The sequence below is a fragment of the Ovis canadensis genome, chromosome 18 (assembly GCF_042477335.2).
Source record: "Ovis canadensis isolate MfBH-ARS-UI-01 breed Bighorn chromosome 18, ARS-UI_OviCan_v2, whole genome shotgun sequence".
Classification (NCBI taxonomy): Eukaryota; Metazoa; Chordata; class Mammalia; order Artiodactyla; family Bovidae; genus Ovis; species Ovis canadensis.
In genome coordinates this window covers 52,439,099-52,511,187 of record NC_091262.1, presented here as the reverse complement: position 1 = coordinate 52,511,187, position 72,089 = coordinate 52,439,099, and positions in this window count along the sequence as shown.

The window sequence follows — 72,089 nt, the reverse complement described above, 5'->3', positions numbered from 1 at the left end:
TTTGCTTAAGCTCGTATCCATTGAGTCAATGATGCCATCCAACCATCTCATCCTCTGTCATACCCTTCTCCTCCTGCCTTTAATCTTTCCCAGCATCAGGGCCATTTCCAATGAGTCGGCTGTTTGTATCAGGGGCCAAAGTTTTGGAGCTTCAGCTTGAGCACCTGTCCTTCCAATGAATATTCAGGGTTGATTTTCTTTAAGATTGACTGGTTTGATCTCCTTGCACTCCAAGGGACTTTAAAGAGTCTTCTCTAGCACCACAGTTCAAAAGCATCAGTTCTTAGTTAACTGTTTATGTGAAGTTTAATTTTTGGCTCTCGATTATATTCATTCATCCCAATTCTTTTTTTATGGCATTAACTTACTGTTTTAATTATGATAGCTTTGTGATATAGTTTGAAATCAGGAAGAGTGATACATTCACCTGTGGTCTTCTTTTTCATAATTGCTATGGCTACTTGGGTTTTTTTGTGGTTTCTTACAAATTTTAGGATTTTTTTTTCTATTTCTGTGAAGAATGGCATTGGTTTTTAAAATGAAGATTGCACTGAATTTGTATGTAGCTTTGGTAATATGAATATTTTAATTATTCTAATCTATGAACATGAGGTATCTCCCTTTGTGCATTTTTTGGTTCTTTCACCAAAGTCTTATAGCTTTCATTAGACAGAAATTTTTACTTTTGTGGTTAAATTTATTACCAGGTATTTGTTTGCTTTTGAAGATATTGTGAACAAGATAGATTTCTTTTGCAGATATTTTATTATTAGTGTATAGAAATATAGTTAACTTTTGTTTGTTGATTTTATATCCTTCAACTTTACTGATATCTTGATTAGTGACAACAATTTTCTGGTTGAGTGTGATTTTTTTAATATACAAATTTGTATAATTTGCAAATAGTTGCAATTTTAACTCTTTTCTGATTTGCACATCTTTTTTCCCCCATTGGTCTTGCTTAATTGCTCTAGCTAGGACTTCCAATGCTATATTGAACAATAGAAATGAGAGTGGACATACTTATCTTACTCCTGATCTTAGTTTAAAATTTTTCTCCATTGAATGCAATATTTGCTATGGGTTTGTTATATGTAGCCTTTATCATATTGAGTTCTGTTCCTTCTATACCTAACATATTGAGGGTTTTTGTTGTAAAAAGAAGTTGCATGTTCTCAAATGCTTTTTATGTATATATTGAGATAATCGTTATTTTTATCTTTAGTCTTACCAATGTAATACACTACATTTATTGATTTACATATGTTGAAGCATACTTGTATCCCAGGGATAAATTCCGCTTGGTCATGGTGTATAACCTTTTTAATGTGTTCTTGAATTTGGCTTGCTAATATTTTGCTGAGAATTTTTACATGTATACTCATCAGGGATATTGATCTACAGTTTTCTTTTCTTGAAGTGTCCTTTTCTGGCTTAGATATCAGGGTAACACTGGCCCTAAAGAATGAGAGTGGGAATGTTCCTTCCTCTTCAAGTTTTTGGGAGAGTTGAAAATGACTGGTAATAATTATTCATTAAATGCTTGGTATAATTCTCCAAAGAAGCTATCTGGTCTGGGTTTTTTTTTTGTTTTGAGAGGTTTTGATTACTAATTAAAACTTTTTATTCTTTATACTAATTAAATCTTTTTATTCTTTATGCTCTGGTCTGGGTTTTTCTGTTTTGAGAGGTTTTGACTACTAATTAAATCTTTTAATTCTTTATTTAGTCTTTCTTCCTAATTCAGTCTTGGTTGATTATGTGTTTTAAAAATGTATTCATTTCTCTCAGTTATCCAAATTGTTGGCATATAATTGTTCATAGTAGTCTCTTATGATCCTGTGTATTTCTGTAGCATCAACTGTAATGTCTTTTGTTTCTAATTTTATTCACTTATTTGTTTTTCTCATCTAGTCTAGCTAAAGGTTTGTAAACTTTATCTTTAAAAAAAAAACCAGCCATTATTTTTATTGATTCTTTCTATTGTTTTACTGGTATGCATGTCATTTATTATTTCTTAATTAATTTATTATCTATTATTTATTTATTTTTGGCTAACTGGGCTCAAGTTGCTCTTCTCTTTTTAGTTTCTAATTTATATCTTTTGTGTATTGAGTTGTAAATTATGTTGTTTATATAAGATCTTTCTAATATTAATGTATAGCTATAAATTTTCCTCTCAGAACTACTCTTTTGCATCCTATAAGTTAAAATATTTCCATTTTCATTTGTTTTGAGATAATTTTTGATTTCTTCTTTCACTCATTGATTTTCCAGAAGTGTGTAATTTTGTTTTCACATATTTGTAGATTTTTCAGTTTTCCTCTTTTTGTTGATTTCTGATTTCATACTGTTGTAATAATTGGTTAATCTAATTGAATGATTATATATATCAAATGAAGTTAGCTAAAAGTATATCTGACAGGACTTGTATCTAGCCAAAGTTTTTACATTTACAAAGGACATCAAGAAAAAACAAAAAGAGAGAGAATGAGAGACTATAATTAAGGATTTATATAGAATGATTTTATAGACCTGTGAGCATAACATTAGGAATGCTAAAGTCCAAAATAAAAAATATCCATGAAAAATACTTAGGACCAATGCATTGAGTTTTAAATCTGTATTCAGAGCAAGAGGTACAAAGGATTTAGGACTGACAAAAAAAATAGAAAAGGGTAGTGGAGATTAAGTAAAACATTTTTTTTTCTTTCTCTCTTTTCTGCTGAAATTAGCAAAAAGAACAAAATATTGGTTAAGTGAAATATAAGCTAGAGTTAGGTAAAGTAATTAGGGACTATTAACCAAGTTTACAGCGTAGGCTATGGAGATCTTTCAAGTGAGGTCACTAGACAATTGCTGATAACTTTGTAAGAACTGGAGAATATTCATACCAAATATTGTTGACAAGCTGAGTATTTGTCAATGTCTAGTCCAAGAAAAGGAGCAGTGGCTGCACTTTGCTGGAGCAGCCATGAAGGGATACCCCATGTCCAAGGTAAGAGAAACCCAAGTAAGATGGTAGGTGTTTGCGAGAGGGCAGACACACTGAAACCATAATCGCAGAAAACTAGCCAATCTGATCACAGGGACCACAGCCTTGTCTAACTCAGTGAAACTAAGCCATGATGTGTGGGGCCATGCAAGATGGGGGGGCCATGCAAGATGGGAGGGTCATGGTGGAGAGGTCTGACAGAATGTGGTCCACTGGAGAAGGGAATGGCCAAACACTTCAGTATTCTTGCCTTGAGAACCCCATGAACAGTGTGAAAAGGCAAAATGATAGGATACTGAAAGGGGAACTCCCCGGGTCGGTATGTGCCCAATGTGCTACTGGAGATGAGTGGAGAAATAACTCCAGAAAGAATGAAGGGATGGGGCCAAAGCAAAAACAATACCCAGCTGTGGATGGGACTGATAAAGAGCAATATTGCATAGGAACCTGGAATGCCAGGTCCATGAATCAAGGCAAATTGGAAGTGGTCAAACAGGAGATGGTAAGAGTGAAATTTGACATTCTAGGAATCAGTGAACTAAAATGGACTGGAATGGGTGAATTTAACTCAGATGACCATTATATCTACTTCTGTGGGGAGGAATCCCTTAGAAGAAATCGAGTAGCCATCATGGTCAACAAAAGAGTCTGAAATACAGTACTTGGATGCAATCTCAAAAATGACAGGATGGTCTTTGTTCATTTCCAAGGCAAACCATTCAATATCACGGTAATCCAAGCCTATGCCCCAACCAGTAACACTGAAGAAGCTGATGCTGAATGGTTCTATGAAGACCTACAAGAACTTTTAGAACTAACAGCCAAAAAAGATGTCCTTTTCATTATAGGGGAGTGGAATGTGAGAGTAGTAAGTCAAGAAACACTTGGAGTAACAGGCAAATTTAGCATTGGAGTATAGAATGAAGCAGGGCAAAGGCTAATAGAGTTTTGCCAAGAGAATGCACTGGTAATAGCAAACACCCGCTTCCAACAACACAAGAGAAGACTCTACACATAGACATCACCAGATGGTCCACACCGAAATCAGATTGATTATATTCTTTGCAGACAAAGATGGAGAAGCTCTACATAGTCAGCAAAAACAAAACTGGGAGCTGACTTTGGCTCAGATCATGAACTCCTATTGCCAAATTCAGGCTTAAATTGAAACAAGTGAGGAAAACCACAAGACCATTCAGGTATGACCTAAATCAAATCCCTTATGATTATCCAGTGGAAGTGAGAAATAGGTTTAAGGGACTAGATCTGACAGATACTGTGCCTGATGAACTATGGACAGAAGTTTGTGCCATTGTACAGGAGATAGGAGTCAAAACCATCCCCATGGAAAAGAAATGCAAAAATGCAAAATGGCTGTCTGAGGAGGCCTTACAAATAGCTGTGAAAAGAAGAGAAGTGAAAGGCAAAGGAGAAAAGGAAAGATATAAGCATCTGAATGCGGAGTTCCAAAGAATAGCTAGGAGAGATAAGAAAGCTTTCCTCGGCAATCAATACAAAGAAATAGAGGAAAACAACAGAATGAGAAAGACTAGAGATCTCTTCAAGAAAATTGGAGATACCAAGGGAACATTTCATGCAAAGATGCACTCGATAAAGGACAGAAACAGTATGGACCTAACAGAAGCAGAAGATATTAAGAGGTGGCAAGAATACACAGAAGAACTGTACAAAAAAAGAGCTTCACGACCCAGATAATCACGATGGTGTGATCACTCACCTAGAGCCAGACATCCTGGAATGTGAAGTCAAATGGGCCTTAGAAAGCATCACTCCGAACAAAGCTAGTGGAGGTGATGGAATTCCAGTTGAACTCTTTCAAATCCTGAAAGATGATGCTGTGAAAGTGCTGCATTCAGTATGTCAGCAAATTTGGAAAACTCAGCAGTAGCCACAGGACTGGAAAATGTCAGTTTTCATTCCAATCCCACAGAAAGGCAATGCCGAAGAATGCTCAAACTACCACACAATTGCACTCATCTCACACGCTAGTAAAGTAATGATCAAAATTCTCCAAGCCAGGCTTCAGCAATATGTGAACCGTGAACTTCCAGATGTTCAAGCTGGTATCAGAAAAGGCAGAGGAACCAGAGATCAAATTGCCAACATCCGCTGGATCATGGAAAAAGCAAGATAGTTCCAGAAAAACATCTATTTCTGCTTTATTGACTATGCCAAACCCTTTGACTGTGGGTCACAAAACTGTGGAAAATTCTGACAGAGATGGGAATACCAGACCACCTGACCTACCTCTTGAGAAATCTGTATGCAGGTCAGGAAGCAGCAGTTAGAACTGGACATGGAACAACAGAATGGTTCCAAATAGGAAAAGAAGTACGTCAAGGCTGTATATTGTCACCCTGCTTATTTAACTTATCTGCAGAGTACATCATGAGAAACTCTGGGCTGGAAGAAACACAAATTGGAATCAAGATTGCCGGGAGAAATATCAATAACCTCAGATATGCAGATGACACCACCCTTATGGCAGAAAGTGAAGAGGAACTAAAAAGCCTCCTGATGAAAGTGAAAGAGGAGAGTGAAAAAGTTGGCTTAAAGCTCAACATTCAAAAAACGAAGATCATGGCATCCAGTACCATCACTTCATGGGAAATAGATGGGGAAACAGTGGAAACAGTGTCAGACTTTATTTTTTTGGGCTCCAAAATCACTGCAGATGGTAACTGCAGCCATGAAATTAAAAGACGCTTACTCCTTGGAAGAAAAGTTATGACCAACCTACATAGTATATTCAAAAGCAGAGACATTCCTTTGCCGACTTAGGTCCGTCTAGTCAAGGCTATTGTTATTCCAGTAGTCATGTATGTATGTGAGAGTTGGACTGTGAAGAAGGCTGAGCGCCGAACAATTGATGCTTTTGAACTGTGGTGTTGGAGAAGACACTTGAGAGTCCCTTGGTCTGCAAGGAGATACAAACAGTCCATTCTGAAGGAGATCAACCCTGGTATTTCTTTGGAAGGAATTATGCTAAAGCTGAAACTCCAGTACTTTGGCCACCTCATGTGAAGAGTTGACTCTTTGGAAAAGACTCTCATGCTGGGAGGGGTTGGGGGCAGGGGGAGAAGGGGGCGACCAAGGATGAGATGGCTGGATGGCATCACTGACTCGATGGAGATGAATCTGAGTGAACTCTGGGTGTTGGTGATGGACAGGGAGGCCTGGCGTGCTGCGATTCATGGGGTTGCAAAGAGTCGGACATGACTGAGTGACTGAACTGAACTGAATGGTTGAAAACCACAGGTTTCTAGATGGCAAGGATCTTTCTGAATTTTCTAAAATCCCATGTAACTGCCTTATTCAATGTGCTGCTCTTGGTATGGAACAATCAGCAACTTTAACTGGGTTCCCATTACTCCTTCAGTCCCTCTCTGGAGACTCATTCTTTCATATTATATAAAAATTTTGGAATCATAAAGTTTTCTCTTGACTTTGAATTAATATAAAGATAACTTTGAGACAATAAATGTCCAATAGAGCACAACTCCGTACTCCGTTCCCCTACTAGCTTCTTAAATTAGTATGCTACATTTAGTATAATGAATGAAGTAACATGGATACATCATAATTAACTGGAGTGCATACTTTATTCATATTTCCTTCATTTTTACCCAGTGTCATTTTGTTGCAGTTGTTGTCTGAGCCCACTCAGGACACTGCATTGCGTTTAGTTATGTCTCTTTAGGCTTCTCTGACTTGTGACAGTTTCTCAGACTTTGTTATTGATGACCTTGAAACTATTGAAGGGTACTAGTCATGTGTTTTTTAAATGCCTCTAAATTGGGATTTGTTTGATGGTTCTGTCATTATTAGGTTGTTATTACGTGTTTTTGGAAAGAAGCTCAGGAAGATAAAATGCCATCCACCTTACACCACATCAAGGATACACTATCAATATGTTTTGTGACTTTTGATGTTGACCTTTCACCGGGTGAAGTAGAGTTTGTCAGGTTTATTCATTGTAAAGTTATTTTTTCCCCTTTCCATACTGTAAACTATGAAAGGATGTCACTGTGTGTAGCTCTCAAAGAGTGAGGAGTTATCTTCCATCTCTTTAAGAGAAGATGTCTGCACAAGTTAATTGCCATTTTTCTGCATGGGAGTTTTATCTCCTCTCTTATATTTATTTCTTTCTTCAGTCATTTATTTTTATCAGTATGGATTCTACACTTATTTTATGCTTTGAATAATTATCTAATACTACCATATTTTGTGGCTCAAATTATTCCAGTTTTGGTCATTAGAAGCTGTTTTAGTTGGCTCCTTTTTCCTCTTTGATGTACCACCATCACTGTGTTTTTTATTATTGTGTTTTGAGCACTTTTTAATTTTATGTAACTACATTAGGATCCAAGGAAATTTGGCATATTTCCTGCAAAGTCATAGAATCAGCCTTTTCTCCAAGGGCCATTATTCCTTTTTTTGGAGAATGGTATAAGAAACCAAGGTTTGTGGTCCCCCAGTGATGGGTCTGGGAAGAAGGACAGAAAGAAAATGAATCCTTTAATAATTTCAAAGAAAATCGAGAAGGAAAATAACCTTTTCATACTTAAAGGCATTTGAATTTCTACTTATAGGCAATGTAGAAGTGGTAGTAATAAGTAAATGGCTTCAGGTTCAGTTCAGTCATTCAGTCGTGTCCGACTCTTTGTGACCCCACGGACAGCAGCATGCCAGGCTTCCATATCCATCACCAACTCCTGGAGCCTACCAAAATCATGACCTTCGTGTCAGTGATGTCATCCAGCCATCTCATCCTCTGTCATCCCCTTCTTTTCCTGCCTTCAATCTTTCCCAGCATCAGGGTCTTTTCCAATGAGTCAGTTCTTCGCATCAGGTGGTCAAAGTTTTGGAGTTTCAGCTTCAGCATCAGTCCTTCCAAAGAATATTCAGGACTGATTTCATTTAGGATGGATTGGTTGGATCTTCTTGCAGTCCAAGGGATTCTCAAGAGTCTTTTCCAACACCACAGTTCAAAAGCATAAATTCTTCAGTGCTCAGCTTTCTTTATAGTCCAACTCTCACATCCATACATGACTACTGGAAAAACCATGGCTTTGACTAGATGGACCTTTGTTGGCCTGGGAACCTAATATTGGTTCCCAAAGTACTTAAAAATTATTCCAGTATTTTTTTGGCCTCTGTGAAAATGTATCAAAAGTAAGCATAGTCATAACTGATGGCATAATTTCTTATAATGATCTCTTTTCTCCCACCCCTCAGTATCTTTCTTTTCTTAGAGATTCACTGAAGTCTCTCGAAGCCTTACTTTCAAATTAATAGCTAATGAGATACAAAACAAAGCAAGAACAAAACAAAAACCCTCTATCTCTCCTAAAAACAGATTGAAGGCTCTTCACCTCCACCATTTCTCCACTTTTATTCTGTTTATATTTTTTAATTTAGTTTTTAGTAGAGGATACTCATATCTTTGAAAAATTCTACATGCCAACAGAGGGTTATGTCCCTCTGTCCTTTCCACTGATTGTAAATCACACAAGCCCCTTAACTAGACTGGCTGACCAAGAACTTCCTTTGAGTGATGGAGGAATGCAACAAAGTCTGGGACAAAAACAGACTTATTTTTAGGAGTTGGCAGTGAAAGGTAGGAAGAGTGGATTTCAGATGTGTAATTTAATGAAGTTTGTTTTGCCCAATTGTAACTTACTTTGAGAGGTTGCTGTTTTTAGGTTACATTTGTGACTTAATACTTGTGTTAGGTCACAATATTTCATTAGCTCAAAAATGGTATCAAGTGAACTGTTAACTAAAGATCAATGATGAAAAAGATGTACTTAATTAGTGCCCACAGTACCTGAAAAGTATAGTACCTAAAATTACCACTAATTATTAGTCAAGATGCACATACTTAATTTTGATGTTTACTGATATGTTGGAGAAGACTCTTGAGAGTCCCTTGGTCTGCAAGGAGATCCAACCAGTCCATTCTGAAGGAGATTAACCCTGGGATTTCTTTGGAAGGAATGATGCTAAAGCTGAAACTCTAGTACTCTGGCCACCTCATGCAAAGAGTTGACTCATTGGAAAAGACTTTGATGCTGGGAGGGATTGGGGGCTGGAGGAGAAGGGGATGAGAGAGGATGAGATGGCTGGATGGCATCACTGACTCGATGGACATGAATCTGAGTGAATTCCAGGAGTTGGTGATGGACAGGGAGGCCTGGCGTGCTGTGATTCAAGGGGTCGCAAAGAGTCGGACACGACTGAGCAACTGAACTGAACTGATATGATCTACAGCATCTTGTTTTGTTATTAATAATGACATAATTAAGTGGAAGGGGCTTCCCTGGTGGCTCAGAGGTTAAAGCCTCTGCCTGCAAAGCAGGAGACCTGGGTGTGATCCCTAGGTCAGGAAGATCCCCTGGAGAAGTAAATGGCAACCCACTCCAATATTCTTGCCTGGAGAATACCATGGGCGGAGGAGCCTGGTGGGCTACAGCCCACAGGGTTGCAAAGAGTTGGATACGACTGAGAGACTTCACTTTCACTTTAAGTGAAAAGCTGGCTCAGTTTAGACTCACTATAGAAAGTAGTACTCCCCTTTCTATAGTCATGGTTGAGTGCATATTCATTGGGGGTGGAATACTACTTATAAATCAAATTAAAATGCATTTGTTGTCTAATTTCTATTAAAAGATTTCAGATTAAGCAAATTTAAGGGGTTGATACTTGAGTCATTATTTTTGAAGAGAAAGGTGGGGAGATGAAAAAATAATTTTAAGTGCCTATGATATTTTGAAAAGCAAATTAATATTAAGAGTGCTATCTCTAGTTTTAAAGGGTTTTCTTATAATGCCCTTTTATTATCCCCTTGGTTGTTCATTTCTTGATGAGCCTGTGTCTGTTGCAGTGTTTCCTGTGGGACAACCATGTCTTAATATTTTAGAAATTGCACAGCCATGTAATTATCTGTAAATAATTTAACATGTATTTTCATTCATGTGGAAATGATCCAATTATCCAAAGTGGGGAAAAATAAAAACTTCCAATGAAATATTAAGCCACTCACAGTATGGCTTTTTTATATTATTATTTTAGTTCTTCAGTGTTAGCTAATTAAAAATATTTTCTGTTTCAGATTGTCTGCTAAGTTCCTTCAACTAGTTTAAAGCTATTATTACTCATTTACTCTTTCTTGAAGTGTTTGACACCACAACAAATCTTTGCCAGTTGTTGTTGTGGATTTGTAGAAAGGTCAGTTAAAATTGCTTTCACTGAAGCTTAGACTTTCCCTTCCACAAGTTAATTGGCTAATCTCCATCCCCTGAGATATACACCAAATCATTCATCATGAATATAGATTTCTTCATGTGTCTACTTATCACCAGGGTAATGATAGGAGGGTGGCAGTGGCTTAGATAATTAAAAGCAGTAGATTACCCAGTACCCCTTTCCACTAATATCTGTTGTGAAGATTAGAATTTACAGAGGAGATAAAAGATGATTTTGGAGACAGGTGCAGTCGGACTTATGCCTGCATAGTCTATGATGCAGATGTTCTGCCTATACATAATTCAGCATCAACTGAAGTTAGAGTAGAGTCTTCATTTTTTCTTCCTATGAGTTGTAAATAAGTTTGATGACAATAGATTAGATGAATTAAATTTAATTCTGAAAACTAGTTTATCAATAAGAAAAAAGGAAAGAGTACTTTTTTAAAAAAGGTTACTTATCTTAACTAATTCAGTTGAGTACCAAACACATTATCAAAACTATCATGAAGATAATCCATTCACTTAAAAGTGAAATTGATTGCACAGCCTTCAGCAAGAGCTCTGGCTCATTTACATACTTAGTACAATGCTTAGCACTTTCTCTTCTCATGAACATGGTACTAAGGTGCTTTTCAATTCATTCTCTTCAGGTGAGATTTTACAGAGGAAAAGTTTTAATTTTGGTGAGAATCAGTTATCAATCGTTCCTTTAATGATCATGATTTTTGTGTCAAACCTGGAAACTCTTTGGCCCTGGATTCCAAAGATTTCACTTATGTTTTTTCTAAAAGTTTTATAGTTTTACATTTATATCCATAATCATTTTTATTTAATTTTTGTATAAAGTGTGAAGTTTAGATCAAAGTTCACAGTTCTACCTATGTATTTCTAATTTTTCTATCACCACTTATTGAAAAGCCTGTCTTTATTCTGTCCTAGTGATCTGTGCGTCTGGCCCTCCACAAGTACCACATTATTTTGATTACTTTGGCTATATAGTAATCAATATCAGTATCAAGTAGAATGATTCCTCCTCCTTTTTTATTTTTCACTGAAGTACAGTTGAATTACAATATTGTGTTAATTACAGCTGTACAGCAAAGTAGCTTTCTCGCTATATATATATATATATATATATATATATATATATATATATAGAGAGAGAGAGAGAGAGAGAGAGAGAGAGAGAGAGAGAAGGAAATGGCAACCCACTCCAGTACTCTTGCCTGGAAAATCCCATGGATGGAGGAGCCTGGTAGGCTACAGTCCATGGGGTCGCGAAGAGTCAGACAGGATGGAGCGACTTCACTTTCATGCCTTGGAGAAGGAAATGGCAACCCACTCAGTGTTCTTGCCTGGAGAATCCCAGGGATGGAGAAGCCTGGTGGGCTGCCATCTATGGGGTCGCACAGAGTCAGACACGACTGAAGTGACTTAGCAGCAGCAGCAGCATGCAAGTGTATATACACACACGCACACACACACACACACATTCTTTTTCACATTCTTTCCCATTTATCACATGATATTGAATGTAGTTTCTTGTGCTATACAGTAGGATGTTGTTTGTCCATTCTATATACCAGTTTGTATCTGATAACCCCAAACTCCCAGTTCATCCATTGCTCATCCCCCTGCCTCTTGGCAATCACCGGTCTATTGTCCATGTTTCTGTTTCATGGGTAGGTTCATTTGTGTCATATTTTTAGATTCCACATATAAGTGATATCATATAATATTTCTATTTCTGACTTGCTTTACTTAGTATGATAATCTCTAGTTGCATCCATATTGCTGCAATCCCTCCTCCTCTTTCTTTGTCAAAATTATTTTAGCTAGTCCAGGGAATGAAATTTTCCATTATAAATTTTATTTATTTTATTTTATTTTTTGTTTTCCTTACCATCTATTCTTTTTTTTTTTAAATTTTAAAATCTTTAATTCTTACATGCGTTCCCAAACATGAACCCCCCTCCCACCTCCCTCCCCACAACATCTCTCTGGGTCATAAATTTTAGAATGAACTTGTCTATACCTACAAAAGTCTTTGCTGGAATTTTGGCAGAAATTTTATTAAACCTTTAAGTCAATTTGGGGAGAAAGCACATTTTTCCTGTTTTGATTATTTCAATATATGAACATGAATTATTATACTATTTATTTAGATCTTGTTTGATTTCTTTCATCACCACTTTGTAATTTTCAAATGAAAGATCCTGAATATGTTTTGTTAAATATATATGTAAGTGTTTAATTTTCTTTGAGTGACTGTAAGTAGTGTTATGTTTTTAATTACAGTTTTTACATGTTCATTGTTGTACACTGAAACATAATTGATTTTTGTGTGTTGATCATATGGCATTGCTGAAACCACTTATTAGGTTTAGGAGTCATTTTCCTTTGGGTTTTGGTAGATTCCTTGAGATTTTTTTTCTGTGTAGACAATTATATCATCTTCAAATTGAAAAAGGAAAGAAAAGCCTTATGTTCCAGTTCTATACCCGTTGAGGCTAACTTCTTTTTAAGCTGTCTTTCACATAAAGTTTAAGTATTTGTAACTTTTCATAAGGAGATGCAGTACTAATAAAAGTTTTTAATATAAATCAATCCAAATCTAGTTGAAAAATAAATGCTACATAAATATATTAAACAGGGCTTCCCTGGTGGCTCAGATGGTACAGAGTCTGCCTGCAATGCAGGAGACCGAGTTTGATCCCTGGGTGAGGAAGGTCCCCTGCAGAAGGAAATGGCAACCCACTCCAGTATTCTTGCCTGGAAAATCCCATGGATGGAGGAGCCTAGTGAGCTACCTCCCATGGGGTTGCAAAGAGTAGGATACGACTGGGCGATGACACACACATATATTAAGAGGTTATTTTAAAAACTCAGAATTTTCCATTAAAAAATTAAGGTTCCAATAAAGCAAAAATAAACTAATGGTACCTAATTAAACTTAAAAGCTTTGTGCAACAAAGGAAAACATTGACAAATGAAAAGAAAAAACCTACTGAATGGGAGAAAATATTTGCAAATGACATGACCAACAAGGGATTAATATCCAATATATACAAGCAGCTTATAAAACTTAACATCATAAAAAGCAAACAACCCAACTAAAAGGTGGGCAGAAGAATTGAATAGAAATTTTTTCAAAGAGGGAATGCAGATGACCAACAGGCACATGAAAAGATGCTCAAGATAGCTAATTATTAGAGAAATGTAAAGCAAAACCACAATGAGATATCACCTCACACCTGTGAGAAAGTGTCTTAGTCACTCAGTTGTGTCCCACTCTTTACGATCCCATGGACTGTAGTCCACCAGTCTCCTCTGCCCATGGAATTTCCAGGCAAGAATACTGGAGTGGAGTGCCATTCCCTTGTCCAGGGAATCTTCCTGATCCAGGGGTTGAACCCAGGTGTCCTACGTTGCAGGAAGATTATTTACCATCCGAGCCACCAGGGATATCTATCATAAGAAGGACACAAATAACAACTGTAGACTTGGATGTGGAGAAAAGTGAACACTTGTCCATTGTGATAAGAATGTAAATTTGTGCAGCTACTGTGGAAAACATTATGGAAGTTTTTCAAAAATTTCAAAATAGAACTACCATATAACATGGACAGAGGAACCTGGTGGGCTACAGTCCATTGAGTCACAAAGAGTCAGACATGACTGAAGTGACTTAGCATGCACACATGCATGAAAGGAAAATTCCACTCCTGAATATATATCCCCAAATACAAGAACACTAATTCAAAAAGATACATGCACCTCTATATTCATAAACAGCATTATTTACAATTGCCAAGACATAGAAGCAACCCAAGTGTCCATCAGCATATAAATGGATAAAGAAATTGTGGTACACACACAGAATGGAATACTACTCTACCATAAAAAAGAATCAAATTTTGCAAATTGCAGTGACATGAATGGACTTAGAAGACATTATGCTAAATAAGTCAGATATAGAAAGACAAATACTATCTTACTTAAATGTGGAATTAAAAAATACGAAAATTAATGAATAAAACAAAAAGGCAGAAGACTCACAGATATAAATGACAAACTAGTGGTTACCAGTGGGTAGTACAAAGTGGGCAGGGGCAATATAGGGTAGGGAGAGAAAAATGGTTATTATGGGACTATATGAACTCATGTGTGAAACTTTTGAAATCTGTAAAGCACTATAGAATTGAAAGAATCTTCCATTCAATACAAAAGTAAGTGAAAATAAAAGCTAACAATCCAAATAAAAAATTTTAAAAATTACAAAAGAACAGTCTTGAGTACTGGGGGTGGGGTGGGGTGGGGTGGGGGAGGTCTTCTGTTTTGAGTTCTTTTCCCACAACATTTCACCCAGAGCCTGACCTGTATTCATAAAGTTATCATTAACTGAGACACTTTTATAGCAATAAAAACTACCTTAATGAAGAAAAAAATTAATGTTCTAGATTTATCTTGAACTGTAAATGATACAATGAAAACAGTTGATATGTTAAGTCAGTCAGTTCAGTCACTCAGTCGTGTCCGACTCTGCAACTCCATGAATCACGGCACTCCAGGCCTCCCTGTCCATCACCAACTCCCGGAGTTCACTCAGACTCATGTCCATCGAGTCAGTGATGCCATCCAGCCATCTCATCCTCTGTCGTCCCCTTCTCCTCCTGCCCCCAATCCCTCCCAGCATGAGACTCTTTTCCAAAGAGTCAACTCTTCGCATGAGGTGGCCAACGAACTGGAGTTTCAGCTTTAGCATCATTCCTTCCAAAGAGATCCCAGGACTGATCTCCTTTAGAATGGACTGGTTGGATCTCCTTGCACTCCAAGGGACTCTCAAGAGTCTTCTCCAACACCACGGTTCAAAAGCATCAATTCTTTGCTGCTCAGCTTTCTTCACAGTCCAACTCTCACATCCATACATGACTACTGGAAAAATAATAGCCTTGACTAGACGGACCTTTGTTGGCAAAGTAATGTCTCTGCTTTTGAATATGCTATCTAGGTTGGTCATAACTTTCCTTCCAAGGAGTAAGCGTCTTTTAATTTCATAGCTGCAATCACCATCTGCAGTGATTTTGGAGCCACCAAAAATAAAGTCTGACACTGTTCCACTGTTACCCCATCTACTTCCCATGAATTGATGCAACCAGATGTCATGATCTTACTTTTCTGAATGTTGAGCTTTAAGCCAGCCTTTACATTCTCCTCTGTTATTTTCATCAAGAGTCTCTTTAACTTCTCTTCACTTTCTGCCATAAGGGTGCTGTCATCTGCATATCTGAGGTTATTGATGTTTCTCCTGGCAATCTTGATTCCAGCTTGTACCTCTTCCAGCCCAGCATTTCTCATGATGTACTCTGCATAGAAGTTAAATGAGCAAGGTGACAATATACAGCCTTGACATACTCCTATTCCTATTTGGAACCAGTCTGTTGTTCCATGTCCAGTTCTAACTGTTGCTTCCTGACCTGCATATAGGTTTCTCAAGAGGCAGGTCAGGTGGTCTGGTATTCCCATCTCTTTCAGAATTTTCTACAGTTTATTGTGATCCACACAGTCAAAGGCTTTGGCATAGTCAATAAAGCAGAAATAGATGTTTTTCTGGAACTATCTTGCTTTTTCCATGATCCAGCAAATGTTGGCAATTTGATCTCTGGTTCCTCTGCCTTTCCTGAAACCAGCTTGAACATCTGGATGTTCACAGTTCACGTATTGCTGAAGCCTGGCTTGGAGAATTTTGAGCATTACTTTACTAGCGTGTGAGATGAGTACAATTGTGCGGTAGTTTGAGCATTCTTTGGCATTGCCTTTCTGTGGGATTGGAATGAAAACTGACATTTTCCAGTCCTGTGGCTACTGCTGAGTTTTCCAAATTTGCTGACATACTGAATGCAGCACTTTCACAGCATCATCTTTCAGGATTTGAAAGAGCTCAACTGGAATTCCATCACCTCCACTAGCTTTGTTTGTAGTGATGCTTTCTAAGGCCCACTTGACTTCACGTTCCAGGATGTCTGGCTCTAGGTGAATGATCACATCATCGTGATTATTTGGGTTGTGAAGCTCTTTTTTTGTACAGTTCTTCTGTGTATTCTTGCCACCTCTTCTTAATATCTTCTGCTTCTGTTAGGTCCATACCATTTCTGTCCTTTATCGAGCCCATCTTTGCATGAAATGTTCTCTTGGTATCTCTAATTTCCTTGAAGAGATCTCTAGTCTTTCCCATTCTGTTGTTTTCCTCTATTTCTTTGTACTGATTGCTGAGGAAGGCTGTCTTATCTCTCCTAGCTATTCTTTGGAACTCAGTGCTCAGATGGTTATATCTTTCTTTTCTCCTTTGCTTTTCACTTCTCTTCTTTTCACAGCTATTTGTAAGGCCTCCCCAGACAGCCATTTTGCATTTTTGCATTTCTTTTCCATGGGGATGGTCTTGATCCCTGTCTCCTGTACAATGTCAGGAACCTCTGTCCATAGTTCATCAGGCACTCTATTTATCAGATCTAGTCCCTTAAATCTATTTCTCATTTCCATTATATAATCATAAGGGATTTGATTTAGGTCATACCTGAATGGTCTAGTGGTTTTTCCTAGTTACAGATATTAAATATAAATGTCACAATAAGAATTTGACACTTTATAGACCAAAACATGGTCAGTTCAGTTCAGTTCAGTTCAGTTCATTTGAGTTGCTTAGTCGTGTCCGACTCTTTGTGACCTCATGAATCACAGCACACCAGGCCTCCCTGTCCATCACCAAATCCCGGAGTTCACTCGGACTCACATCCATTGAGTCAGTGATGCCATCCAGGGATCTCATCCTCTATTGTCCCCTTCTCCTCCTGCCCCCAATCCCTCCCAAGTGATGGTAATTTCATATGGTTCAACCACAGAATTTTTTTACAGTTTTCATGGTCTGACAATCTTCTAAATTAAATTTTAAGAAAACAGAAAATGTAGCACAGATATATATAGCACTCTGATTTTCTTATAATTTTTTGAGGTAATTAGTATTGTATCATAATCATTGTTTCACATTATCACTTACAGAGTTCTTCACTTTTAATACTAATTGGGACATAGAGTTATGTTTTGGTAAGGAATATTTACAATAAAATTTTAAAGTGCAAAATATTGATTTATTGCATTTTTAAATCAACTAAAACAGTGCTTTTGAGGTATAACCTCTTCTTTTTCTTGTTGAAATAGGAATAGAAATATTTTAAAAATCAGCATATTCTTAAGAAAGAGTATATGGAAAAATTAGTTTTCTTTTAATCAAAAGTAAGTTATGCTAGAAAAATTGATGGATTTTCTTGATAGCATTGTAAATGAGTTGACAGAAGGCACACATTAAGGTGAAATATATTTAGACTTTAGTAGTGCCTTAGACTCAAATAATGACATCTTAGCCATTGAATGAATTCAGATTGATTAGATATGAGCAAGGATATAAGGACTGAAAACCAGCACTGGAATCATAAGATAAAGATAATAATAATAACACCTTCCACACATAAAACACTTAACTTCATCAAAACACTTTCATTTGCATTATCCCCTTTGATTTTCAACAGTATATTTTAAAAAATAAAAATGCCATGTTTATGAAACTCATTTACAGTTCTTCTTCAACCTGACACTGTAAAAGCCAAACAAATTTACCTATGCATTTAATCATATCACAGTGCTTCATATAAACAATAGACTTAATTCCATCCATTTCTTCCTGTTTTTCCAGTTCTTCCTTTAATCATGCAGACAATTTCTCCATTCTTTGTATTTAACCTATTTTACATGCTCCTGTTTTGCGCTATAATCTGCAAGATATTTTGTGTGTGTGTGTTGGGGGTTATGTGTTTTTTTCTTTAACTCCTTTATTTCTATCGCTATATTTTCTACCTTTTTTTTTTTTTAGTATTTGTAAAAATTCATGGGAGTTTATAGTCCTCTGCTTTTCTTCTCCATTAATTTCCTCAGATGTTTCCTCATTCCTTTTTAACAAAATCTAATCTTTATAGTTATGGCATGTAATTATATTTTCTGAAGTAGGCCCACACTCTAACCTGGGATATTTTCAACTAATTTCAGTTTTTCCTTGCTCCAATCACTCTGAATAAAAATGTTATTTTTTGCAGAAGCTCCATTTTGCTGTTTTCCCTTCCTCTTGGTCTGCTCTTCCACTCCCATTTAATTGTATCTTGCTGAGTCAACACTGAAAGTTCAGATTGGTCATTTTCGGTTTTACTGCTGGATCTGCGAGGTTCCTTTGGTTCCATGTGTCACCTGTTGATATCTTCCAGCTCTTTGGCAATCGTATTAAGGTATCCTTGCTTGTGTTATCCCTGGTGATGAAGTGTCATTATATAATGAAGTATCATGATATTCTGTGGATTTCTTCAGCCACATGTTAACAAGTCCTCAGGTATCCCTTCCATCAATTAGAACTCTTCTTTACCTCCAAATAAAATTATTTAGCATATTGTTACCCTGTTGTCTCATTTCCAGTTATATTTCTTTTTCTTTCACCCCTTTCTCCCTCTCTCTCATATAAAACCTGAACAAATTTACCCCTCTCCTAAGGCTGTTAGTATCTTTTAACCATGTCAATGTATCCCTTGCTTTTGCTGCTGTTTCTGAATTTATTCATTAAACATCTTAGTTTGGTGGTTTTATCAAAAATATGCATATCTGTTCTAGTTTCTTTTTCCTACTTCACACACTTGCAAATGTAAATCCAAATGCTCTAACAATGTGTAACTGTTTGCAAAATTTCTTGCTCCTGGGAATTTGAACTAAGTCTAATATATCTTCTGTTCTGTCCCTACCACATATTGATTATCTTTGTAGATATTATTACTCCTTGTGTATATAATCCCCATCATATTTTTCATATACAATTATTTATTTTCCTTTAAAAGAGCTCAGTTTTTTCATCCTTTTACCCTCTTACTTTTTTTTTTTTCACGTGTATGTCATCAGTGTCTGGTTTCAGTATCAGGGTAATGCTGGCCTTGTAAATTGAGTTTAAAAAGTATTCCCTCCTCTTCTTTGTTTGGAAAAGTTTGAGAAAGATAGCTATTAAATCTTCTTTAAATGTTTTGTAGGACTCACCAGTGAAGCCAACTGGTTCTGGACTCTTGATTTTTAGAAGGTATTTTGTTACTTTTACAAAGTCCTTACCATGTCTAGTCTATTCAGATATTCAATTTCTTCATGGTTCATTCTTGGGAGAGTGTATGCTACTAGGTATTTATCCATTTATTCTAGGTTGTCCTTTGTACTTCTGTGGTATCTGTTTTTATTTCTCCCCTTTTATTTCTGGTATTATTTAACAGAGCCTTTTCTCTTTTTCCTTGGTGAATATGCTGAAAGGTTTGTCAATTTTGCTTTTTATAGAACCAGCTCATAGCTTTATTGAACTTTATAATTGTCTTTCTATTCCCTTGCATTTATTTCTGCTCTAATCTTTATTTTTTCCTTCTTTCCACTAACTTTGGGCTTTGTTTATTCTTTTTTTTTAAGACTTCTTCAGGTACAAGTTTAGATCGTTTGAGATCATACTTGTTTCTTGAAGTATGCCTGTCTTGTAAACTTTCCTCTTAAACCATTTTGCTATATCTCATAGATTTTGGTATATCATAATGACCTTTTTATTTGTCTTCATGTACTTATTTCTCGTTTGACTTCTTTATTGACTAAACAGTTTATTGAGTCAGTTCTTCATCACTGCTATTTTGAATTCTTTCTCAGTTAGGTCAGAAAATTCCTCTACTTCAAGTTATAGTTTTTGGACATTTGTCATTGTCTTTGTGTAACTGTGTTACTGTGGTTCTCCATTGGTGCTTAATGAGTTTTTTTTTCCCCCCTCCACTGGCATATTTGAAGTAGTGAACACTTTTATTTTTTTTTACTGTGAATACTTTCTTTAAGGTTTTTTTTTTTTTTCCTTTTTCCTTTGTTAACTAGATGCTAATGATTTAGCAGGTTAGAATTAGCGGCCTTCTTTTGTTTTCCAGTAGTTGGCAATATAGCACACATTTTTGGTTCCTCTTACCTCCACTAATTCTGGTTATATTTGACAGTTGACATATCCTACCCTTCACTGCCTTCCTCGGGGGTGTCACCTGGTACCTTAATTATGCTGCTGTGCCTCTTTGATCATTGGTGCCTTGCTGTAGCCAATGTGACTGGTGTTGCTGCCTGGGGTACTGGGTGACCAGATGCCTCTGCACATCTTGGACCTCTTGGGATGCAGGCGTCTCCACGATGGGGGTTGAGCTAGGCTGGAAAAGGAGCTGGAATTGTGAGTGTCTCTGCTGTGACAAGGGTTGCAGAGTTTGCAGGTGATGCCACTGTGAGTGGGGGGTAAGTGGGTGTTGTGGGCACCTTGAAGCTGAGAGGCATGTCACAGGCTCTCCTGTCACTGCTGTCTAGTTGTCCATGGATGTAGGCATGTGAGGCGCTTCCCCCCAGGCCACAGACTCAGCCACCAGGGGTTCAGTATAGCAGGCACTGCTATTCCACTGGCTCTGCCTTCTCTAGGTGTTCCAGTTACCCATGTTTAGATATACAGATGTGTGGAATTCTCCAGCATCTCATTATGTTAAGCAGCAAAATCTTTGTTGAGTTCTGGAAAAGGAGTACGTCAAGGCTGTATATTGTCACCTTGCTTATTTAACTTATCTGCAGAGTATATCATGAGAAATGCTGGACTGGAAGAAACACAAGCCAGAATCGAGATTGCCGGGAGAAATATCAATAACCTCAGATATGCAGATAATACCACCCTTATGGCAGAAAGTGAAGGGGAGCTAAAAAGCCTCTTGATGAAACTGAAAGAGGAGAGCAAAAAAGTTGGCCTAAAGCTCAACATTCAGAAAACAAAGATCATGGCATCCGCTCACATCACTTCATGGGAAATAGATGGGGAAACAGTGGAAACAGTGTCAGACTTTATTTTTGGGGGCTCCAGAATCGCTGCAGATGGTGACTGCAGCCATGAAATTAAAAGACGCTTACTCCTTGGAAGAAAAGTTAATGACCAACCTAGATAGCATATTCAAAAGCAGAGACATTGCTGACTAAGGTCCGTCTAGTCAAGGCTATTATTTTCCCAGTAGTCACGTATGGATGTAAGAGTTGGACTGTGAAGAAGGCTTAGCGCTGAGGAATTGATGCTTTTGAACTGTGGTGCTGGAGAAGACTCTTGAGAGTCCCTTGGTCTGCAAGGAGATCCAACCTGTCCATTCTGAAGGAGATCAACCCTGGGATTTCTTTGGAAGGAATGATGCTAAAGCTGAAACTCCAGTACTTTGGCCACCTCATGAGAAGAGCTGACTCATTGGAAAAAACTCTGATGCTGGGAGGGATTGGGAGCAGGAGGAGAAGGGGACGACCGAGGATGAGATGGCTGGATGGCATCATGGACTCGATGGACGTGAGTCTGAGTGAACTCCGGGAGATGGTGATGGACAAGGTAGGCCTGGCATGCTGCGATTCATGGGGTCGCAGAGAGTCGGACACGACTGAGCGACTGAACTGAACTGGATGATTTACTCGTAGATTGAAGGGAGAGACAAAGGGATTGTCTCATGTTGAAATGATGCTGACATCAATCTGAGTATTCTTATCTATTTTATTGAGGTCAAAGAAAGTCAATTCCATTTGTTCCTATACCATCTTCCCTTATCTTAGTTGCATTGCAAATCCTTCCCATGCTCATTAAGATAGTTTTATTCCCAAAGAAACTATTGATCTGCAATGGATTCATCTCTTTTGTAAACTAGGGGGAAAAATTGCATGAAGCTTTTAACTTCTATTTGATTTTTTGTTAGTTTTTTTTTTTTTTTAACATTTCTTAGGCTTCTAAAGATCCCAGTATGAATCTGAGCACAAGTTCAAAATATAATGTCTTTTCTTAATATTTGCATTCAACAAGTTGCCACAAGCTTTCATAACAAAGTTTTTCCTGTAAGTGCCAGTCTTTGGTCAAGTTCGTTTTCAATTTCCTCAGTATACCTTAGCTGAAAACTTTTATGCATGTCACCATAATGATTACTGAATTTGATTCTTCTGATATGAAAGTTACTTCATGATTTTATGAGGACTTTTTAATATTTTAAATATCCTTTTCCATTATGGCTTATCACAGGATAGCCAATATAATTCCCTGTGCTATACAGTAGGACATTATTGTTTATCCATTCTATGTTGCATGGTCATGCCACTGGAGATGCCTGTCCACTTGCTTTCTGTACATCCCCTGCCCAACCAGTGCCTCCTTCATTTACACAGTAAGCACATGACTGACCTTCCTATATACTTGGTCCATGGCCCAGCTAGTGATTGTTGTTATCAAAGGGGCAGAGAGAGGCCTGTCCCTCTACTGGTTTCCATGGTAACTAATGAGCTCATCTGACATCATTCCTCTCTAATTGATGGTCTCTCCTTCCCGCTGGGAATGAAGACTGCCACCATGTCCTGCCCACTGTCTGCCACACACACCTATGGTAAGGTGTTGCTCTAGGACTTTGCTAAAGATGTATAAGCTCCCCTATCCATTAAATCATTGACGTCTCTATTGCTGACTCTGGGCTCTTTCTTCAGTCTTAAAGCTGAGCAAGTACAGGTCTTGTAGGCATGTGGGGGGCAGCCCGAAACTCTGCTAACCCCAAACTCTGGCTGCGTCCCTCTGCTACTCCATTCCCTTTAACCACATGTCTGTTGTCTATGTTTGTTGAGTCTGTTTCTGTTTTGTAGATAAGTTCATTTATGTCATATTTTAGATTCCACATATAAGAGATAGCATATGGTATCTGTCTGTTTTTGTCAGATTTGCCTCATTTAGTATGAGGTTCTCTAGGTCCATCGATGTTGCAAACGACACTATTTCAGTCTTTCTTTAATGGCTGAATAGGATTACACTGTGTATAAATATGTCATATTTTCTTTATCCATTCACCTGTTGATGGACCTTTATCCATTCACCTGTTGTTTCCATGTCTTGGCTATTGTGAATAGTACTCACGTGGTCCATAGACCAGATGGATGCATGTATCTTTTTGAATTACAGTTTTTTTTTTAAAGAATATTCATTTGTAATATTTTATTTTATTTATTTATTTTTTTAATTTTTATTTTTACTTTATAATATTGTATTGGTTTTGCCATACATTGACATGAATTATAGTTTTGTCTAGACACATGCCCAGGAGTAGGATTCCTGGTCATATGGCAACTCCATTTTTTTGTTTGTTTTTTTTTTTTTTTTTGAGAAACCTCCGTACTGTTTTCCATAGCGGCTGTACCAATTTACATTTCCACCAGGAGTGTAAGAAGGTCCCCTTTCCTCTACACCCTCTCCAGCATTTGTTATTTGTAAACTTTTTGATGATGGCCATTTTGGCCCATGTGAGGTGGTACCTCACTGTGATTTTTATATGCATTTTTCTAATAATTAGTGATGATGTACATTTTTCGTGTGTGTGTTGGTTATATGTGTGTCTTTGGAGAAATATCTACTTAGTTCTGTTCATTTTTCAGTTGAAATGCTTGCTATTTTGTTGTTGAGTTGTATGTGCTATTTGTATATTTTGTAAATTAATCTCTTGTCGGTTGCATCATTTGCAAAGATTTTCTACTCCTCTATCTTTTCATTTGGTTCCTTTTCTGTACAAAAGCTTTTATGTTTAATTAGGTTCCATTTGTTTATTTTTATTTTTATTTCTGTTCCACTGGGAGTCTGACCTAAGAACACATTTGTACAATTTATGTCAGAGAATGTTTTGCCAATATTCTTTTCAAAGTTTTATGGTATCATATCTTATTTTTCAGTCTTTAAGCCATTTTGAGTTTATTTTTGTGCATGGTTTGAGGGTGTGTTCTAACTTTATTGATTTATATGTGGCTTTCCGTCTTTCCCAACACCACTTGCTGAAGAGACTACTTTTTTTCCCCCTATTGTGTATTCTTGCCTTTTTTCTCAAAGATTAACAGGCCATAGGTGTGTGGGTTTATTTCTTGGCTCTCTATTCTGTTCTATTAATCCATATGTCTGTTTTTGTGCCAATGCCATCCTATTTTGATTACTGTAACTTTGTAGTATTGTCTTAAGTTTGGGTCAGTTATATCTCTACCTTTGTTCTTTTTTCTCAAGATTGCTTTGGCAATCTTGTGAAAATGTCATGGGTAATTTGATTGGGATTACATTTGAATCTATGGATTGCTTTGGGTAGTATGGCCATTGTAGCAATATTAATTCTTCCAATCCAAGAACATGGAATATCTTTCCATTTCTTAGACTCATATAAGTCTTTCACCTCTTTGGCCAGGTTTACTTCTAAGTATTTTTTTGGGGGTGCAATTTTAAAAGGGATTGTTTTTTTGCATTCCCTTTCTGATATACCATTCAGTTCAGTTCAGTTCAGTCACTCAGTCGTGTCTGACTCTTTGCGACCCCATGAACCACAGCATGCCAGGCCTCCCTGTCCATCACCAACTCCCAGAGTTCACTCAGACTCACATCCATTGAGTCAGTGATGCCATCCAGCCATCTCATCCTCTGTTGTCCCCTTCTCCTCCTGCCCCCAATCCCCCTCAGCATCAGAGTCTTTTCCAATGAGTCAACTCTTCACATGAGGCAGCCAATGTTCTGGACTTTCAGCTTTAGCATCAGTCCTTCCAAAGAACACCCAGGACTGATCTCCTTTAGGATGGACTGGTTGGATCTCCTTGCAGTCCAAGGGACTCTCAAGAGTCTTCTCTAACACCACAGTTCAAAAGCATCAATTCTATATACCATTAGTAGTGGAAAAATAATGCAAGCAATTTCCATATGTTAATCTTATATCTTACTATCTTGCTGAGTTTATCAGTTCTAGTAGTTTTTGTGTGAAATCTTTAGGAATTTCTATATATAGTATCATGCCATCTGCATATAATGACAGTTTTACCTTTTCTCTTCCAATTTGGATACCTAATATTTCTTTCTCTTCTCTGATTACTGTAGTTTGGACTCCCAATACTATGTTGAAAGAAGCAATGAGAATGGACATCCTTGTCTTGTTCTAGATTTTAGTGGGAAGGCTTTCAGCTTTTTACCATAGATCATTATATTGGCTGTGGATTTTTCATTAACTAACTTTTATTATGTTGAGATATGTCTGCTCTATCCCACTTTGGTAAGAGTTTTTATCATGAGTAGATGTTGAATTTATCAAATGCTTTTTTTGCATCTGTTGACATGATCATGCGTTGTTGTTTATTTTTTCTTTTGTTGATATGGTGTATCACATTGATTGATTTGCATATGTTGAGTCATCCTTGTTAACTTGGGATGAATCTAGCTTGGTCATGGTGTATGATTTTTTTTTTTTATACGCTGTTGGATTTGGTTTCCTAACATTTTTTTGAGAATTTTGCATCTATATTCAACAAGGATACTGGCCTATTATTTTCTATTATGGTGGTGTCTTTGTCTGGTTTTGGTATCAGTATGATGGTGGCTTCATAGAAGGTCTTTAGGAGTATACACTCCGCTTCAATCTTTTGGAAAAGTTTGACAAGAATCAGTTCTCCTTTGTATGTCTGGTAGAATTCACCTGTGAAGTCATCTGGTCCTGGATTTTGTCTGTAGGAAGTTATTATTATTATTGTTACAGATTTTATTTCATTTCTAGTTCAGATATGAGAGGAGTTTTGAGCTCAGATATACTCTTTCAGATGACCAGTGTATACCCCCAGAGCAACAGTTCTTGAAGTGTGGCTCCAAGACAGAAAACATCAATATCAGCTATGGACTTATGAAAATGTGACTTATCTCACCCACCAAAGTCATAGCAATACACATGGGAACCTGTGATCTGTGTTTTCACAGTCCCATCGTTCTGATACACAGTAAAGTTTGACACTCACCAATTGCTAAAACCATCTGACTTCATTGCTCTTGTTAGTGATTGATTTAGACATAATATATAATATAAATCAAATGAGATATGGAAGGAATATAGTAGGGAAGCCTTTGATAAACATGTTTTTGCTCTTAAAAAATGATGAGCAAGAAGGAATAAACCTTTTCATGGCTGGTTTGACATGTTGCAAATTGTTCCAGGTCTCTGTATGTATTTGGCCGCCATCACGCAGAATAGCACTGACATCAAGGTCTGTTGAGCTGAAAGATTATAAGTAAATATATTCCTGATGATGTCATTGAACCAGTGAAGAAACCAGCCTTGTAATCACAGTTTTTGCTATACGAAATAATAAATACTCAGATTACACATCAGTTTAAGATAGATTTTCTGTTATCTACAGATGAAATATCTCATCTTACATGAGTTTCTTGTATCATCAATAATAAAATAACAAATGTTATTTTATTTATTTTTTAAGTTTTATTTTATTTTTTAAAATTTTAATTGGAGGTTAATTATTTTATAATATTGTATTGGTTTTGCCATACATCAACATGAATCCACCACAGGTATACACATGTTTTCCATCCTGAGCTCCCTTCCCTCTTCCCTCCCCGTACCATCCCTCTGGGTCATATCAGTGCACCAGCCCCAAGCATCCAGTATCATGCATCAAACCTGGACTGGTGATTCGTTTCATATATGATATTATACATGTTTCAATGCCATTCTCCCAAATCATCCCACCCTCTCCTTCTCCCTCTCCCACAGGGTCCAAAAGACTGTTCTATACATCTGTGTCTCTTGCTGTCTCACGTACAGGGTTATTGTTACCATCTTTCTAAATTCCATATATATGCGTTAGTATAGTTTTTTTTTAAATATAAATTTATTTATTTTAATTGGAGGTTAATTACTTTACAATATTGTATTGGTTTTGCCATACATCAACATGTATCCACCACAGGTATTCTTTCTGGCTTACTTCACTCTGTATAATGTTATTTTAAAAGCTACTGATGCATAAGAACTTTTTCTATGGAGTTTTGTATCCTGTCTATACAAATAATACTTGCTATCAGCCAGTGTATAGCAGTCTGTGGGTTTTAAAAAACAACTACAATTTTAAATATATGAAAAGCTAAAAATAGAATAGAATCTCTAGATTCTATTCTAGAGAATTCTAGAGAGTCTATCCTAAAAATAGAATAGAATCTTATCCACTTTATATTAAGTGGATTAGCTGCCTGTAAAAATCTCCTAAAGCATAAGAAAATCCATGAAGTAATTTATATCTGTGATTGGATTAGACTAGAGATTATAATCTCCTGAGGGATTTAAACTATGTCTGTGAAAAAAAGACACACTTGAAGTATAATTAATTAAAAACATCTCTAATGAAAACATGTTCTTTATATGGAAGTGTTCGAATGACAAAAGATACTGTTGAGTGATAAGAAATATTGGAGTGGGTAGCAAGAGCTTTTCAACATTTATTCAGCTCCTGTATCTGATTGACACCAGCATTAAAAATCTCCAGGCTTTACCACCACAGATGGGCTCAAATAGCAGGCAAAGTGGTTAGACTACCTTTTGTCCTGACTTTCTATACACATAACTACTTTATAGTTCTAAGTTTGATTTTTTTTCCAGGGGTCTTAATTTTTAGAATAGTGTCATAGAAAATTAAATTGAGGTATTTTGGTAACTAGAAATATATATTCCATAGTCTCAGTGGAAAAAAAAGTCACAATCAGGTGTATGAATCAATATTTTGGGAGTTTGGTTAATGTGACTCACTTACCTGTGTTTAAAGCATTTCATGGTAATGGAACAGCTTCTGTGGTAAAATTGAGAATCAAACTTAGATTGTATAGTGCTTTACTGCCACAAATACTTCATGAAGCCTTTTTTTTCCTTCTCTCTTTCTAACTAACTGCCTGAGTGTCGTAACTACTCTCTAATTTCTACTGGAGGTTCTGAATACTTTATGACCAGTTTAATAGTTATAAACAGAAATAAGAAATAGTTTTCTTTTGTAAGTAGGGTCATAATGCCCCTGCTACTATGAATACTTAGAACTTACTGATGTTTTATATTTTCCTTCTTTTGCTACTTTGGATATCAAAGGATCAATAACATGAACAAAAGTTTTTTATGTATTTACAAGACACTTTTTCTGATTGGTGGTAATAAAATATGAAAAACAGTATGATGATAAATAATATCATGTTTTTCAATTAATATAGATAGCTATATAACTCATAGACAATCTACCTCATTATTTATCCAAAAGGTATTTATATGTGTGGTATTATTGTGCATATGAGATAAATGGTAGAGTTTGCCCTTTGCTTAAAGGTCTGAAAACTAAGATTTCAGTAAACCCACACCAAAAGTATCTTAGAGATACTGGATGAAACTTTACCTTTTCCTTCTTGCATTCTTATGCACAAGTCCAAGAATTGTATGGAAAAGTCAGCTGCCCTTTTAAGTATTTTCTTGACCCAGTATAGAAAGATAGTATAGATTCTTTATTACAGTTCATACTATAAGAAGGTAAAAATCTGGTCTTCATGTTGGGAGAATGGAATTCATTATTATTTCACTACCAAAATTAATTTAAGTGCACTTTTTAAAATTTAAAATCTTAATTCCCATTATGACACTTTTTTGATAGACTTTCACTCTGTTGGGGAGGGAGATCTTTTTCTTTTTCTAACCTTTTTTCCTTAAAGTGATTTGGTTAAGCAGGAAAAAAGAATGAAGGAGTTTTGACACCACATCCCCTATTCTATTAACCAAACTACATAATCCTCTCCTTTGCTCAGTTTGATTTTCCTTTATTGAATTTTGCTTTCTGCAATGTTCTCATTTCCCTTATTAGATTAAATCAGATTGTTCCTACCCATCCCACATTATCCCTTTGGGAGAGCAAAATTCAGTCTCCCAAGAGAAAAATGTAAAGAAAATCTACTTAGAGAAGATTACTCAGCTACTGTTATTATCCGTTTCCAATTTCCTTTCTGCTTTACAGAGTAAGTTTGACTCATTCCCTGATGGCAAACTTTCCTTGCTTCTACTATGTAACAAGAATGAGGACAGGGCATCTATAATAGATGACTCCTAACGTAAAGTGCAGAACCTTAGAATTGATAAGACTTGTTATATACAATAGGTCAGGGAAATTCTTAGATTATCGCTTCTGCTTACAACTACTGCCGTTTGAAACCAGAAAACAAACAAACAAAAACACTCAACCAAAAATTATTTAGGAACTTTCTATTAGAATACCTCTAAGCTGACACCCAGGTGATGCTCTTTTGGTGCTCATGATGGAACTACTGAAGACCTGTCACAACAAAGAAATGAGAACAGAGCAGCTTTATCTGTATTGCTTTGCATTTATTTCACTTCTGCATAAATCCAAGAGAAAGCTCAAGACACACAATCTCAGTGGAAGTTAGATTTCTCTTCTCTACAAACTGCCCTTTAAGCCTCAAAATGGAGATTTCCAAGAAATTTCTCTTTTTAGGTTTTTAAAATTGCTGAGAAGCAGTTAACTTTTTCATTGTATTACTGATTTTTTTTTAAAGTCTGTTCTGGTCCAAAATTTTAAAAGTTCATGATAAACCTAATGAATCGGAACTAAATTGTGTGTGTGTGGGTTTGTGTGTGTGTTTTCTAACCTAGCATCTTAAATTCTCTTGAGGTCACCCTGTCAACATCAGTTCTGTGGCCTGGATTTAGTTGAATCAATCCTAATTGCAATTCGGCACAGGTCTGGTCCTTTGTGGAGATTGCAGATGAATGACAGTGCAGTGGCAGGGAAGATAAATATGCTGGCAAATAAGATCCCAGCACTCACAGAAGATAGAATAAATTACTTTACCAATAGAGTGGAGGTAATACGTTGGAGAGAAAAAGTGAAATCGAAGCCAGTTTAATACTAGGTTTGTTAAAAGTTTAAAATGAAGCATTTTAGGCTTATGTAAAATACTGAAGGCAATTCGTTTTTATTTAGAATGCATTCCATTGCTCTCTATCATGAAAAATAATGGCAGACACTAATTTTGTTTATGCAGATGACAGCCTGGAACAATTTTAATTCATGTAACATCCTCTAGTAGCTGAAGGCTGGTGGTAGCTGTGGTATAGCATATTGATTAGTAATTTGATAAATACACAAAATGGCACATTGAGCTTTAGGTACTTCATGCAAAATGTATTTAAATGACCTTGACTAATTAGAGTGCATAGCTGTGAGGCAGTACCATAAGAATAAGAACCAGTTTGTGGATCTAGAGATTTATATCCTTCTACAACAGAGAATAGGAAGAGACCTGCGTACAGAAACTGATTTCTGTCAAGGAAGAAGACAATATGTCATCGGGAGAAAATTTTTTTTTTCATTGTGAGACTTATTTCCCTTATACTATGAAATTAATTCAATGATTTTATTTCTAAAATATATTTCAGAGGTTAACTGGACTCGAGACAATGTATAAACATGTGCTTTACTAAAATTTAATAATCAGGTGTGGGGAAATTAACAACATGGCGCCAGTCAGGCTCTCTTACCTCTGGGCTCTCATCCTCTCTGCCCAGGTGATAGCTAAGCTCACATACAGCATTGCGCACGCACATCACGATGTACCTACTTGGCCATGGGCTACTTTTGAGATATAAGCTCTACCTGGAAAAAGCCCTGAAGGGTTTGTGTGTGGTTATGTTGTGTTATGTTATATCTGCCATTACGGCTGCTACACCAGCCAGGAGCAAATAGACACGTCTGCAGGTCCTATGACTCCTTGCATTTTCTTCCATCCTCTTAGCTCGCGCCTTGCTTACCATGGGTTCAGAGAACAGTGAGATACAGCGAGACAATTGGCGCTACGAGCAGGATCAGCAATACATCAGACAAAGCATTTTAGAGCAATATGAAATAATTATTTTATATTATACTTAAGGATGAATATAAATTTTTCATATTATTTACCTCTTAAATTTTATAGCTGCATGAAGTGTAAAGTTCCAAAATAATAGGTTATCCTTATAGACTATACATCTACAGTTTACTATCACCTATTAATATTAGGTGTCATATAGTTATATATGAAATTAAACTTTCTCATTAGGTTTCATGGATGAAGTTTAGGTTTTTACTGTATTCTTATGGAAAACTTTTTGGTAAAAGTAAGGCAATGGCATCCCACTCCAGTACTCTTGCCTGGAGAATCCTATGGACAGAGGAGTCTGGTAGGCTACAGTCCATGGGGTCGCTGAGAGTTGGAGATGACTGAATGACTTCACTTTCACTTTTCACTTTCATGCATTGGAGAAGGAAATGGCAACCCACTCATGTTCTTGCCTGGAGAATCCCAGGGACTGGGGAGCCTGGTGGGCTGTCATCTATGGGGTCGCACAGAGTCGGACACGACTGAGGTGACTTAGCAGCAGCCAAGTACTCTAAGAATCCATAGACAACTCAAAAATTTATTAAAAATAAAACCTTCCTGTTTCACTTGGCTGTAAGTTTCATGACAGTACTGGCTAATAAATAGCGAATCATAAACAGGTGGCTCAGTTTTATCCCCTGCCATATAATCTCAGCATTTCTTTGAAGTGTATTGTTCTTATAAACATAAACAGAAGCTTCTGGAAGCAAAGTAAGCAGGTACTGAAGGTTGAGATTTTTATATAAAATATTCAAAATCTCTGAAATAAGTTTAGGCCCAAATGAGTTATTCTTAGTAACATAGGCTTACCACCAATTGTGCAGGGTTTCTACAGGATGCATTTCAGTTGCTATGAAAGATCTCAAATACAACTGATCGTTTTTCTACTATTTCAGTGCACTATTCTTGTATTAGAAATTTTGTAGGCTTGCTTCAATTAGGGGTAAAATATACAGACCACGAAGAGGAGGTGTGAATTAAATCCTTCAGTAACTTAACTCAAAGTCAGTTTTTTTTTTTTTTTAATTTCAAATGCCAGTTAAATTCAACTATTCACTCATAGCATCTCTAAATGAATTTAGGTATGTCAAATACAAGTTTCTCTGACTCTCCAAAATCACACTTCTTCTCACGTCGTTGCTTAACAACTTCAGAGAGCTGCCAGAGACTAGTTCAATTTGGTTTTCTATGTGAGAGGTATGATTTTGAAAGAATAGATTTCTAAGTAGACTTTTTAAAAGCCTTACAGAAAAGTTTGCTAGGAGACTGATATTCTTTATAATCAACCTATTTCCTGTAACGGTTAATGAATATTTTAAAACCAGAGCAGACTTAAAATCTCCACACAGCCTAAATCTTTAGTAGTAAATGATAGGCTTATGAATATTAATTATAAAAGATTGCTATTACTCTAAATATTTTATATATATAAAATCTTGATTCAAGTAAACAAAAATGAATTAGAGGTAATAATATTCATTTGGTACTAACCATTGGCCAGGTATTCTATCATGTTTGTAACTTTAAAATACAAGATCAGACATATCACCTGTGAAAAGCAGGGTTAAAGGGGTTAAAAGTAATTCCATGGCAAAATTGTACAAATATTATAATAATCAAGAAAGTGGAAATTTTTGAGAAATTTAATGAATGTTTGAAAAAATGAGTCATGTGAAGAAGAAATTAGGTTGAGCTGTCCTATGAAGGTGAAGGTAATTTAGATTCTCTCTTAAAGACCACATTAGGATGATAACCTCTATTTTAAGAAAACTATAGAAGGAACTCAACTAGAGGTCTTTAATCCAGCCTAGGTTTCTCTCACCCAGCTAAAGTAGAAAAATCTTTGCAGAATTGACCTTTAAACAAAATTACCTATTCACTGACATCATTGGATACAATGTTACACAACTTGTGAAGATGTAAAACCCAGTGTCTAGTAAAGGGTAGTCCATCAACTGGGGTGCTTCTGATAAATGCAGATTCCTGCCTTTCCCCAGGCTTCTGAGTCAGGATCTCTGGGCCCAGAGCTCCAGAATCTGTATTTTGAAGGAGTATCATGAAAAAGTCTGATGTACTGTAAAATTTGAGATCCACACAGTAAATACTCGTTATCTGAGAGATTTCAGTTTATAAGGTAGCCTATAGGACAGATTATCTCTATTGATTTCTTCCACCACCATCATTTTTGAGAGATCAAGACAGTATTACTGAAAACCATAAATCTGAAGAGGGATGGCTAGCATTTTTACAAAACTGTTGAAGAAGGTAAGGTAAGCTAATATAAAACTCCTGAATTTACTGCAGTAAAGAATACATATTGTAATTCCTTCTGACAGAAGACCATAAATGTCCACATCCTTTTATTTTGAGAAAAAGGTAATAATTCATATCAAATTTTGTACACCAGTTTAGTTCCCCCATTACAAGTTGCTATTGCAGAGAAATGGACTTCAAAGCAAGTGTGCCGCATATAAATGCCTTAAATAAAAGAAAAATCTAAAACACAACTTGCCCTTATTGAAATTACCAAGAGAAATCCATTCACATGTCTTGTCTTATCCTTACTTCTAAAGAATATGGATGCTTGGGGCTGGTGCACTGAGACGACCCAGAGGGATGGTATGGGAAGGGAGGAGGGAGGGGGGAGGGGGTTCAGGATGGGGAACACGTGTATACCTGGGGCAGATTCATGTTGATGTATGGCAAAACCAATACAATATTGTAAAGTAATTAGCCTCCAATTAAAATAAATACACTTATATAAAAAAATAAATTTCCTCTCTGCAAAAAAAAAAAAAGAATATGAATTTGGTGCTAGTTATGCTTTAGGCAAAAAATAGAAACAGGATTTTAAAAATACCTAACCCATGCCAGATTTACTCCTTTGTTTACTCTTAGATATTTAAAACCTCTTAAAATAAACAGGAAGGAAAGAGGCAAAGTACTTTTAGAAAGGTTGTCTTTTTTTTTTTTCTTTTTAATTTTTATTTTTACTTTATTTTACTTTACAATACTGTATTGGTTTTGCCATACATTGACATGAATCCACCACGGGTGTACATGCGTTCCCAAACATGAACCCCCCTCCCACCTCCCTCCCCACAACATCCCTCTGGGTCATCCCCGTGCGCCAGCCCCAAGCATGCTGTATCCTGCATTGGACATAGACTGGCGATTAGATTCTTACATGATAGTATACAAGTTTCAATGCCATTCTCCCAAATCATCCCACCCTCTCCCTCTCCCTCTGAGTCCAAATGTCCGCTATACACATCTGTGTCTTTTTTGCTGTCTTGCATACAGGGTCATCATTGCCATCTTAGAAAGGTTGTCTTTGTTCCTTGATCTTTTCTTTGTTTTTTCCTATAGAGACCTCACTTATTTGCATGCTGCTGCTAAGTTGCATTAGTGGTGTCTGACTCTGTGCGACCCCATAGACGGCAGCCTACCAGGCTCCGCCATCCCTGAGATTCTCAAGGGAGGAACACTGGAGTGGGTTGCCATTTCCTTCTCCAGTGTATGAAGTGAAAAGTGAAAGTGAGGTCACTTAGTCGTGTCCGACTCAGCAACCCCATGGACTGTAGCCTACCAGGCCCTCCATCCATGGGATTCTCCAGGCAAGAGTACTGGAGTGGGTTGCCATTGCCTTCTCCACACTTATTTGCATAGCTTCACCCAAATACTCTCCGGTCTATATCTACAGTCTTATTCTCTCCTTCAAGATGGTATCACATCCCCCCAAACACTAGGAATTTCCATTTGCTTATCTTTTTGTTATTCAACATGTCTAAAGCAAAACTCATGACCTTTCCCCCCAAACTGACACCTAGTCTTGGCTTGCCTATGTCTCTTAATGATAGCATTATTCTTCAAAGCATACAGCCTCTAAATCTTGGCTCAGCTTTGTAATTTTCTTCCATCCAATCAGCCAATCTGCAATATAATCAATCACTATTTCCTAATGATTTTTCCTTCGTTCTTTAGCATTTGTATTTTACTTTCAATTCTTTCTTTCCTGACCCTATTTCAGGTCTTAGTCATCTGAAACTTGAACTTCTATTATATTTCTGTATTGGGGTTCTCTTACAGAACATAGAACTTGATCAGAATTTTGAAAAGTGGAGCATGAATATATATAGTAGAAATATGCTTAAGTGTACATATTTATACCTATCTATATATACATATATCCATTATATATATATGTATCTATGTGTATGCATATGTATGTTTATATGAGTCAGTACTAATTCCTCTCTTTCCTTTGCCTCCCATATGAGTTCTGTTTAAATTTCTATTGGCTTATAACTTATCCCTCAATATTTTTATTGCCACCCATCTGGATTACCATCTCTTATTTCAGCTGCAGTAACATTCTTCCTAATGGTTTTTTATGTATCCATACTTGCACTTATATTCTCTATAATAGACATAGTCATATTCTGCATCAAATTCCTATAGGATTTCAGAATATACAATTTTTTGTCTTTATCTACAATTTGCAACATGATTTTTTCTTTTCAACATCTTTTTTGACATCATGTAAAGTCTTTCCCTTGACCATTTTGAGAGTCATACTGGCTTTTTTTTTTTTTTTTTTTGCTTTTGTAAGCTCCACAGGCTCATTTTCATATCAGAAACTTAAAGGTCCCCTCCAGAGATGTTTCCATGATTTGACTGCTTCTTGTTATTATTCAGTTCTTGAGTCAACTGATGCTTTTCCAAGACATTTTTTCTTGATCATCATTTCTTCATGATCATCTTTTCTAAAGTGGTAAACCGGGCCCCTAGCATCATTCTGTATTCCATTTCCTGGTCTTATATTTTTGTAACACTTATCGATGATGAAAATGTATCATCATTACCTTTCTTCCAAACTTTAACATTTAAGCTCCAGGAAAGAGGAACACCAGTACCTAGAATAACACTTGGCACTTATCCCAATTCCCAAGAAAGGTAGTACTAAAGAATGTGCTAACCATCAGACAGTTGCACTCATCTCCCATGCTAGTAATGTCATCCTTAAAATCTTGCATGCTAGGCTTCAACATCATGCGAACCAAGAACTTCCAAATGTCCAAGCTGGGTTTAGAAAAGGCAGAGGAACCAGAGATCAAATTGCCAACATTCACTGGATCATAGAGAAAGCTAGGGAATTCCAGAAAAACATGTACCTCTGTTTCATTGAATGTATCAAAGCCTTTGTCTGTGTGGATCATAATAAGCTGTGGAAAGCTCTTAAAGAGATGGAAATACCAGACCATCTTACCTGTCTCCTGAGAAACCTGGCCGTGGGCCAAGAAGAAACAGTTAGAACCCTGTATTCAACAACTGGTTGGTTCAAGATTGAGACAGGAGTAGGACAAGTGTCTGCTGTTATCCTGTTCGTTTCATCTCTACACTGAGCACATCATGAGAAATGTGGCTCTGGATGAGTCACAAGCTGAAATCAAGATAGGCAGGTGAAACATCAACAGCCTCACATATGCAGATGATGCCACATTAATGGCAGAAAGTGAAGAGGAACTGAAGAGCCTCTGAATAAGAGTGAAGGAGGAGAGTGAAAGAGCTGGCTTAAAACAAAATATGAAAAAAACTAAGATTATGTCATCTGCCCCCATAATTTCATGGCAAATAGAGGGGGAAATGTGGAAATAGTGACATGTTTCCTATTTTGGGGCTCTAAAATCACTGCAGATGCTGACTGCTGCCTTGAAATCAGAAGATGTTTGCTTCTTGGCAGGAAAGCTATGACAAACCTAGACAGTGCGTTGAAAAGCAAAGACATTACTCTGCTGACAAAGGTCCATATAGTCAAGGCTATGGTCTTCCCAGTGGTCACACATAGTTGTGAGAGCTGAAAAATAAAGAAGGCAAAGCACTGAAGAACTGATGCTTTTGAACTATGGTGTTGGAGGACTCTTGAGAGTCCCTTGGAATGCAAGGAGATCCAACCGGTCAGTCCTAAAGGAAATCAACCCTAAATATTCACTGGAAGGACTGATGCTGAAGCTGAAGCTCAAATACTTTGGCCACCTGATATGAAGAGCCAACTCACTGTAAAATACAGTGGGGAGGATTGAAGGCAGGAGGAGAAGGGGACAACAGAGGATGACATGGCTGGATGGCATCACTGATGCAATGGACATGAAATTGGGCAAACTTTGGGATGCGGTGAGGGACAGAGAGGCCTGGCATGCTGCAGCCATGGGGTCGCAAAGAGTCAGACACAACTGGGTGATTGAACAACAACAAATCTGTTAGGCATTTGAAAGTAGGGGCTTTCACTGAGAATATAAAAAAGAATGGATACTGTGGGGCCTGAGCTACGAATACGTCTCCTTCTGTGAAGAGTCTCTGTTTATTCTTAATACTGGGTTTGATTTTATAAACCAATTTAGCAGGTTTCCTTATGTCTTCTAAATCCAGATTGACTAGAGGTCCTTAAACACAGAGTTTATGTGGCTTAATGAAAACATTATTTAATTTAAAAAGAAAAGGAACAGTTCTAAATACACTATTTAAAAAGTCTTTCTCAAGAATAGTTATTTCAGGAAATAGAAGTAAATATAAGCATATATGTATATAAGTAAATATAAGCAGAGTACATCATGAGAAACATTGGGCTGGATGAAGCATAAGCTGGAGTCAAGATTGCTGGGAGAAATATCAATAGCCTTAGATATGCATATGACACCCCACTTATGACAGAAAGCGAAGTAGCACTAAAGAGCCTCTTGATGAAAGTGAAAGAGGAATGTAAAAAAGTTGACTTAAAGCTCAACATTCAGAAAACTAAGATCATGGCATCCGGTCCCATCACTTCATGGTGAATCGATGGGGGAACAGTGGAAACAGTGGCTGACTTTATTTTTCTGGGCTCCAAAATCACTGCAGATGGTGATTTCAGCCATGAAATTAAAAGACACTTACTCCTTGGAAGAAAAGTTATGAACAAACTAGATAGCATATTCAAAAGCAGAGACATTACTTTGCCAACAAAGGTCCATCTGGTCAAGGGTATGGTTTTTCCAGTGGTCATGTATGGATGTGAGTTGGACTATAAAGAAAGCTGAGCACTGAAGAATTGATGCTTTTGAACTGTGGTGTTGGAGAAGAGTCTTGAGAGTCCCTTGGACTGCATGGAGATCCAACCAGTCCATCCTAAAGGAAATCAGTCCTGAGTGTTCATTGGAAGGACTGATGTTGAAGCTGAAACTCCAATACTTTGGCCGCCTGATGGGAAGAGCTGACTCATTTGAAATGACCCTGTTGCTGGGAAAGATTGAAGACAGGAGGAGAAGGGGATGACAGAAGATGAGATGGTTGGATGGCATCATCAGCTCAAAGAGTTTGAGTAAACTCTGGGAGTTGGTGATGGACAGGGAGGCCTGGCATGCTGCAGTCATGGGGTCACAACGAGTCAGACACGACTGAGCAACTGAACTGACTAAAGTAAATATTAAATATGAACAATTTAATATTTTCAGTCAGAAACTATGGTGCATTGTATCTACTAATGATAGCACATTTATATATAATACAGTATGCCAGGTTTTCTTTTAATAGCTTTATATATATTAGTTAAATTATCTTCAACTACTCTTAAGGAAATTACTATTAAGTCTTCTGTTTTACATATGGAAAATTTTTATAGAGAGAAGTTTGGTATCTATCCCTATCATATAAATTGTAAGTGCAGATGGATTCAGAATCTCTTTGTTTAACCATGATCAAGATTGCCTTCCTATTCTCACACAACAATGGGGCAAAATAAAAGGAAACAAAGATTAAGTTATGGGAAAGAATAATGGGGCCAAAAATGCAGAAACAAACTTGGGCAGTAAAAAGCAAACTAAGAATACACAGTAAACTTGGGAAACACTTCTGAAATACATAGAAAATGAAGAATAGTGAAAAGAGTAGAGTGGAGATAGTGGACAATAGAGAACAAACAGTGAAGATGTTAATATTAGCTATTACATAATAAGCAAAAGTAAAATCCAGTGCTGTAAGGAACAATACTACATAGAAACCTGGAATGTTAGGTCTGTGCTGCTGGTGCTAAGTTTTTCAGTCATGTACAACTTTTTGAGATCCTATGGACCATAGCCTGCCAGGTTCCTCTGTCCTTGGGATTCTCCAGGTCAGAATACTGGAGCGAATTGCCATGCCCTCTTCCAGGGGTTCTTCCCAGTGCAGGGATGGAATCCACATCTCTTACATCTCCTGCATTAACAGACAGGTTCTTTACCACTAGCACCACATGGGAAACCCCATTAGGTCCATGAATCAAGGTTAATTGAATGTTGTCAAGCAGGAGATGGCAAGATTAAACATTGACATCTTAGGAATCAGTGAACTAAAATGGACGGTAATGGGTAAATTTAACTCAGATGACCATTATATCTACTACTATGGTCAAGAATCCCTTAGAAGAAATGGAGTAGCCCTCACCATCAACAAAGAGTCTGAAAGGCAGTACTTGGGTGCAATCTCAAAAATGATAGAATGATCTTGGTTCATTTCCAGGCAAACTATTCAGCATCACAGCAATCCAAGTCTATGCCCCAACCCCTGATGCCAAAGAAGTTTGAGTTGACCAGTTCTATGAAGACCTATAAGACCATCTAGAACTAACACCAAGAAAAGATGTCCTTTTCATCTTAGGGAATTGGAGTGCAAAAGTAGGAATTCAAGAGATAACCAGAATAACAAGCAAGTTTGGCCTATGAGTGAAAAATAATGCAGGGCAAAGGCTAACAGAGTTTTGTCCAGGGAGCACGATGGTCATAGCAAACACCTGTTTCCAACAACTCAAAAGAGACTCTACACAAGGGCATCAAAATATGATCAATGCCCAAATCAGATTGATTATGTTTTTTTCAGCCAAAGATAGAGAAGCTCTGTACAGTCAGTAAAAACAAGACCTGGAGCTGACTGTAGGTCACATCATGAACTCTTTATTGTAAAATTCAGGCTTAAGTTAAACAGGGAAAAGCACTAAGCCATTCAGGTATGACCTAAATCAAATTCCTTATGATTATGCAATGGAGATGATGAATAGATTCAAGGGAACAGACCTCATAGACAGAGTGCCTGAAGAACTATGGACGGAGGTTTGTAACATTCTACAGGAGGCAGTGACCAAAACTATTCTAAAGAAAAAGAAATAGAAAAAAGCAAAGTAGTTGTCTGAGGAGGCCTTACAAATAGCTGAGCAAAGAAGAGAAGTGAAAGGCAAGAGAAAAAGGGAAAACTATACTCAACTAAATGCAGAGTTCTAGAGAAAAGCAAGGAGAGATAAGAAGGCCTTCTTAAAAATTCCAGAGAAATCAAGGAAAACAATGGGAAAGACTAGAGATCTCTTCAAGAAAACTGGTGATATCAAGGGAACGTTTAAGGCAAGGATAGGCATGATAAAGGACAGAAAGGGTAAGGACCTAACAGAAGCAGAAGAGATTAAGAATTGGTGGCAAGAATACACAGAATTATACAAGAAAGATCTTGATGACCCCGATAGCCACGATTGTGTGGCCACTCATCTAGAGTTGGATATCCTTAACTGTGAGGTCAAGTAGACCTTAGGAAGTATTACTATGAACAAAACTAGTGGAAATGATGGAATATCTGCTAAACTATTTCAAATCCAGAAGATGATGCTGTTAAAGAGCTGCACTCAGTATGTTAGCAAACTTGGAAAGCTTAGCAATGACCACAAGATTGGAAAAGGCCAGTTTTTCATTCTAACCCCAAAGAAGGGCAATGCCAGAGTATTCAAACTACTGAACAATTGCACTCATTTCAAATGCTAGCAAGATAATTCTCAAAATTCTTCAAGCTAGCTTTCAGCAGTACATGAACCGACAACTTCCACACGTGCAAGCTGGGTTTAGAAGAGTCATAGGAACCAGAGATTAAATTGCCACCATTCTGTGGATCACAATAAACTGTGGAAAATTCTTGAGGAGATGGGAATACCAGACTACCTTACTTATCTCCTGAAAAACATGAATGCAGGACAAGAAGCAACAGTTTGTAACAGACATGTAACAGCAGACTGGTTTAAAATTGGGGAAGGAGTATGACAAAGCTGTATCCTGTCATCCTGCCTGTTTAAGTTATATGCAGAGTACATCATTCAAAATGCTAGGCTGAATGAATCCCAAGCTGGAATCAAGATTGCTGAGAGAAATATTGACAAACTCAGATACGACACTAATGTCACAAAGTGAAGAGGAACTAAATGACCTCTTGTTGAGGGTGAAAGAGGAGAGTGAACAGCTGGCTTAAAATTCAGCATTGAAATAAATAAGATCATGGCATCCAGTCCCATCACATCATGGCAAATAGATGGGGGAAAAGTGGAAGCAGTGGCAGATTTTATTTTCTTGGGCTCCAAAATCACTGTGGATATTGACTGCAGCCATGGAATTAAAAGACACTTGCTGCTTGGAATGAAACCTATTACAAATTAGGCAGTATATTAAAAAGCAGAGACATTACTTTGCCAACAAAGTTTTGTAGAGTCAAAGCTGTGGTTTCCTCAGTAGTCATGTATGGATGTGAGAGTTGGTCGGTAAAGAAGGCTAAACGCGAAACAAATGATGCTTTCAAATTGTGCTTGGAGAAGACTGCAAGGAGATCCAACCAGTCACTCCTAAAGAAAATTAACCCTGAATATTCATCAGAAGGACTGATGCTGAAGCTGGTTTTGGCCACCTGATGTGAAGAGCCAAGTCGGAAAAGACCGTGATGTTGGGAAAGAATGATGACAGGAGGAGAATAGGGCAACAGACAATAGAGGGTTAGATAATATCACTGAGTAAATGGACATGAATTTGAGCAAACTCTGGGAGATAGTGGCTGAAGAGAGGAGCCTGACATGCTGGAGTTCACAGGGTTGTGAAGAGTCAGACATGATTTAGCAACTGAACAATAACAACAATAAAGAAAATGAGAATATGGAATAGAAATTTTAATTAAAAATATTAATTGGAGAAAACAGCAGCACTTAAACATATTCCAAATCTCACAAAGACCAGGCAGATTCTGGGCAGGTTTCACTATGTTAAAAGCTAATTAAAAGAAAAAGAATGCAACACATAGATGTACACACTCACACACACTCAAAGTACAGACTAGTACAAAATTCTGAGCAAAAAATAAATTTACTGAACGGAAAGTAAAATAAAGGTAGAACTTTTTAAAAATAGCCAATTATGGACAAAAATGAAATACTGCTTTTATAGGTTTGAGTGAAAAATGATTGTGATGCAAGAATTTTTTCCATCCAGCTCAGTTACCATCCAGATATTACATTAAAAAAAAGCCTCAAAGAACATTTATGATATAGATTGGCGTGTCAAAATAAGTTAATGAAAGAATCAAAGATATAAGAAAACTGATGATATGCACTGAAATTAATTTAAAAATATAGGTATTCATACTTCTTTAATACCATTAAGCTCTACTTAAAATATATGGGTGCTAATTAGCATAAGTAATCAAGATTGCTGGGAGAAATATCAATAACCTCAGATATGCAGATGACACAACCCTTGTGGCAAAAAGTGAAGAAGAACTAAAGAGCCTCTTGATTAAATTGAAAGAGGAGAGTGAAAAAAGTTGGCTTAAAGCTCAACATTCAGAAAACTAAGATCATGGCATCTGGTACCATCACTTCATGGGAAATAGATGGGGAAACAGTGGAAACAGTGTCAGACTTAATTTTTGGGGGGCTCCAAAATCACTGCAGATGGTGATTGCAGCCATGAAATTAAAAGATGCTTGCTCCTTGGAAGGAAAGTTATGACCAACCTAGATAGCATATTAAAAAGCAGAGATATTACTTTGCTGACTAAGGTCCATCTAGTCAAGGCTATGGTTTTTCCAATGGTCATACATGGATGTGAGAGTTGGACTGTGGAGAAAGCTGAGCACCGAAGAATTGATGCTTTTGAACTGTGGTGTTGGAGAAGACTCTTGAGAGTCCCTTGGACTGCAAGGAGATCCAACCAGTCCATTTTAAAGGAGATCAGTCCTCCTGGGTGTTCATTGGAAGGACTGATGCTGAAACTCCAAAACTTTGGCCACCTGATGCAAAGAACTGTCTCACTGGAAAAGACCCTGATGCTGGGAAAGATTGAGGGCAGGAGAAGAAGGGGACAACAGAGGATTAGATGGTTGTATGGCATCACTGACTCAATGGATATGGGTTTGGGTGGACTCCGGGAGTTAATGATGACAGGGAGGCTTGGCGTGCTGAGGTTCATGAGGTCGCAATGAGTCGGACACCACTAAGTGACTGAACTTAACCGACTGAATACCTATAACTTTGTAAGATATTTACTATGAACAAATTAAAAAATACATTGTTCAAATGTGTTCAAATATAATTCCATTTTTGGTTTGGAAGTATCATTATTTAATAATTAGACTTAATATTTCCTCAGATGTTATGAAATTTACAATAAAAACTGCTTTGTCTTGCATTTTCTAAATTGTACATTTTACCCTGTGTAATATAAATATAATAGACTTTGTCTACAGGTATTTTCATATATTTTATCATACTGCTAATAATAAGATAAAGCAGTATGGCCTAGAGAATAATTATTTGTTCCTGTTTCTCTTGAAACCTGGAGGTAGTGGTTCTAGAATTGGAAAGTAAAAGTAAAACTGTTAGTCACTCAGTCCTGTCTCTTTGTGGCCCCATGGACTGTAGCCTACCAGGCTTCTCCGTCTGTGGAATTTTCTAGGCAAGAATACTGGAGTGGGTAGCTGTTTCCTTCTCCAGGGGATCTTCACAACCCAGGGATCAAACCCTGGGTCTCCCACATTGCAGGAAGATTCTTTACCACTGAGTCACCAGGGAAGCCCAAGAGTAGGGGTTAAATGCCATCAGGACTTAGGAATGATATGTGGTGTTTAAGGGAATAGGTCCTCCTGTATTCAGAATTTAGCCCCAGTTCTATCTAGATGTATGACCCTGGGCAGATAACCTAACTTCTCTAACCTTAACTTTCTTCATTTATATAATTAGGACAATAATAGTGATGGGCTACAGTCCATGGGATTGCAAAGAATTGGACATGACTGAGCAACTAAGCATAGTACTCTCTTAAGGTTTTTATAAAGACTAATGATAAAATGTCTAGCTGAAAGTAAGGAAGCAATAAATGATAACTAATTCTGTTATTATTAATATTTTGGCTATTGTTATTATTAGATAAATATACTGCCGAACTAATCATGGCTTAAATGTTACCTCCTCGGATAGGTTTTCTGTTTTCTCTGATTTCTGCATTTAAGTAGATTTATTTTGCTTGTGCCCTGTCCTCATGTACCATGTACATTTCCTTCACGGTACACGCTATTTCAAGGCTTCCCAGGTAGCTCCATGGTAAAGAATCCACCTACCAATCCAGGAGATGCAAGAGACTGGAGTTGATACCTGTGTTGGGAGGATCCCCCATATGAGGCAATGGCAACTCACCCCAGTATTCTTACCTGGAAAATTCTGTGGACAGAGGAGCATACATAGCTACAGTCCACTGGGTCACAAAGAATCTGATATGACTGAGCATGCTTGCATTGCTGAGGTAGAAATGGTTAGGCATAACATAATAAAGGTCAAATAAGGGAACCAAACTTTTAAGTTATTGAATCATGTTCTAGAAATATTGATGTTATAGCCTGGTTTGAAATATATATTGTTAGAAGTTAATAAATAATTGAATTGTGATGGTATGGAATAATGAAAATCAGAGTGAACTTTATTATCTAATTCTATAATTATAAGTGGAGGGTGAAACATTTTTTATTAATTATCAGATAAGGTTAATTAAATGAAAGTTAATGAAGTTTTCCTGTCAATTTCATTAAAGATGCTTAATGGTGGAGAATAATAAATCACAGTAATGGAAAGAAGTCTAAATCAATGAAGTGTAGTACCTGACTTGGCTGATTGGGGTGATAGTCCATATTCTTTCCCTTAATACTACTTGATGGAAGTTTCTTATGTCACTATTTCGAACCCTGTAATATCTTGCATTTCCAGTAAATAAGCATCAATCCTCAGAGACAGTCATCTTGCCTTTACAATAACAATTTTGCATTTTTTCCTCTGAATAGGATTCTGGTATGATCTGGGGAGCAATGTGCTCAGTTAAATGATAATTTTCCATCTTCCTATGTAATTCAAAGTGGACGGTAAAGTATGATAAGAAATTATTGGGTAATAGTCTAATGAAAGGATGTTAAGATTGTTCGCGTACTGTGCTGGCATCTTCCCAAAACCACTTGTGCTCAGAATTCATACAGGATTTCTCAACAGTCATCTAAGACTATAATACTGCATTAGAAAGAAACTTCCTGGGCTAAACATGGTAAGATAGCTAAAGACTGTATTTCTGATAACTCATGGAGACTCCATACCAATCCAGAAACATCTACTTGTTGTTTAAGAAGAAAGAAAACTAAACATTTATCTTGTTCAAGCTTTTGTTACTTATGATCTTAATTTGTAGAATTTATTTCACATATTTAAAAGTTCTAAAGTGTAGAACTAACAGACACAGTGGCAGATGTTCTCTTTGACAAAGTACCACATCTTTATATAGTAGCACTTTATATCCATTGCCTCTTTCTCATTCATTTCACTGCAAGGTGTCTTCTCTTATTAAATCTTTAATTTTGATTTCTTTATCCTGTAGTTAAATATATATTTCACAGTGCTATGATATTGTAATGACAAAGTTATGTGTACAAGTGCTTATAACTATGATGTTTACTTGAAAACTATAAGATTATGTGAATTGGAAATGGTAGTAGTCAAGATGAATATGGGAAAGGTAAACTATTGTTAGCCACATATTTTATCCTTATTTCACCCTAAAGACAATGTTACTAAAATCACTTCAAAACTAACCCATTAATATATAGTTAACTTTTGAAATAAAATGTTGAAAGAGAATGAGATAGTGAATGAGAGAGAAAGCAAAGGAATATCTTTGGATGACTTCTACAGGACAGTTACAATGATAGGTGCATTTACATATACTTCCTTATCTAATCTATAGAAACTCCTTGCAAAATAGGTATCATTATGCTTACACTAAGAATATTAGGATGCTGTTTCAAATATATCAGCTAATTTGCTTAGGGTCATACAGATAGGATTTGAAAACAAAGTTCTCTCCACTGTTTGACCATAAATATGAAATCAATTTGGATATAATTATAAATAACTTCATGTCCTAGCAGACAGATATTCCAGCTAATTATGTTTTATTTGGTTATAATAAATTCTTCACAATAAAAATTCTGTAAATAATAAATTGTACATCTAATTTCTAGTCTCATGCAGTATACTCTGTAAATCACTGGATAATATTTGTTTTTCACAGAATATTTCTGACTAGCTAATTCTTTATGAAAATTTTACACTAGTCAGAAAAAGGATAAATCTGAGTTAGACTATTTTGCAATATCAAGAAATGTGGTACCATTGAGTTTTCTGGACCACTATTCTACTTATTGTGATATTCTATGTAGTTACAAGACTATTATAGGACTTCTGAATAAGTCAAGTTTTGGTTAACTGATCACAATAATGTCATTATGAAAACTGAAGAACAAGATTTTTCTGTGCAAAAAAGTATGTTAGGATACTGAGAATATTTTGCAAAAGGGAACTAAGTAAATCTTATGTCTTGTAAAACTAATACAAGGAAATGCCTTAAAATTTTGTTATGAAACATATGATATTTTAAAATTTACAAGAATTAAGACATACAAATACCTCATTTAATTCTCACAATTCCATGAAATGTACATTCTAATTACAGAGCTTGGAGAAATGACTTTTTAAAGATCACATAGTAAGTAACTGACATACAACTTGAAGTTAAGCCTTTTGAGCTGACTAGATCCTGGACATTAAGATAATATGAAAACTTCCAGAAGCAATGGTACCCTGTCAAATATATTTAGCTCTAGAGTATTTTATTTCTATTAATTAATCTTAGAATATCATTGCAATACTGTTGACTTAAGTGCTTGACACATAGTAGGTGCTCAACAAATATTCAGTGAAAAAATTAATAAATTGATGCATATTTATTAATTCTTTCACTGAACATTTATTGAGCACCTACTATGTGTCAAGCACTTATATACGTTTTGAAGTTATAGAAGTGAATGTATGAGACAAAAATTCCTGCCCTTGTGGAACATAAATTTAGTGCAGAGAATACAGAGAAATTAATCAGAAAAAGAGTGTTATACTTTATAATATAGCCATTCAGAGCTCAGTCTCACTAGTCTTGCTGTCTGGATTCAAGTCCCAATGGCTCTGTCATTGCAAGGCATACAGTTTGCTTCGTAATTTCTCATCTATTTAACATGGAAATAAAGTAGTAATTATCTCCTTATTTTCAAGAGAAATTAAACTCAAGCATCTTTGGAGATTGAGTTAAATAATGGAAGTAAAGTTACAGAAGAATTGTTTGTTCAAAACAACCCCTTGATAAATGTCAATTATTATTTAAGAGAGTTATTGAAGATTTTTTTCCTTTCCTTTCCTTTTTTTTTTTTTTTTTGATGTTGCAGGCTTTCATTCAGCATGTGAAAGAAAGTCTACAAAAATGCCTAGAAAGTTCCTTCTACTATGATATACTTTGGTGGGGGTAGTTTTAGACAGTCAAATGGTAATGAACTGTCATGATACAGGTAATCTACAAGGCCCTAAGAGATATGACTAAGAGACTCCTAATTGCTCTGACTGGTGGTAGATTCTTAGTTGTTATAACACAAACTGGATGTCTTAAGAAAACAAAGACAACAGAAATTCATTTTCTCAATAGTTTTGGAGGCTAGAATTCCAAAATCAAAATGTTTATAGTGCCATGCTGATAGGGCTCTGGAACTGAATCTAAAATGTTATCACCACACCCAAGATCATTTAGGTTTTCTCCTAATTTACTTTTTAGAAGTTTTATAATTTTGCATCTTACATTTAAGTCTGTGATCTGTTTTGAGTTTATTTTTATGGATGCAAGATCTGTGTCTACATTCATTTTTTTTTGCATTTGAATAGGCAGTTGTTCCATCATCCTTTGTTGATTATACTATCTTTGCTACATAGTATTACATTTGCTTTTTGTCAGAGAAAAGTTGACTATATTTATATGAGTCGATTTCTGAACTCTATCCTGTTCCATTGATTTATTTATCTATTCTTTTACCCATGTCACAGTCTTAATTAATGTGTAGTACGTGTTGAAGTTGTATAGCATCAGTCCTCCTTCAATATTGTGTTGGGTCTTATGGGTCATTTGACTCTACATACAAAGTTTAGAATCACTTTGTCAATATTTTTAAAAAATTACTTGCTGGGATTCTGATTGGGATTGTATTGGAAATCCCTATCAAACTGGAAAAAAAGACATCTTGATAAAGTTGAATCATTTTATTCATGAATGTAAACTATCAAAATTTATTTAATTCTCCTTTCATTTCTTTATCAGGATATTGTAGTTAACCTTGTATAGACCATGTACTTTTTTTGTTAGATTTATACCTAAGTATTTCATTTTTTGGTATACCATTCTTAATTTCAATTTGCGCTTGTTCACTGCTGATATATAGGAAAAGAATCAACTTTTGTTTATTAACCTCACATCCATCAACTTGGCTATAAAGTTCTAGTTTTTTTTAAGAGTTTTTTTTTTTTTTAGTTTTTTATTTTTTAAATTTTAAAATCTTTAATTCTTACATGCGTTCCCAAACATGAACCCCCCTCCCACTTCCCTCCTCATAACATCTCTCTGGGTCATCCCCATGCACCAGCCCCAAGCATGCTGCATCCTGCGTCAGACATAGACTGGCGATTCAATTCTTACATGATAGTATACATGTTAGAATGCCAATCTCCCAAATCATCCCACCCTCTCCCTCTCCCTCTGAGTCCAAAAGTCCGTTATACACATATCTGTGTCTCTTTCCCTGTCTTGCATACAGGGTCATCATTGCCATCTTCCTAAATTCCATATATATGTGTTAGTATACTGTATTGGTGTTTTTCTTTCTGGCTTACTTCACTCTGTATAATCGGCTCCAGTTTCATCCATCTCATCAGAACTGATTCAAATGAATTCTTTTTTATGGCTGAGTAATACTCCATTGTGTATATGTACCACAGCTTTCTTATCCATTCATCTGCTGATGGACATCTAGGTTGCTACGATCCAAAAATCTGCAAGCAATAAATGCTGGAGAGGGTGTGGAGAAAAGGGAACCCTCCTACACTGTTGGTGGGAATGCAAACTAGTACAGCCACTATGGAGAACAGTGTGGAGATTCCTTAAAAAATTGCAAATAGAACTACCTTATGACCAAGCAATCCCACTTCTGGGCATACACACCGAGGAAACCAGAATTGAAAGAGACACATGTACCCCAATGTTCATCGCAGCACTGTTTAAGAGTGTTTTTGGTTGCTACTGCTAAGTCACTTCAGTCATGTACAACTCTGTGCGACCCCATAGACGGCAGCCACCACGCTCCCCCGTCCCTGGGATTCTCCAGGCAAGAACACTGGAGTGGGTTGCCATTTCCTTCTCCAATGCGTGAAAGTGAAAAGTGAAAGGTGAAGTCGCTCAGTTGTGTCTGACTCTTAGAGACCCCATGGATTGCAGCCTACCAGGCTCCTCCGTCCATGGAATTTTCCAGGCAAAGTACTGGAGTGGGGTGCCATTGCCTTCTCCAGTGATTCTTTGGATTTTCTGCATTGATAACAATGTCATCATGTCATCTGTGAACAAAAACATTTTTTTTTAATTCCAAGCATGTGTACATTTTATTTCCTTTTATTATCTTATTACATTAGTTAGAACTTCCAGCATAATGTTGAAAAGCAGTGATAAGAAGGGACATCCTGCTTTATTCGTGATACTAGTGGAAAAGCTTCTTGTTTCTTACCATGAACTGTAATATTAGACTAGGTTTTTCATAGGTGTTTCTTATCAAGTTGAGGAAGTTTATTTCTTTTTACTGAGATTTTTATCATGGACAGGTGTTGGATTTTGTAAAATGTCTTTTCTGTATTGACTAATATCATCATGTGTTTGTTCTTCAGCTTGTTAATTAGAATTACGTTAATAGATATTTTAATGTTGAACCAGTCTTGCATACCTAGGATAAACCACTTGTTGGTAATATTATATTTCTCTTTATATGTTGTTGAAATCAATATCTAATATTTTGTTGAGGACTTATTTTAGTTTATGTACATGAGAGATGTGAACCTATGGTTTTGTTTTCTTGTTACATTTGTCCCAAGTTTTGGTTTTAGGGAAATGTTGACTGCATAGAATGAGTTGGGTAATATTCTCTCTGCTTCAATACTCTGAAGCAGAAACTTGTATCTGTAGGTTCTGCATCCAAGGATTCAAGTACCTGCAGATCCAAATTATTTTTAAAAATCCAGAAAGTTGCCCCAAACAAAACTTGAACTTTATGCATACTGGCAACTATATAATAGCATTTATACTGGGTTTAAAGCTATTTAAAAGCATCAGTTCAGTTCAGTGCAGTTCAGTCACTCAGTCGTGTCCGACTCTTTGCAACCACATGAATCTCAGCACGCCAGGCCTCCCTGTCCATCACCAATTCCCGGAGTTCACTCAAACTCACATCCATCAAGGCGGTGATGCCATCCAGCCATCTCATCCTCTGTCATCCCCTTTTCCTCGTGCCCCCAATCCCTCCCAGAATCAAGGTCTTTTCCAATGAGTCAACTCTTCCCATGAGGTGGCCAAAGTACTGGAGTTTCAGCTTTAGCATCATTCCTTCCAAAGAACACCCAGGGCTGATCTCATCTAAGATGGACTGGTTGGATCTCGTTGCAGTCCAAGAGACTCTCAAGAGTCTTCTCCAACACCACAGTTCAGAAGCATCAATTCTTTGGCACTCAGCTTTCTTCACAGTCCAACACTCGCATCCATACATGACTATTGGAAAAACCATAGCCTTGACTAGACTGACCTTTGTTGGCAAAGTAATGTCTCTGCTTTTCAATATGCTATCTAGGTTGGTCATAACTTTCCTTCCAAGGAGTAAACATCTTTTAATTTCATGGCTGCAATCACCATCTACAGTGATTTTGGAGCCCAAAAAATAAAGTCAACCACTGTTTCCCCATCTATTTGCCATGGAGTGATGGGACCAGATGCCATGATCTTAGTTTTCTGAATGTTGAGCTTTAAGTCAACTGTTTCACTCTCCTCTTTCACTTTCATCAAGAGGCTTTTTAGTTCCTATTCACTTTCTGCCGTAAGGGTGGTGTCATCTGCATATCTGAGGTTATAGATATTTCTCCTGACAATCTTGATTCCAGCTTGTGCTTCTTCCAGCCCAGCATTTCTCATGATGTACTCTGCATAGAAGTTAAATAAGCAGGGTGACAATATATAGCCTTGATGTACTCCTTTTCCTATTTGGAACCAGTCTGTTGTTCCATGTCCAGTTCGAACTGTTGCTTCCTGACCTGCATATAGCTTTCTCAAGAGGCAGGTCAGGTGGTCTGGTATTCCCATCTCTTTCAGAATTTTCCACAGTTTATTGTGATCCACACAGTCATAGTCAATAAAGCAGAAGTAGATGTTTTTGTGGAACTCTTTTGCTTTTTCGATGATCCAGCAGATGTTGGCAATTTAAAAGCATGCCTCAAAGATACTGTGGATTTGGTTTAAGACCACTGCCATAAAGTGCAATGTAGTAAGTCCTATAAATTTTTGGTTTCCCAGTACATATAAAAGTTATTTTATGCTGTAGTCTATTAAATGTGCAATTGCATTTTATCATAAAAAGTGTTTACCTTATTTAAAAAATATTCTATTGCTAAAAATCATTAGCCATCATCTGAGTGTTCAGCAAGTCATAATCTTTTTGCAGTAGTATAGACCACCTGACCTGCCTCTTGAGAAATCTGTATGCAGGTCAGGAAGCAACAGTTAAAACTGGACATGGAACAACAGACTGGTTCCAAATAGGAAAAGGAATGCATCAAGGCTGTATATTGTCACCCTGCTTATTTAACTTCTTTGCAGAGTACATCATGAGAAACGCGGGCTGGAAGAAGCACAAGCTGGAACCAAGATTGCCGAGAGAAATATCAATAATCTCAGATATGCAGATGACACCACCCTTATGGCAGAAAGTGAACAGGAACTAAAAAGCCTCTTGATGAAAGTGAAAGAAGAGAGTGAAAAAGTTGGCTTAAAGCTCAGCATTCAGAAAGCGAATATCATGGCATCCGGTCGCATCACTCCATGGGAAATAGATGGGGAAAAAATGAAGTCAGACTTCATTTTTGGGGGCTCCAAAATCACTGCAGATGGTAATTGCAGCCATGAAATTAAAAGATGCTTACTCCTTGGAAGGAAAGTTATGAGCAACCTAGATAGCATATTGAAAAGCAGAGTCATTAGTTTGCCAACACAGGTCCATCTAATCAAGGCTATGGTTTTTCTTGTGGTCATGTATGGATGTGAGAATTGGACTGTGAAGAAAACTGAGCACTGAAGAATTGATGCTTCTGAACTGTGGTATTGGAGAAGACTCTTGAGAGTCTCTTGGACTGCAAGGAGATCCAACCATTCCATCGTAAAGGAGATTAGTCTTGGGTGTTCATTGGAGGGACTGATGCTGAAGCTGAAACTCCAATGCTTTGGCCACCTCATTTGAAGAGCTGATTCATTGGAAAAGACCTTGATGCTGGGAGGGATTGGGGGCAGGAGGAGAAGGGGACGACAGAGGATGAGATGGCTGGATGGCATCACCTACTTCAGGACATGAGTTTGAGTGAACTCCAGGAGCTGGTGATGAACAGGGAGGCCTGGCATGTTGTGATTCATGGGATTGCAAAGAGTCAGATATGACTGAGTGACTGAATTGAACTGAACTGAACTGAAACAACAAAGATGAATTATCACACATCATCATAACAAATAAAGTAAAAATGAAAATATTTGAAAAATTATTGAGAGTTACCAAAATGTGCCACAGAGTTATAAAGTGATCAGATATGCTGAAAAAATGCTATTAGTAGTCTTGTTTAATGTATGGTTGTCCCAAACCTTCAGTTTGTAAAAAACAGAATACCTGCAAAGTACAATAAATTGAAGCACAATAAAACAAGGTATATGCATTCATAGCATTTACTTTGTATTAGGTATTAAATCTAGAAATGATTTAATATATACTGCATGATGTGTGTAAGTTATATGAAAATAAGTTTTAAATAAAGGACTTTAACGTCTCATTTTAATATTTTTCAGAGTCCTGAAACAAATCCCCTGGATACATAAGGATGACAGTAAAGGCTGAGAATTTCTGTAAGTCTTTCTTAAAATTTTGGTAGAATTCACCAGTGAACCATTGGGGCCTAATATGTGTTTGTTTCTAAAGTTACTAAGTTTTTTTAATAGATAGAGTCCTATTCAATTTATCTGTTTCCTTATGTGAGTTTTGGAACATTGTATCATTGAAGGAATTGATACATTTCATATGGGCTAGCAAATTTGCAGGTATAGAGCTTTTCATAGAATTGCTATTATCCTTTTAATGTTTATGGAATCTGTAGTGTTGTTTCTTCTTTTATTACAAATATTAGTAATTTGTACCCTCACTCTTTGTTTTTTTCTTAGTTAACCTGATAGAGCCTTATTTTTTTATTGATGTTTTCAAGGGACCAGCTTTAGGTTTCATTGATTTCCTCCACTGCTCCCCTGTTTTCAGCTTCAATGACTGTCACCTCTAATTTTTACTATTTCTTTTTTTCTATTTACCTTGGATTTATTTATTTTTTCTTTTACTTTCTAGTTCTCTAAAGTAGAAAGTTAGATTACTGATTTTAGATATTTCTTATTCTTTAATACATACTTTCAATGCTATAAAATTTTCTTCCAACACTACTTTCACTGTATCCTTCAAATTTTGATGTCTGATTTCACTTGGTTCATGATATATAGTATTTTTAAGAATTTCTCTTGCAATTTCTCTTTTTGACCCATACGTTGTTTGAAGTGTATGTTTTAATTTCTGAGTATTTGGAGATTTTCCAAGCTATCTTCAATGTCTAGTTTAATTCTATTGTAGTCTGAGAACAAACATTATACAATTTCTATTTTTTTTAAGTTTTTTTTTTTTTTTAATGTGGGCCATTTTTAAAGTACTTAGTGCAGTTGTTACAATAGTATTCTGTTTTTTTTGGCTTGACTTTCTAGCCTCAAGGCAGGTGGGATCTCAGCTCCCTGACCAGGGATCAAACCCATGTCCCCTGCATTGAAAGGCAGAGTCTTAACCACTGTACCGTTAGGGAAGTCCCTGATTTCTATTATTTTAAATAAGTTAAGGCCTGCCTGTGGCCCAGGATGTCCCATGTGAGCTTGAGAAAAATGTGTATTCTGCTATTGTTGGATGAAATACTCTATAGGTGTCCACTATATCCAGTCAACTAGTGATATTGTTGAGTTTAACTATGTCTTTATTGATTTTCTGCCTTCCGACTCTGTGCATTTCTGATAGAAGTGTGTTGAAATCTCCAACTTTAATAGAGGGTTCATTTGTGTTTCCTTGTAATTTTACTAATTTTTATCTTAATGTTTTGATGCTTTGTTGTTAGTTGTATACACATTAAGTATTATTATGTCTTCCTGGAGAACTGACCCCTTTATCATTATGTAATGCCACTCTTTAGCCCTGAAAACTTCCCTTGGTATGAAGCCTGCTCAGTCTAAAATTAATATAACTGTTCCACTGTCTTGTAATTAGTGTTAACATGGTATATCTCTCTTCATATGTTTACTTTTAATCTACAAAAGTATTTATAGTTAAAGTGGGTTTCTTGTAGACAACACAAAGTTGGGTCTTGTTTTTAATCCACTCTGACAATCTCTTTTAATTGGTGCATTAAACTGGTGACATTCAAAGGATTTCTATATATTGCAATTAATATTTTCCATATTTATTTTTATTTTTTATTTGTTGCCTTTCTTTATCTTTTTGCCTTCTACTTTTATTCTTCCTTTGTGGTTATAATTGAGCAATTTATATGTTTCTGTTTTTCTCTCCTTTCTTAAAATATTAGTTGTTGTACTTCCCAGCCCACCCCCACTTTTGGTGGTCTCTAGAGGATTCATAATGTATATTTTTAATTAATATCTCCTACCTTCTAAAAATCATAGCATTTTATGGGTAAGAACCTTAAAATAACAAAAAATTCTAACACTTCCTTTCCAACACTTGTATTACTTCATTCATTTCACGTATACATAAGCATATAACAAATTTTATCAGACCAAGTAAGAATATAAAAAACAAAAGGTATATTTAATCTTCATTTATTCTGAGAATTCTCTGGTGGTCCAATGGTTTGGACTCAGCATTTTTACTGCCAGGACCTGGGTTTGGTACCTGGTTGGGGAACTAAGATCTTGTAAGCTGTGCAGCAAGGTTAAAACAAAACAAAACAAAACAAAAACAAAAACAAAAACACCAACCACTTTATTCCATGTTTGATGCTCTTCCTTACTTTACATAGATCAGGTTTCTGACTCATCATTTTCTTTCTCTCTAAAAATTGCTTTTTCTGTTTCATACAAGGCAGGTCTACTAGTAATAAGTTCCTTTTTTATTTTTCTGAAAAAGTCTTTATGTGTCACTTATCCCTTTTTGTTTCACTTATGCCTCAATATAGTGCAGTTTATTCATCCGTTCATCTATGGAAGACTGTCTTGGTTGCTTTCAAATTTTGGTAGTTATGAATAAAGCTGCTGTAAACATCCATGTATACGTTTTTGGGGGTAGAAATAATATTTTCAGTTTATTTGGGTAAATACAAAGACGTGCAATGGCTGAATCATATAGTAAGAATATGTTACGTTTTATAAGAAATTGCCAATCTGTCTTCCAAAGTAGCAGTGTCAGTTTCATTCTCACCAGCAAGGAATGGGAGTCCTTGTTGCTCACATCCTCATCAGCATACAATGTAGCCAGTGTTCTGGATTTTTGCCATTCTAATAGATGTGTAGTGGTATCTCATTGTTGTTTTAACTTACAATTTCTAATGACATGTAGTATTGAATACCTCTTCATATGATTTCTTGCCATCCTTATATCTTCTGAGATGAGGTATATTTTCAAGCTTTTTGCCCATTTTTAAAAATTCAGTTGTTCTTTTTCTTATTGTTGAGTTTTTAGCATTCTTTGTATATTTTGGATAGCAGTCCTTTATCCGATGTTTCATTTGCCACTATTTTGTCTCAGTCCATGGTTGTCTTCTCATTTTCTTGATGCGGTGCTTTACTTACAATGCATATTCTAAAACTTTGTCTAAAGTTATGTAGCAAATATAATTTTATATGATTTAATTTTGGATAATCATTACAATCTATAAAGTACTCTCATAAAATTAGATTTTATTTTATTTTTATGTATTCATGCATCAATTATAATAGGGCAAGTGCAACATAAATTATATTTAAAGTGTTTTCTTTAATCCTGAAAACTTAAATATTTCAAGTTCAAGGAGTTAGAATTGATAAGCATACAAGTTATGTGGCTATTAAATTCATAATTAAACAGAAATAAACATCATTTAAATTTATTTACAATAAAAATTATCACTTGAAGTAAGAGGAGAAAGCTTTTGGATCATAAATAGATATATATTTCATAACTTTCAAACCTTCTTTTCCACAGATAATTATTTCCACACTCACCAAAACTTATCAGGGCTTCCAGTGAATTATATTAGATAAGCAGCAGTTTCAGTCTTTATCTTGCTCACCTTCTAAAGGCACCAAGTTTCAGAGAACTAACAAAAGGAAAGATACTCGATGAAGAAAGGAAGAATCCATATTAGATCATATAACCCACTGAAACTTGATTACATTGACAAAACTGTATAACAGAATATTAACCCAATTTGTATATTTAAAACAGCATTGTGAAATGAAAGGGAGACTTTTAATCAAGGGTTATGCTTAGAATAATGATTAGAAATACAGTGTAACTTCCATGCAAGTTTTGGAGTAATAAAATTATAGTTGTTCCCATAAGTATTATTGGCATATCATAAAATGCACATCTTGATATCTCTTGGAAAAGGTGAAAATCCCCTGATAATACGTTAGCAGTGAATAAGTGTAGTCAACCCTTAAGGAATTAAGATAGATGAGAAAAATATAAGAATAGATCTCTTGAGCCCAGCTGAGAAACTAAATTCATTTACTGAGTGCAAGAAGCTTATAGGAATAAGCAAAGCAATCTGAAAAGCAGAATAAAGAATCTGGACACATAAAAGTCAAGATGACACAGAAATTCTCTGAGCTATGAAATAAATTTTCCACACATTCTGTCATTGATGGGTACAAGGGATTCCATTTGAAGAGCTGTACTAGCTTGTTTATATTGGTAGCATCAAAGTTAGTTTTCTGTAGGGAGTCTTATCACCAATGATGAGAAAAAAAGGTGAATCTGCTTATTAAAAAAAATTACTACACTGAGTTTGCACAAAGATAGTCTCCCACATTTGGGGGATATGTAACCATTACAAGTGAAATGTATATATGCTATGTAAACATACAATCACCACATATGAAGAGCTCATACCTTATGTATACATGTATGCATATACACAATATTACTTCCTACTATCAGGAAAATATATTTCTGCTCTCTTCAATAATCTATCATATAAAAAATGGTATGCAGTATTGGAATCCAGGACTGGACTATGGAGTCAAATAGATCAGGAGTGTAATGAAAAGTGAGAGAGTATTCAAACAGACCATCCAGTGAGTTATTCTTTAGCACTGAGTAAATAAGAGGTAAGCAAAGAGTTTTGTATGTGAGGAAGTTTGTAAGATTGATTTTGCTGTGGAAAAATCACCCTATCCTCAGCAATTACTTAGTAATATTCAACATAGTAATGTTCTGAATTTGCCCATCAGACAACTACTTAGAAAGGCAGTTAAATCCAACAGTAATGGAGCGATACCCCAAGTTGGAATCCCTTTACTTGTGAAAATTATACAAGTCCAGAGATATCCTTTGAAATGAAATTTACTCATAAATATTTTAAAAGACTGGATTCCTGTGTGACCTAAGTGAAAAATCAAAAGCATCTCACGTTGCATAATTCACATATTCTTTAAAATGTGGATTTAAATTGATGTTTTCTAAATTGACCCATTGAGCTATATTTTCAATAATAGGAACATTTTTGCAAAGGGAGTTATTACACCTTTTCTTTGTGTCTAAATGTTCATGAAAATTGAAGAAATAATTTATTGTGCTAAATATTCTGCTACATAATCTTCATTTTGTTTCCAAACTCTGTTGAGTTTTCTAATTATGTGTGACAAACTCATGCAACACTCTAGTGGCCGTGGAACTTTTTCTTTTGAATATAGAAAAAGCTCAGTGATAGTTTCTTGACTCAAATAGTATGAAATGCTTTGTGAAGGGCGCCTGTGACTACAATTTTGTTCATAATGATGATGATTATTAATATTAGACTCTGTCTTATTTGTAGACTTTATAATAAATAAATACTTCTAACAACTTAGATGACTTCAGTTTTCAGAATAGCATCAAGTTTCTAGAACAATCAGCATCAAGACATTTATGAAAAGTTTAGTAATGTGGGATTTGGCTCTAAACCCTCTGGTGTCTGTTTGTCTTTGTGTCATAGTTGTGGAGTCCTGTATTCTATTTGTTTTCACTTCACCTGAAAGCCAGTCTGGTGAACTAAGAACTGAGAACCCTTCCTTGTCCTTTTCAGAATATTTTATAAGAATAGAGCCCATTCTTGAACATCAGTGTAACTGAAGTCAACACTTTATGTCTATATTAATACATATTTGAATCTCTAAATAAGATGCTTTCTTAAATTTTTCATGCCCCCATATAAGACTCTTCCATCAGGTTCTTTTTAAAATTCTCTCAGACCAAACGCTTCTCTGTTGTAAAAACCCTAGAATACTCTGTTCTTCTTAATGGGCAGATGATCTTGAATTTTGCCTGAACTTGTTAGCTCAGAGCTTGACTGCCCTAGGTTGTAAGTGTAATTTCAGATTTTTGTACCACCTGATCTGTCCTTTCTTCAACTGTTAAGTAGAGAGTTATAACTGATTCTATTCTGAGACAGCTCCCTCAATTCCAAAATAATTGGGGGCTGGATTAAGTTAACTTGTCATTCTCTTTTTTTTTTTTTTGTTTCAGGTTGGATTTACTCAAGATAAACATGCAAGAATTATTTGTATTTATATTATCTAAGGACTCTGAATCTACCCAGATTTCTGTCATAATTCCTGAGTCTCCTACCTAGAATTTAAAGCTGTCCAGCTAGTTCCTGAGTATATATTTTGAAGAAGCTGACCATTTGTTAACCAGCATTTCGCATCACGGTGTGAAATACCTGCCTTTGAAATAGCTGCCATTTTGCACCAACTATGCTGTTGGTAGGCTTTCGCAGTCCTAGCTGTCTGGATCTTCTGTGAATCTCTCCTTTCTTCCTCTCAAATCATAATTGGAGGTCTCTCATGGATTGTAGGTGGATTCTTTACCTGCTGAGCCACTGGGGAAGTGCCTGAAAGTCTCTCTAGGAACTGCTAGCTACCCTGAGGTTCTAGTTCCTCCACTTTGAAAAGCAGGCATTACAGGCTTCCCTGGTGGCTCAGATGGTAAAGAATCTGCCTGCAAAGCAGGAGACCCAGATCCATCCCTGGGTCGAGAAAATCTCCTGGAGAAGGGAACAGTGACCCACTTCAGTGTTCTTGACTGAAGAATGTGGACAGAGGAGCCTGGTGGGTTACAGTCCATGGATTCACAAAGAGTCGGACACAACTAAGTGACTAACACGTTCACTTTCAAGTCCTACCTAAATCCAGCAACTCATTGACTCTGCTGTCTTATTGTGAGATTTTACAATGTCTAATAGCTATTATTTCCATTACCTAGAAATATCTATATAGCAAAGAGCTGAAGGCTCTTGCAAATGTCCTAGGACATAATTGTGAAGCTGTTAGTGTGAACTCATATCTCTATATAAATACTGAATATTCATGCCCTGTTGCCTTGTGTGTGGGAGTGAGTAAGCAACTAGCTGTGAGGAAGAGGAAAGGGGATTCCACATTTTCTACCTCTTCTCCTTTCCACTTCTTCACTTTCCTCATTAATAATTGACACTTAAATATTAATATTTAATACTTGATACTTAAGCTTCTCTGGTGGCTTGGCTGGTAGAGAATCTGCCTGCAATGCAGGAGACCCCTATTCAATTCCTGGGTCAGGAAGTTACTCTGGAGAAGAGAATAGCAGAAGATAAAAATCTGCCTGGTGTGTGGGAGACCCAGGTTTGATCCCTGGTTTGGGAAGATCCCCTGGAGAAGGAAATGGCAACCTACTTCAGTATTCTTGCCTGGAGAATCCCAAGGACCACGGAGCCTGGTAGGTTATAATCCATGGGGTCACAAAGAGTCAGACACGACTAAGTGACTAACACTTGCACACTATACTTTCCAGTATTCTTGCCTTGGAAAATCCCCATGGAGAGAGGAGCCTGGCAGGCTACAGTCCATGGGGTCACAAAGAGTCAGATATGACTGAGTGGCTAAGCATGCACACACACACACTTAAGTATTACCAATTAATACTTAACCTGTTTAATACTGGCACTTAGCTGTTGGACTGAAGAACCTGGAGAAGAATTGTATCTAGCGCAGGAATAGTTGACCATCAGCGATGAGGAACTACAGGTGAATTTTCCATGAAGAGCTTCATTGTATCTATCAGGCACAGCATTCTAATTACTGAAGCAATGAAAGGATGGCAACAGACAGCAACTCCACGCATCTGCTGATTTTGAAATATGTGAATATCCTTTTTAGCTTTGTGCTGCTGCTACTAAGTCACTTCAGTCGTGTCCGACTCTGTGCGACCCCATAGAAGGCAGCCCAGCAGGCTCCCCCATCCCTGGGATTCTCCAGGCAAGAACACTGGAGTGGGTTGCCATTTCCTTCTCCAATGCATGAAAGTGAAAAGTGAAAGTGAAGTTGCTCAGTCATGTCTGACTCTTAGCGACCCCATGGACTGCAGCCTACCAGGCTCCTCTGTCCATGCGATTTTCCAGGCAAGAATACTGGAGTGGGATGCCATTGCCTTCTCCGAGCTTTGTGCTATCACCCACCAAATCGTCTGTCAGCTGATGGGAAGAAAAGAATTGCTGTGGGCTTCTATAGCCTCATAACCAAAATAAAACAGAGAGAGTCAAGATCATTGAGTATAGCTATGAAAGGATTTTAAAACATGGTAACCCCAAAACATTAAGACTGAACTGATTTGTAGTTCCTAATTCAATCCAGGAAACCATTTCTTAATGTTCATTTCCTTGGATATTACAAAAAATAACGGGTTCAAGAACACTAGAGTTACTCTGCTATTCGCAAGGCAAATGGCCAGAGATTCAGTTGAGGCCTATACACAGAGGGGCCTAGTACATTTCCAACCTCATTTATCTTCCCAAGAGTCATAACTACAGAATTTAGAGTTGGCACATATAGGTAGCTATAGCTGGGGACCCTTGCTTAATCTAATGGATTGGATAACTGGTAGGTCCAAACAACACTGGATAATTTGACATTTTTGAGAAACATTCTAATAGGTATATGCATTCGGCTATGTCAGGCTTTTATTGTGCTTACTCCCAACAATAATAGTTTTGAGAACTAAAAGGAACAGTCACATTAATGAAAGTGAAATAGTGATGAAAGTCACTAAATAAAGATTAAGTTGTATTCTGTGTTATTTTTAGAAAGACTTAAATGAAAGAAGTTCTAAATAAGACTACTTATCTTCATCTCAACATGCAGCCATAAAAGATGCTCTTTGATAATCTAGAAAGTCATTCAAGTATCAGTTATTTCAGTGGTTGTTACAAACTTCCATCTGGTGAAACAGCAGCCCCAAATAAACAGATGTTTTGAGTTTTTCATCAGGGAATAATGGCCTTAATACACACTTCACGGCTGCTGGGCAAGTAGTAAGTTCATCGTAGGCTGGATCCTCTCATGTCCATCTGCTGGGCTGGCTGGTTGCCTGCTCAGGAGTTGGTCAAATATTTGCCATGTGGCAGAGTTTAAACTTTGGATCATTTGCATGGATAGTCTGAATTTGAATAAAAGTGTACATCATCCAAATATGGGCCATCTTTTGTCATATTATTTTTTTCATTCTTTACTCAAATGGTTGTATTTTTTCCTTATGCATGTTTTTTTTCCCATTCTAAAATATGATCAAGCAAAAATTTTTAGTTTAGTATCTCTAAAAATATTGTTAATAAATTAAGAATAGATAGCCTATTTATTTGGAGGTTATTACTTTCAATTAGAGAAACATTCTCAGAAACTATGTCTATGAAATTGATCAGCCTCCCAACAAGCAGTTCATAAGGTAATAACTTCTGTTTCAGTTATTATTAATTCAATATTACTAAAAATCTTTAACATGTTAATTTAATAGGAAATAATACCTTTGAAGTGCCAAGAAAGACATCGTTGAAAAACTCATGATTTGTCTCATGGTTTATAACTTTGGGAAGTACCCTAAGACTTTCATAATGAATCTAATTATTTAAGACAGTTTGAAGAAGCTTGATTACTCAGTTTTCATTCCAAGATAGATTACTAACAAATAGGAAGGACAGAAAGGAGGCAGAGCAGAAGGAGGGCTCTTTGTTCTTTAGTGTTTAGCACAGAAACTGTGGCAAGGACATCAGTGGAGACTGGAAGTAGATGGACCAGCCAAGTGAGTGAGAGTCTTCCTGCTGCTGCTACTAAGTCACTTCAGTCATGTCCGACTCTGTGCGACCCCATATACAGCAGCCCACCAGGTTCCACCATCCCTGGGATTCTCCAGGCAAGAACACTGGAGTGGTTTGCCTAGACCTATGCAATATCATTGCTGCTGGATGGTGGTCTGCCCAGCTATATTATGCTCTGATCATCTGATGAACATATCAATATTTGGTAGCCTTTTTTCTCAGACATACATGGAGATAGCTAAAATTTTGAAAATAATTGCAAAGCATAAATGGGAAAGAAAAATAAAATTGGGAACTCAAGAACCAAGGCTTTATTCTAACAATGGAAGTACAAACTATAGTTGTGATGATTTTAAACTAAACTTTAATATAATATAATAAAGTTTTAGTTATTCAGAATTCTTAGTAGATAAAATATTCTTTTACATTTTGTTTTTTGGTGATGGCTTTCTAGTTGGAAACTCTCATGTTTTAAATGTTACAAAATTTTATTAGTCTAATTTAACCTTAATAAGAGTAATAAGGTGAAGATAAAGCATTGTTTAATTTTGCAAGAGATTATTGTGCCTTTAGGCTCTCAGTTTAAATATCAGTTCTCATTATGGTGTTCTATAGTTAGACAAGGTCTATGTAGTTCATGTCAACCTGAACTAAACCTTTTATGTTCCATATTATTGCTAGATTTTAAATGTGCTTTAAGAAATACTTTTTCTTTCTTTGAAGACTTTTGATGAATGATTTGATATTCTGTTTGGTTGAATTCTGATTTAGTTAGGTGTCACTGAATTTTTCACAAAAATGTTTTTGAAAGTCTTCAATTGACAGAGAAAAAGAACATTTTAAAAACCTTTCAAAAGATTTTTAAAATACCATAGTGATCTTAAATAAGTGTTAATCTCCAAAACAGAAAATTATTGAGAGGATAGGTTTGTAGGGCTGTATTAGGTTTAGTCTAATTGAAAAATAAACAATTTAATATAGTAATAATCGAGACTGAAGTGTTGAGGAAAACTATTTCTTTAGTGTTGTTGTTATAGTGCTTTTCTTAGAATTTTATATTAAGGCAGCATCATTAGGTATTTTAATAATGATGGTATATTACATGTTTAACAAGATATTTGACAATTCCTTGTGACATTGACAGAGAAAAATTTGTGTTAGTAAATATCATATACATTTAAAATTTTTACCTGCACATAAAGATACTTTTCTATATAAGAAAATACTGAAATTCTATATAAGTTTATATAAGAAACTACTGAAATGAAAGTACATTCTGTAATATATACAGAATGAATATTTAGTCCTGGATGGGCCATTAGATCTTAAAATATAGTGGAAGAATTTTCACAAGAAAAAGCAACAGTAGGGTTCTTAAAAGTGAATAAATTATATAAGTTCATGAAACAAATTGTATAGATGGAAAAAGTTTGTATTTGAATTGTTTTATATTCAATCTTCCCTTCTAATGGTAGAAACAATCCACCTCAGAATAATGAATTTTGTTTTTTAAGCAATAAATTCCCAATCCCCACTGTATCAATAATTCCAACTCCCATTATGAATCTATGTATTCTACAAATTATGAATCATGCTTCTGACCATTGATTGTTCCTCAGTAGATATATAAAAATCCATTTTCATTGTTCTTTCTAAAAATAACAATATTTAAATTCTATTTTTGTGTAACCCCCTCAATATTTTCTTCACTTACATAAAAATTCTAGTTCTAGTCTCAATTATTTTTCATGATTGTAATTATTATCCTCTCACTTGCATTTCTATACAGTAATTTCCTTCTCCCCATCTCAATTTGGTTGCTAAGTTCAGAACTGGGTGCAGGTTTCCATTGGTGATAAAAGGTCATTTTATTATTTACTTGGACTGCCAGATATGATTTTGCTGTGTATGTAGGCAGTAATCTTGAAATTTGTGTAGACAGCTTATTCTCAGACAAATGATTGGAAGTGAAGAAGGAAAGGGTCATTATATACATTTTAGTTTTTAGTAGAAGGTCATTAGAGACAAAGAACCTGATAAATGAATGGATATAACTTCCTGAAGTTTGAATTCATTAAAAAAAGTATTTATTTTTTTAATTGGAGGCTTATTACTTTACAATATTGTGGTAGTTTTTGCCATACATCTACATGAATCATCCATGCGTGTACATGTGTCCCACCATCCTGAACCCCTCCTTCCACCTCCCTCCCCACTCCATCCCTCTGGGTTATCCCAGAGCACCAGCTTTGGATGCCTTGATTCATAAATCGAATTTGCACTGGTTATCTATTTTACATATGGTAATATACATGTTTCAATGACATTCTCTCACATTGTCCCACCCTCACCTTCTCCCACATAGTCCAAATGTCTGTTCTTTACATCTGTATCTCTTTTGCTATCTTGCATATGGGCTCATTGTTGCCATCTTTCTAAATCCCATATATATGCATTAATATACTGTATTGTGTTTCTCTTTCTGGCTTACTTCACTCTGTATAATAGGCTCCAGTTTCATCCACCTCATTAGAACTGACTCAAATGTGTTCTTTTTTATAGCTGAGTAATACTTCATTGTGTATATGTACCACACAACATCCTTATCCATTTATCTGCCGATGGACATCTAGGTTGCTTCCATGTCCTAGCTATTATAAAAAGTACTGCAATGAACATGGGGGTACATGTGTCTCTTTCAGTTCTTTTTTCCTCAGCGTGTATGCCCAGCAGTGGGATTGCTGGGTCATATGACTGTTCTATTTCCAGTTTTTAAAGGAATCTCCACGCTGTTCTCCATAGTGACTGTACTAGTTTGCATCCCCACTAACAGTGTAAGAGGGTTCCCTTTTCTCCACATCCTCTCCAGCATTTATTGTTTGTAGACTTTTTGATGGCTGCCATTCTGATGAATTAATTTTTAAATATAACATCTTACAAGATATTCTTTGAATAAAATGAGAAAAAAACAAAACCAAAAACCTCAAAGATCCTGCAGAGAAAGGAAAAACACATATAAAAAAGAATAGAGCCGGCTGGAGCCCAACCCTCAAGACTTTTGTCCCCAGCAATTTGGAATCAGAGCTAACACCAGAGCAATTTGGTGATGGCCACTGAGTATAGAGGAAGTTCTGCCTCACACCCAGGGCTAACTCTAACTTCTCTATCTCCAACCCTACAGACCCCAAGAACCTTCAGTATGCTGCCTACAAGAGACTCAACACAAAGGACACACAGAGACTGAAACTGATTGGATGGAAAATAATAGTTCATGTAAAGGGAAATGACAAGAAACTGAGGGTAAGCAATATTCACCACTGACAAAGTGGACTTTAAAATAAAGCCTTGAAGAAAGAAAAAAAAAGACATTATATAAAGATAAAGGGACCAGTACAAGAAGAGTATATTATACTCATTGGCATATACCCACTCAATACAGGAACACTTAAATATATAAAGAAAATACTAACAGATTTTTAATTGCAGCAATGAAATTAAAAGATGCTTGCTCCTTGGAAGAAAAGCTTTGACCAACCTAGACAGCATATTATAAAGCAGAAACATTACTTTGCTGACAAAGTTTTGTCTAGTCAAAACTGTGATTTTACCTGTAGTCATGTATGAATGTGAGTTAGACCATAAAGAGGGCTGATCACTGAAGAATTGATCCTTTTGAACTGTAGAGTTGGAGCGTTCTTGAGAGTTCCTTGGGAGAGCTCTTGAGAGTCCCCTGGGCTGCAAGGAGATCAAACCAGTCAATCCTAATGGAAATTCGTCCTGAATATTCATTGGAAGGACTGATGCTGAAGCTCCAATCCTTGGCTCCCTGATGTGAAGAACTGACTCTTTAGAAAAGACCCTGATGTTAAGGAAGATTGAAGGCAGGAGGAGAAGGGGACGGCAGAGGACAAGATGGCTGGAAGGCATTGCTAACTCAATGGACATGAGATTGAACAAGCTCCTGGAGTTAGTGATGGACAGGGAAGCCTGGCATGTTGCAGTACATGGGGTTGCAAAGAGTAGGACATGACTGAGTGACTGAACTGAACAGACTTAAAAGAATTTGACAACAATACAGTAATAGTAGGGGAGTTTAATACCCCACTTACATCAATAGACAGATTGGACAGAAAATTAATAAGGTAACAGTGATCTTCAATGATACGATAGACTGGCTATACCTAATAGATACCAACAGGACAATATATTTATTTATTTTTAATTATTATTACTATTATTTTTTATTTTACTTTACAATATTGTATTGGTTTTGCCATACATCAACATGAATTCACCATGGGTGTACACATGTTCCCAATCCTGAAACCCCCTCCTTACCTCCCTCCCCATACCATCCCTCTGGGTTATCCCAGTGCACCAGCCCCAAGCATCCTGTATCATGCATCGAACTTAGACTGGCGATTCATTTCTTATATGATATTATACATGTTTCAATGCCATTCTCCCAAATCATCCCATCCTCTTCCTCTCCCACAGAGTCCAAAAGACTGTTCTCTACATCTGTGTCTCTTTTGCTGTCTTGCATACAGGGTTATTGTTGCCATCTTTCTAAATTCCATATATATGCATTAGTACACTGTATTAGTGTTTTTCTTTCTGGCTTACTTCACTCTGTATAATAGGCTCCAGTTTCATCCACCTTATTAGAACTGACTCAAATGTATTCTTTTTAATGGCTGAGTAATAATCCATTGTGTATATGTACCACAGCTTTCTTATCCATTCATCTGCTGATGGACAGCTAGGTTGCTTCCATGTCCTGGCTATTATAAACAGTGCTGCGATTAACATTGGGGTACATGTGTCTCTTTTAATTCTGGTTTCCTTGGTGTGTATGCCCAGGAGTGGTATTGCTGGGTCATAAGGCAGTTTTATTTCCATTTTTTAAGGAATCTCCACAATGTTCTCCATAGTGGCTGTACTAGTTTGCATTCCCACCAACAGTGTAAGAGGGTTCCCTTTTCTCCACACTCTCTCCAGCATTTATTGCTTGTAGACTTTTGGACTGCAGCCATTCTGACTGGTGTGAAATGGCACCTCATTGTGGTTTTGATTTGCGTTTCTCTGATAATGAGTGATGTTGGGCATCTTTTCATGTGTTTGTTAGCTATCTGTATGTCTTCTTTGGAGAAATATCTTTGTATGGCAGAAAGCGAAGAGGAACTAAAAAGCCTCTTGATGAAAGTGAAAAAGGAGAATGAAAAAGTTGGCTTAAAGCTCAACATTCAGAAAACGAAGATAATGGCATCTGGTCCCATCATTTCATGGGAAATAGATGGGGAAACATTGGAAACAGTGTCAGACTTTATTTTTTGGGGCTCCAAAATCACTGCAAATGGTGACTGCAGCCATGAAATTAAAAGACGCTTACTCCTTGGAAGAAAAGTTATGACCAACCTAGATAGCATATTCAAAAGCAGAGACATTACTTTGTCGACTAAAGTCCATCTAGTCAAGGCTATGGTTTTTCCTGTGGTCAGGCATGGATGTGAGAGTTGGACTGTAAAGAAGGCTGAGTGCTGAAGAATTGATGCTTTTGAACTGTGGTGTTGGAAAAGACTCTTGAGAGTCCCTTGAACTGCAAGGAGATCCATTCTGAAGGATATCAGCCCTGGGATTTCTTTGGAAGGAATGATGCTAAAGCTGAAACTCCAGTAATTTGGCTACCTCATGTGAAGTGTTGACTCATTGGAAAAGACTCTGATGCTGGGAGAGATTGGGGGCAGAAGAAGAAGGGGACAACAGAGGATGAGATGGCTGGATGGCCTCATTGACTCGATGGATGTGAGTCTGAGTGAACTTCGGGAGCTGGTGATGGACAGGGAGGCCTGGCGTGCTGCGATTCATGGGGTCGCAAAGAGTTGGACACAACAGAGCGACTGAACTGAAATGAACTATTAGTTCTTTGGCCCATTTTTTGATTGGGTCATTTATTTTTCTGGAATTGAGCTGCAGGAGTTGCTTGTATATTTTTGAGATTAGTTGTTTGTCAGTTGCTTCATTTGCTATTATTTTCTCCCATTCCAAAGGCTGTCTTTTCACCTTGCTTATAGTTTCCTTTGTTGTGCAGAAGCTTTTAATTTTAATTAGGTCCCATTTGTTTATTTTTGCTTTTCTTTCCAGTATTCTGGGAGATGGGTCATAGAGGATCCTGCTGTGATTTATGTCAGAGAGTGTTTTGCCTATGTTCTCCTCTAGGAGTTTTATAGTTTCTGGTCTTACGTTTAGATCTTTAATCCATTTTGAGTTTATTTTTAGGTATGGTGTTATAAAATGTTCTAGTTTCATTCTTTTACAAGTGGTTGACCAGTTGTCCCAACACCACTTGTTAAAGAAATTCTCTTTAATCCATTGTATATTCTTGCCTCCTTTGTCAAAGATAAGGGGTCCATAGATGTGTGGATTTATCTCTGGGCTTTCTATTTTGTTCCATTGATCTATATTTCTGTCTTTGTGCCAGTGCCATACTGTATTGATGACTGTGGCTTTGTAGTAGAGCCTGAAGTCAGGCAGGTTGATTCCTCCAGTTCCATTCTTCTTTCTCAAGATTGCTTTGGCTATTTGAGGTTTTTTGTATTTCCATACAAATTGTGGAATTATTTGTACTAGCTCTGTAAAAAATATAGATTGCTTTGGTAGTATATTCATCTTCAGTATATTGATTCTTCCAATCCATGAACATGGTATATTTCTCCATCTATTAGTGTCCTCTTTGATTTCTTTCATCAGTGTTTTATAGTTTTCTATATATAGGTTCTTAGTTTCTTTAGGTATATATATTCCTAAGTATTTTATTCTTTTCATTGAAATGGTGAATGGAATTGTTTCCTTAATTTCTTTCTATTTTCTCATTATTAGTGTATAGGAATGCAAGGGATTTCTGTGTGTTGATTTTATATCCTGTAACTTTACTATATTCATTGATTAGCTCTAGTAATTTTCTGGTGGAGTCTTTAGGGTTTTCTATGTAGAGGATCATGTCATCTGCAAACAGTGAGAATTTTAATTCTTCTTTTCAGTTTGAATTACTTTTATTTCTTTTTCGCTCTGATTGTTGTGGCCAACAACAATCAGAACTATGTTGAATAGTAGTGGTGAAAGTGGGCACCCTTGTCTTGTTCCTGACTTTAGAGGAAATGCTTTCAATTTTTCACCATTGAGGATAGTGTTTGCTGTGGGTTTGTCATATATAGCTTTTATTATGTTGAGGTATGTTCCTTCTATTCCTGCTTTCTGGAGAGTTTTTATCATAAATGGATGTTGAATTTTGTCAAAGGCTTTCTCTGCATCTATTGAGATAATCATATGGGTTTTATTTTTCAATTCATTAATGTGGTGCATTACATTGATTGATTTGTGGATATTGAAGAATCCTTGCATCCCTGGTATAAAGCCCACTTGGTCATGGTGTATGATCATTTTAATGTGTTGTTGGATTCTGATTGCTAGAATTTTTAAGGATTTTTTCATATGTGTTCATCAGTGATATTGGCCTATAGTTTTTTTTTTTTTTCTTTTTTTGTGGCATCTTTGTCAGGTTTTGGTACTAGGGTGATGGTGGCCTCATAGAATGAGTTTGGAAGTTTACCTTCCTCTGCAATTTTCCCAGAAGAGTTTGAGTAGGATAGGTGTTAGCTCTTCTCTAAATTTTTGGTAAAATTCACCTGTGAAGCCACCTGGACCTGGGCTTTTGTTTGCTGGAAGATTTCTGATTACAGTTTCAATTTCTGTGCTTGTGATGTGTCTGTTTAGATTTTCTATTTCTTCCTGGTTCAGTTTTGGGAAGTTGTACTTTTCTAAGAATTTGTCCATTTCTTCCATGTAGGACAATATATTTTAAAACAAGAGAATACACATTCTTTTCCAAGTGCACATGAAATGTTCTCCAGGAGAGATAATGTGCTAGCCCAAAAAACAAATCTCAAGAAGTTTGAGAGGATAGAAATTATAGCAAAGATTTTTTTTTTCAGTCACAGTGGTATAAGGCTAAAAATCAACTAGAGAAAAAAAATGGGGAAAAAGAAAATAGTATATAGAGACCAATGATATTCTACTAAAAAGCAAGGCGTCAATTCAGAAATCAAAAGGAAAATCAGAAAAATCTCAAGACAAAAGAAAATGGAACCTCAATATTCCCAAATCTGTGGGATATAGCAGAAGCGGTTCAAAGAGAGTTTATAGCAATACAAACCTTACACAAGAAATAAGAAAATTCTCAAATAACTTAACCTGCTACCTAAAAGAACTAGAAAAACAAGAACAAATAGAGCCCAAAGTCAGCAAAACAGAAAAAATTCTAAGATCAGAGAGGAAATAGAGGTAAAAAAGAATAGAAAATATCAATGAAATCAGGAGCTAGTTTTTTAAAAAAGATAAATGAAATTGATAAACCTTTAGTCAGGCTCATCAAGAACAACAACAAAAGACACCCCCCCCCCCAAATAAAAACAAAATAAGAAATGAAAGAAGAGAAATAACTACTGATATTACAAAGATACAAAAACGTCATAAAATTTACTATAGCTACTTGTGAACAAATTGGACAACCTAGAAGAAATAGATAAAGTTCTAGAAATATATAGCTATTTGGACAGCTGTACATGTATGCGTTCATGTTTAATCTTGTCCAACTCTTCTTGACCCCATGAACTGTAGCCTGCCAGGCTCCTCTGTCCTTGGGATTTTCCAAGCAAGATTACTGGAATGGGTTGCCATTTCCTCTCAGGGGATCTTCCTGACCCACGGATCGAACCCACATCTCTTGTGTCTCCTGAATTTGCAGGCAGATTCTTTACCAACTGTGCCACCATATAGCCTCTGTTATTTGGGTAACATTGGATTGACTAATCAATGACACTTGTTGAATAAAACATCTGGAGGCGAGTAATAGCTAATGTAGTTTGTGGCAAAAAGGCAAAGAGGTACACGTGTCTCTTTCAATTCTGGTTTTCTCAGTGTGTATGCCCAGCAGTGGGATTGCTGGGTCATAAGGCAGTTCTATATCCATATATGAAATGAATCGCCAGTCCAGGT